Source organism: Molothrus ater, chromosome 3, assembly GCF_012460135.2.
Source record: "Molothrus ater isolate BHLD 08-10-18 breed brown headed cowbird chromosome 3, BPBGC_Mater_1.1, whole genome shotgun sequence".
NCBI lineage: Eukaryota > Metazoa > Chordata > Aves > Passeriformes > Icteridae > Molothrus > Molothrus ater.
The window spans coordinates 104,238,852-104,310,940 of NC_050480.2; the positions used below are offsets into that span (position 1 = coordinate 104,238,852).

The following is a 72,089-nucleotide window of genomic DNA, read 5'->3' on the forward strand; positions in this document are numbered from 1 at the left end:
CCCAATCCCTTCCTTCACTGAGAATAATTCCTCATTCCCCAAGAAGCCTTGCTGGTGGAGATGTAAGGAAGTGTGTTTGCCTGTATAGCAACCTAGGGAGCTTGTGAGCCTCCATGGATCAAATAACTAAGGTGGCAAGTCCATTGGAATCAGTGTCTGCACACAGGAGTTCATAGACATGCCTATCTACCTAAACATACATTCATACACGTGTATATGGCACTTACACTCCTATCAAATCCAGCTGATTGGATGCAATGATAAATTCCAAACAATAATTTCTGCAAAGAGCCATCCAAAAATGTTGCAGCAGCTGAAAAGAAAGAGACAGAGCAAGCCATGATCTGCTATGAAACATCTCTCTTCCTCAGCCTGCAGCCCTCTCAAACAGCATCACAACTCTATGCAGCTGTCTCTCCCTCAAACAAACCAACGTGGTGCTCTCCACGAGTCACTAGCTACAACATGAAACTCTCCACTGCATTCTGACAGCCATCCAGCTCCATCCCAAGGCTGATCCCTCTCCTGCAATGGGATTTACCTCTTTTCCAAAGGCCCAAGATCTCTGTGCTCTCCCTACTAAAGCCTCTTGCCACTGATGCCCAGAGAAGATGAGCAAAGCTGGAGAGCTAAGTAAAGCCACATAGACACCTTGAGGTATGACCATGAGGAGACACAGGCTGGTGCAGATGGCATTTATTTCACAGCTGTGCACTGGAGAGGCAAATTTTGGAGCTGCCTGGTGTGTGAAGAGACTTTTCTGTCTCCCAGAACACTGCTGTATGTTATCAGCAGAGTTTTCATAGATATCCAGAGACAAAGACTCGTGACTTTTTGCCGTCTCCCTTAAAACCACTGGAGGCCTTTGAGCAGGTAATACTTCCATCTCCCTCCACTGAAACTGGCACCACAGTGCTTGACAGACTTGTAAAACCATAGGCAACTCAAGTTAATATCATCCCTAGGGATATATGGAACTTGCTTGTAGCAGGTGTTATTTAGCTTTTGAAGTTCCTGAAATTGCCCAGAAGTTAAGGAAGAGAGAGGAAATTTGCACAAAATATGTTAAAATTCTTTTGGGGGTGTAGAGAAGGCAAAGATACTGAAAGCAGTGCCACACAGATAATGCTAAAGCATTTAAATTTCAACATTTGAAGCTTCAGATTAGCTGGCTATGGTCAAATTTTCAGTCTTAGAAGCTAAGTAATAAGATCTAAATGTGGACAGTGCAATTAAACCCTCGTATTTAGAAGCCAAAAAAGTATAGCTGTTTGACATCTCCTGAAATGAGGTGAATGTGTGTGTGTGTGTGTTAAGTACTTACAGACTCTAGTGAGCTCCTGTAGTTTTAAGAAAGACACAGTACCTCATCCTTAATCATTCCTGTCTTAAACCAGTTTGCAAAGATGCCTCAGGTGAACTCAGAAGAAAATAAGCAGGACACAGATCTGAATTTTAAAGGTACATACACAGTCTCGTGCTGCAAACAAAGTTAAAACCAGAAAATAGGTATTAAACACAGGATTCTGTCTTATCAAGTGATACAGTGATGGTTCTCTGAATTAGAGTTGTAGCAGCTCTTGTAGAGAAAGTGTATTTTCTACAGCAGATGGAGAATTTATGTTATAATGATGAACTCTAGGTGAAGAAAACCATTACCAGTAGACCACAAATACATGGATGAACGAGAGACAAGGCCTATTCTGAAGAGGAAATTTTTGTAACTAATTACTTACATGAGATACAGGTGGCCAGTAGAGTTACCCCCAGTAACTGGGACCAAACGGAAATTGCAAAATGTGCCTTCACTGTTTGATGAAGAGTCTTCTTCACAGAAACCAGGTATGTGCTCTTTACCAAAGGATGCCCAACTCACATTTCCTATGTCCCACCCATGAGGATGAGCCCTCAGTCAGCTGCATTAATCCATGTCCCAGTATATCCCAAGCCCATGCCTTGTCTGGGTGTGACAAACATGGCCTTGAAACTGCATGATAGCATTAAACATCTCACCATGCCCCTATGAGATGGAGAAGAATTTTGTGATAATTCCAAGGTGAGAGACACCATTTGGACAAAGAACAAAATTCCTCAAAGACAAATTCACACTGGATTCCTGTCCTTCACTTAGACTCAGAAAGACCAACCAGCAAAACTTATTAAACTTCTGGGCTATATTTATCCACAATCAGATGAAAGAATGATAAGAAAAATAAAGGGAGTCTAGGCAAGCAATCCCTGCCATTTAAAAACTTTCTTAAAGCCTATATTAAATTTCTGGATAACCTTTTTTTTTTGTTCTAATGAAACTTTTCATTCTTGTGCTCAGGATTGTGCAGAAACTTCAGTGCCTGAAGTATACTGGCATGCCCAGACTCTCTCCTAACTTCTCCTCCTCCTTCAGCCCCCTTAAATAGCAACTCTTAGATAACAAAAGTTTCTTCAACTTTTTTCAGCATTTCTGTTACAGCACCTGACCAAGCCAGCCTGATCATGGAGAAAGGAAGAAACAGTGTTCATTGCCTCATCTACTTTCCTCTCTCTGCATGGTATAACCAGCATGGATAACACTGGGAGCCACAAGCCTGGTGTGCATCAGTCTGATATGAGCCTTTACTGATCATGTTTATCCAGCACCTACTCAGTTTGATCTGCATACCGAGCCACATGAAGGCTGTGAGGCAGAAAGTGCATTTCAAAAATGTGATTTTCCTTTCAGATAAATGCGTTTTACTCAGAGCAAGCTGAATTCTAACTTCTCTCCCAGATTTTGCATTTAAAAATTACTCTTGAAAGTTGAGCAGCTAAGCGTCCAAGTCTACGGGGAAAGTTCCAGCCTCAGTCTGTAAGGCAGGAACTTTACCCATGCACTGCGCTTTCTGCTCAACTTTTGGTTTGCCTGGAATTTATCTACTTTTCATTGTTTTAATCACAACAGTTCTGGATGCTTTCAAATGCCCAGAGGACTGCTGATCAATAGATATAATTGCAGATTCAACCCACACAAGTCTATGGGGCCGGGATGAGATTCACCCAAGGTTGCCTGGGGAGATGGTGTCAGGGCTCACCAAGAGACTTTCCATCATTCACCAGCAGTCCTGACAAATCAGGGAGGGCCCTGCTGACTGGATGCTGGCAAATGTGAAGCCCATCTACAAGAAGGGTCAGAAGGACAATCCAGGGAAGTGGTGGAATCACCATTCCTGGAGATATTTTAAAAACTGTGGATGTGGCACCTGGGGACAGTTTAGTGGTGGACTTGACAGTGCTGGGTTAACTGTTGGATTCATAATTATCTTAAAGGTCCTATCCAACCTCAGAGATTGTATGATTCTATGATTCTAAAATTATCAGAAATAGAAAAGATCTTCTTTGTCTTTTTCACTAAAGTTTCTTCTTGTTAGTCAGAGTTAATTGATCCCTTTAATTGATATTCTCTACAGCAAAAGAGAAAGTAGTGATTGGGAAATGTCCACAGAGCTGTCACTTCCCACAGCTGCTCCTATGGCTTGCTTACCTGAAATGACTACTGCTTTTGGAGAAATTTCACATATGTAGGATATGATGCTGCACAGGACCACATGGAGGCTTTCTATAGCAAGACCAGGCTGATTTTTCCTATGTTTTCTGTAATATTTCTGTGTAATACACCAAGGGCTAAATAAATATTTGACTATATGTAACAAAATAGGAAAATGAGCTGAAACAATAGCTGGGCAGATCAGAAAATATGAAAGTCATGAAGAGTGATTCACAAGAAAAAATGTGCCAAGAGCAACTGTGCTTTATAGATGCATGCTTAAATAAAAATACAAATGTTTGGGGACAATAAAGCCCAGGTCCCCAAACATTTCAAACTGGTCACCTGAAAAAAGCCTACCTGCAGCTCCTCCACTTCTCATCTGTAAGACAAAAATAGCACTGTCATCATCACCACCCTTATTGGAGAGCCATAAAAACAAAACAAGACTTCTGAAGCACCTCAAAACCATGGTTTTGAACAATACAGAAAAACTTCACAAGAACGAACTTCTGCCTGCTGAGCCAAGTTTGAATAGCAGGCAGAGACCACACACAGAATAATTCAAAACCAAAGGGCTGAATAGTTGCCTCTTAAATAAGTATTGCCCCTTCCACGTACAGAGTAAGGCCACAGCTCTGTGAGAAAAATATTGTGCAATGCTATAACTAAAACTTCTTATGAAGGGGGCAAATTAAAGGCTGCATAGAAAACTTGGACAGCGTTGATGTATCTCTTCTGAGTGCTTATCCACATAGCAATTTCTTTTGAAAGCATCTTTTAGTGTAATAAATGGAATTGAGGGAGAGAAAATTATTTAGTGCAATATGAAGATCCAGAGATAAAAGAAATATTTGGTTTGTGCTCTTGAGTCGACTCTGAGATCAGGGTTCCTTACATGGATTTCTCTGATTTCAGACCCTTTATATGAACTTTCCAAAATGAAAAAATCCAAAAATTTATAGAAGCTAAAACAAACACTTGTTTGCTAAATTAAAGTTTCTTCTGTTTTCTTTTCCATACATCCCCACAACCAATGGTAAGTAAATGTCTTTTTCTGATAGTGTTTGCATAAAAGGCAAATACAGCTGTTTGAGGACTGGTTTTCTTGATGATCCAGATTGATTTGTGAAGAGGTTGTCACAGAATTTCTATATAAGTTCAAGTTTATAATTATATGTCCTCAGATTCTGAGGCATCCCAGCAAAACCTCCCCGAAGAGAAACCTTAAAATGTTTAAGATCTGTGTCTGTATCTCTATATCCAGGAATGCCTCTTTATATTGTATATAAAAACACATATGTATGTACTAAATATATACTTACATTTATGTTTCCATTTAGATGTATTCATATATCCATATATTTCTATCTGGATATAGCAAGTGGTAAATCAAAGGGCTGGAGAACCAAAGATTGACTCCCCAGTGTGTTGCAGACCCAGCCTGAGTGTCTGGGCAATGCACCAGGGAAAGGGAAACCACTCATGTACTGATGTGGCTGCAGCCTCATCCCACCCCAGTGCCAGGAGAGGCTGCCTTGGCTCCTGCTGGTGCTCCCAGGGCAGCAGCCAGCGGGGATGGCTCTGGTGGAAGCAGCAGGACAGGAACAGGACAGGGACTGGGATGGGGCCAGGGAGGAAGCGATATGTGCCTTGCCAGTGAGGTCCCCAGCGACAGCACAGGGATCCCCTGCTGCAACTCAACCTTCCCAGGGAAGACGGGGCCAGGGAGAGGAGGGGAGGCTCGGTTCCCCAATTAAATTTTATACATCCCTCCACTGTTTCTCAGGTTGCTTTCAGAATCAGAAAATCCAAGAAATATATTCACAGATGTTCCCTTGTTTATTTGTTGACTCTGTGTAATTTGTTTGCCCTAATTTGTTTTTGTCTATCATGGGACTTCCCTTTTTAATTTCCCTTTCTCTGTTTACCACTCTTTGTGGAGCAGCGGTCTGTTAAGCTGTGAGAGGCACATGCCAAATTAAAAAAAAAAGGGGGGAGGGGGGAAAGGCACCGCAGATTGTTTTAAGCACTGGCTGCCCCTTTGGGCCTGAAGGCCTTGCTTGCAGCCTGCACCTGCTCCTCCTCTTGAGACACGGGGCTCCTGATCTTTATCCCCTGCCTTTAAGCTGCCTGATTCCTATTATCCAAACTCAAACAGCGTTCTCTACATTCACGCCTCCAGCACTTGGCATGAAATTAATAAGCCTGGCTGATATATTTCCCTGGAAGCCTGCCACTCTTTAACAGTGGTGTTAGATTAAAAATTTTGGCATGGTTAATGAACAGGGAAAAGCTGAAGCCAAAAGTTTCATGCAGCAATGCAAAGATTTGGGGGTTATGAAAAGAATACCAACTTTGTTCGCATTTTCTGAATGCCGTCCTAATTACAGGGTTAGATAACAGACACAACAAAATAGTCATGGCTAGAAGAAAGGACGTGTTCTCATCCTTCCCTCGCACTTGATTTTATCTGTAGCCTTTTCAATCACATCCCATTCTGCTGTATTGTGTAACCTGAAACACAGTGGTGCTCAGTTGGATTCAAAACTCTGCATTCACACAATTAGCACTGAAAGGGGCCCACAAATCCAGAAACCACCCTGTCCCACCCTCCCTAGGGTCTGGGAGCAGTGCAGTCCTCCTTCAGGCTCTTCTGGAGACTGGGAACAACCTCTTCCCCAAACAGCAAAGCCCAAGGTGGATTGCAGGTCACAATCGTGTCCCCAAGTCATTCAGGCCTTTGGGCATTTCTGATCTTCATCCATCTTTGGTTTTAAGAGATCTCATTTATAGGATGCTGACAGCATGGTTAGATTTTTTCACTAGAAAAAATAATCCTAACAAGAAATTGCATGTGCACCCATGTGTGAGTCATAAGTACATGCATGTATGCATACACATGTGTAAGAAGTGCTGTTGATTCTTTCAGGTGCAAGCCTTGTATCCGAATTTGCCTGACATATAGGTGCATTCACTGACTTTCTGTTCTCCCACTTTGGAAAGGAATGATCTTAAATTTTCCCTGTAAGAGTCACTTTTTGCCCCCTGGTTACTTACATCATGGCTATGCTGTTACTAAAAAAGCTATAAAAATACTCTGGAACACAGTCTGCCAAACTGAAAGAGATTAAACTCTAGTGCTAAAGCATGCCTAGCATGTCACCTGTGGGCCTGAAGTAGCATCAGGAAGAACACGAGACCTGTCTTTTTTCCTGACTGCCGCAGGTCCTATAGCCATAAAGCCACAGTGTCCTACTAGTGGCAGAAATGCTTCCCTCTTCCATTTCCTATGGACTCTGGGCTGTGCTCCCAAAAATCCCTTGAAGTACCTCACCATACATCTGAACTCCACACCAAGGGCCATCCCCTCCTGCAAAGAGGCCCATGCTGGGAAGAGCTCCAGCAGTCTTTTTGCTCTTGAAAACTGCAACAGTGCTATTGACAACACAATAGAACAACTTCTCCAGCTCACTGCTCATGGGAAGCTTGGAATGAAAGGGCCTTGTATCACCTTACTGTTGTCCTAGCTGCTTTCCCTCCCCTGCCCCTTTTCTCCTCTCTTGCAGATTTGTCACCATGCCTTGACTGAAGCCATTTAACATCTCCTATCTCTTCCGCAGCTCACCCCTTCCCTCTGTCCTTTCCTCCTGCCTTCTGGGATGCATTTGCATTCTGTTTGTTAAGGTACCCATTGGAACTCCATTTTCCTGATCTTTCCATTTAGCTTCCATACTTCAAAATTTCCTCTTCCATACTCTTTAGTGATTTCCAGCTGAGTGAAAGGAACATCTCTTCCACATTAAAAAGTCTTGGCCATTCTGCAACCACTGAGGCGGCCAGACTTCTTTTCCTTTAGAGCAATGGCTTGCCCTCAGTACTAGTTTTGCAGAAGTGAGATGTGTCCCTCCCTTGAGTTCTGAACATGAGGTGCCCTGGTTGGGCTGGCTGCTGGCTCTTTATGCACCATGCTGGATTCCTGCCCTGGATTCCTGCCCTGTATGGCTGGGAAGGACCAGTGTCACAGATCAGCCAGTGCATTAATGCCTCACTGACACCACCACGCCAGCTGCAGGCTCGGCTGATAGCACAGAAAAGTGTGAAACGATAAGGAAATTGCTAACCTGAGTGATAGGGCATGTCTCTCTGTGCAAGTCCTACCTCTCACAGCTGCTCTTTACACATGCATGCCCTTGGACAGCTTCCCAGGCTGCCTCACTCCAAGGGTCTCCCAGAACGCCCCTCCTCTCCACCTAGGGTCAAGTCATCTCCTCCTACACTAGCACCAGCAGCTGGAGGCCAATGACACATGAAGTGCATGCTGAACATAATAAGAGTTTACAATGCTAATAACTTAAGCAGGCAGCATTTGACCCAGGCATAAGTGTGACATGGCAAAAAAAGTGATACGGAAGCACAACTTGTCAGGCTTCGCATCTTACATCTAGATGAAAGAGGGCATCTGCAGAGCATGACCTTCCCTAAAGTGTCCTGCTTGACCTAGTGTGGAGCTATTTCAGGAGGCAGAAGGGACAGGCCCATGGGGACTGTCCCCATGACTAGACAGTGGGAGCCTTTGTTTCAGAAGTTTGAAATTTTGCTGAGTCCAGAAACCTTTTTTTCTTCAGTTGTCTGCCAAAGAGCATCAGTTTATAGTTTTTGTTTTGCAAGCAACAGTTTCAAGGAAAATTACTTTTCTTCTGCCAAATTACCAATTTCCCATTTGAAGAAAACAGACTGGGAGGAAAGTTTTCAGCCAGTACCAACCACCAAGCACCAGTTTCTTCATTCTGCAATCCTTCTTTATGAGTCCTGTGTGCACCATTGATCTCCACTCTTCCAGCCTACCTGACAGCCCCAGACACGGTGAAACTGTGATTTTCTCTGTACAGCCAGAACAGACTATGCAAAAAGACTATGCATTTCCATTAGATTGTAAGGCAAGGTAGTTCCAGCCATGCACTCCTAATATTTGCAAATTTATGATTTTTGAATGTCCGGCACACCTTTAATTTTTATTGACAAGTTGCACAATAGTTCATCATTAGTAAAGCATAATCAAAATTAATTGATTATGAGCTCACTGTGTATTAATCCGAATTGTCTGCTACTGCAGGAAATGGCAATTAGTCTATATTACCATTGAGTGAAAAGCAAACAACTGGTCTAAACACATGCTAAGTCATCATTTAGTATTACATGGCTCCCACCATTCTGGTCTCTATTCCATGAAAAATGGCAAAATCAAAAAAATATGTAGAGCATAATGGTTTTGCCTTAACCACTGTTCTTATAAACAACAATGCAGAAATAATTTTGTTCATGTGACATTTTGGAAAGAATGTGACAAAAATGTTAAATATCTCTCCACATAATCTCACTACATAAGCTGTTCCTAGTGTCTGAGTCAGCCATACCACATGATACTACAATCTCCTCAGATTACATGGAGTTTGAGAAGTGTGGATAAACACAAATGTTATAATTGCCAAAATAAAAGAGTGTTAAGACAGGCAGAATCCAGTTTAAAACCTAGCTTAAGAGACTAGGATCCATCCTCTTTCTGAAACAGCTTCAGCTGAGCACATTTAGAAATCTCCCCATAAATCTTCATCTGTAGCAGTGCTTATTTCCTCCATTCCCAGCAGGCAGCCTGTTGCCTCATGCCTTGGAACCCTTCTTTATATTCATTTCCCTTCCCCTTATATTTTATCTGACTAGAAAGATTTTTCTCCCTTAATCTTTATTATTGTTTGTGTTGACGTATGGAAACTAACGAACCTAAGGGAAAAAGACATCTGCATTTAGGCTGGCTTGCAGGAACAGTTGGCGTAATGGACAGTGGCTGGGACCTGGGTTCCAGCATTTTCCCAGCAGATGCTCTGAAGAGCTTAGCAGTCTGCACAAAACCACAGTATCAGTCCCTGTTTAAGGCCTGTTCTGGCACATTTGTTTGTCTGCTTTCACTGTCCATCCTCTCCTCACACCTCTTCCCAAAGCCTGCGAAAGCAAGTCCCAGGCTAATGCTGGCACACAGTGAGGCCCTGGCAGAACCAGTGGAGCATGTCAGAGTTTAAAGTTGAATGAGTTGGGGGTGAAAACTCCAGTATTACATGGGGGCTGTGCTGAGAGCAAGGGCTGTGGGGGTTACTGAGTGAATCAGGGAAGAGGTGTATGAAAAATGGGTACTGTGTGTGAATTGTGCATGTGTTCTGGAGACCCACACGAAAGGTAAGTCACAGACAAAGTATGATAGAAAAGATACACCAGAATTGGACCTGAGGACAACTGCCTGCTGTCACTTATTCCTCTGGCCTCTCCCAAATTGTGTCAGATAATCAGAGGTCAGCTGTCAAGCATCAAAGATCACAAACCTGTGGCAATACAGCATCTTGAGAAGACCATCTGTTCTTCAAAAGCCTAACCAATTCTTTATCTTCTGTGTTCACAAGAGGGCCTGTAGTAGCTTTGACTACTGGTTTCTCCAGAAATAACTCAGCTCTTCCTATTGCCCCCCATTTGTCTTCCTAGATTAAACTTTGATTATACTAATTTCAAGATTTTCTCACATGATTTTTTTCTATTGAAGGAAGCATCAGGTGTTTCCCATGAGACCCATTCAGCTGGGGTCCCCTTACTCCCGCTTTGCCACAAGGCACAGAGGCTGGACCATCCCCTCTCCCAGTCTCCAGTCTGTGTGATGCCCCTGCCTCCCAGTCACACACGGGTGCTGGGGATGTGTGGCATGAGCACAGGGTACCAGGAGTTCATCTCCTACAAGGTCCTGCTCCCTCAGTCTGTGATCTGGCATATTTTGGGACACAGCTCTTTTGTGATCAGTGCACACGACTGCATCCATCATATGACTCAGTATGCCAGATTTCCACCCCAACACGTGACCTGAGAATTATCATAGTACCTTTCACACTCACCTAATTCCAAGCTAAATCTCAGCAGCTCATATTTCCTGTCTTTATGTGGATTTCCATCTCCTCTGGTTTGTTTTTTTTATAAGGCAGCGGATGGTTGTCAAACACATTATCTGCACAGATCAGTCCCAGTCAAAGCTGGAACATATCACTGGAGTTTTTCCCTGGGGTTGTCTGGGAACTTCATTCAGCACTCTGTGGCAAGCTCTGCCTTGCCCTGCAACCAGCAAAAATATCTTTAACTACCCCAGGTGCCAGCTGCCTCCTGCCAGATGGTCAGGGATTTTTCTCCTTTGGTTTTAGACTGACCCAGCAAAGATGGCATGCTCTCATCTACGTGACCCAGCACAGAGCTGTGCCCTCACTCAGCCAGTTTTGAATGGCTGCTCTCCCATAAATGTGATACTGTCACTTTTATCAAGAGATCTGGGAGGGAAGGATCCATCTTTATTAATTTGTGGAGCAGGGACCTTGCAGTTACTGAGTGATTTGTTCCATGGTGCCTGGGAGCATGCTGCTACCCCCAGCCCCAGAAAAGCCCAGTTCCAGGCACCTGGTGTAAAACTCTGTGCCATGGGCTCGCGTCTCACCCCGGATTTGCTGGAACACCCAAGGCCAGATATGCTGAGGATGCTGAAGATGCCATGCATTGCCCTGGGGCCCTGCTGACACCCTGCCAGAGCCAGGCTGGCAGGAGCTGCTGAGGCAGATGCTTGCCCACATCTCCCAGCCCTGCCCAGCAGTGACTATCCAGCAGAGGGGCAGAGGTACAAGTGAAATCCTCAAAGTGAGAGCGCGGCGCACTCGTGAAATCGGAGTCTTGCCTAATTATTTCACTTAGCATTCTTAATGTTGCCAATTATACAGGAGGGTGCAATTATTCATGCTATAGGAATTGTGACACGAGAGCAGGTCAGTGGACTTTTTATTATTAGATAAAGTTCATCTCTCCAGAAATATTCTCATGGGCCAGTCTGTGGCAGCCGAATGAACTCTCACAGGAGTGGTGAACCATTGCTAATTCTGCCTGATCCATATGCAGAACACATTTCACCATCCTTGTCATCTTTAACACTATCAGCAAGCTACCTTTTAAAAAATCTGTACGACCCTACTACAAATGCCTTCGCAGCTCTTTGCCATCAAAAAAATACAACATTTAAAGATAAAAAATTAAATACATATTATTCAATGCAAGTTAGAAGGAGCTTAGTATAGACATGCTGAAGTTACTGTTATTGTGATAGAATGGGGAGAATAGAATAGAGCAGAACAGAAGTTGCTTTTTTGTACAGGTCAATTAGCCTATATTCTACAATTAGGAGTAGTTTAAGTTGATGGTACAGTCTGCTATCTCTTTGAGTCATTTTTATTTACAGGCATATGTACAAAGCCTTTTTTCCACCATCACAGTTCTACATCTCCAGCCCACACTGTACCCAAAAAATGAGTTCTCTTCCCTTGTCTTTTCCAACATCATATCTTCTTTCCTTTTTCTTGAATCTCTTTGATTTTCTTAGCTATATAGTTCACCAAACTCTTCCTCTCCTTCCCCTAAATAAGTTCATTTCCAACCAGGTTCACAAGAAATCTACATTTTCTGCAACTGTTGTATCTATTTTGGTCCTGAATGCAGTATAGTTGCCACATTCACAAGTTTTGATCAGGTTTTCCCTATCTGCACCATAAAAATAGAATAGTCAACCAAAGTTTGATAGTGTCCAGTGACAGATGGCTTGAAGAAAGATGCAAAAATCTTCATACAGATAATTAAGGAGAAAGCTGCTCTCAGAATGTGGGACTCTACATGGAGGAAGTGTCTGCTTAAACCCCATCTCTTGACTGGTTTCTGTATTCACTGAGGCAGAAAGGTTTATATCCCTTTGCATTTTTCATTGCATCTAATATAGCTGTAGACTTCTTCATTATCTGCAATTGCCCTAATAGTAGATATCTAATTTTCTTTTAATCCTGCTAACCACTTGGGGCTCTATCATATCGAGCCACCATGACTTCACATGTTTATTTGCATCATGTTAAAAAGCCTTTTTTTGTTTTTGAGTAGTAGTAGTGCTTTCTAGTTTAGATATTCATTTCATCTGGCATTACCAGAAAGAATATGCAATCTATTTACTTTTTTCATTTTCAGTGTTATAAATTCTGCCAATATGTTCCCACTTCCTTATTTTCTTTCCAAGCTAAGCAGTCTTAGTCATTTCAACCATAACTCAGATGGGAGCACCTTCTATTTTAAAAACCACCTCTGCTACTGAGATGGCAGCTTCTGCTTCACGCTTCTTTTTTGAGACAAAGAAAGCAGAACTCAGACCAGAATTCTGGGTGATGTCATATTTTATGATTTTCATCTTCTCATATTTTATGATTTGCATCTTCATGACATGTCAGGTGAGACTGGAATGTGCTCTGCCATCAGATCCACTCCATGCACAGCCCACCTTTCAATCCTTTCACCTACAGCTCCCTATTGATCAGCCACTTCCACTGGCTATGCCAATTCTTTTCTCAGTTATGCTGAGCTGAGATCCCAACAATATTTATGAGTAGTTTAATCTACTCCTTCCAATGAACAGAATAATTTAAGCTCCCTTGTATTCACTGTGAGCAGAAATCAGTGCTTTCTGCATCACAATCTATTAAATCATTTATTTTCTTTTATAAATCCTCTTTTCAAAACCTGATAGTCCACACCAAGAGATTTTGGCATAATCTCTTCCCTCAGGTCATTGAACTTTTTCCTACTGGTCTTAGTTGGTCTTAGTTTCCACCCCAGTACTTCCTACCTGAGTTCTGGTCTAGGCCTGGTCCACCCTCCTTCATTACTTCTTTGCATAAAATAGAGGAGTTAATTTCTCTCCCTGTGTATCCTGAAAGTTTTCATCCAAACAAGGAAAGGTTTACACCATGGATCAGTAACACATGTTTGTGCTGATACTTCCTAGGCCTTGACCTAGTAACTCAATAAACACAAGGTCCAAAAATACATTTTAAGTCTGGTTATTTTTGCTTTAAGGCTAAAGTAAAGTTATGCAGAACAAATTCCAACATGCCCACCAAAGAAGAAAGGGTGAGAGAGAGAAAGAGAAGCATGGCTTGCTGATATAAGTACAAATAAGTAAGAATATGGCAAATCCTCTGCAGGAGGTGGAAGAATTATTCTTTCAAGTTTTATAACCATGGACACCACAGTCCATTAGTTATCCATAATGACATGTCTTCAGCCTGGATCTTCCAGAGTGTAAATTGATTAGAAATGAAGACAAACAAGAGGAAAATGTGCAATTATGCCTGGCCCCAAAGTTCTTAACAATAAAATAGTATCACTGACCCACTTGCATGAAAGAAAAACTGCTGCCTGGACAGTGTCTGAAGACAATATACAATTATGTAATGAGGAAAGGCCAAGATTTTCAAAGAGGTAATGAAACATGGGAACCTATTACATGACAAAAGGAGCCATCTGACCAAATTGTCAGGGCTGAAAAGATGGCAAATCCTGACCTCGTTGATTTGTGGGTTTTTAATTATGAAAAGGAATAAAAAGAAGCCTGCAGAGGTGATGCATTGCTATCTGTTGTAGATGTCTATCTGAGGATGTTACAAAATGCTCTCCAGAGATAGAGAGATACCTGTTCTATACATTGGACACTGAAGGGTGCCTCCATGATATCATTCCACAGTAGAGATCCAAGAGAGTAAGGGAACCCATTTGATTTAAACATCTAACTTGAAGACAGCTGAATTCATTTGGACATACTTTACCCAGTCTTCCTTTTGTTGAATTCCATCTTCATTCCCAAAGGAAAGATTGTGACTCCAGAGCACAGTGACCTCAGGTGCTCACTGTGCATGGACCCAAGGAGATGCTGAGCACAGCGGCAGCCTGCAGCAGCTGACATTGCAGCAGCTTCTCCAGAGCTGAGCTTGGCCAGTTTTTAGCTAGGAAGACTTCAGTATAGAATTCTGCTTTCTGCTGCAAAGCACAGGAAGACTCAGGCTAACACCTCATGTACTGCAAAGAATCAAAATTACTTGCAGACACCTGAAGAAAACAAAACACAAAACTGCAAATTTTTCCCTAATACCCCATTAAACCCACAATGAAGAGAAGAAAGGGAAACATGAGCAGCCGTGAGAGGCACACTTACATGACTACGTGCAGACGGATGTAATCTCACTCCAGCATGGAAAACAGAGAGCTGCATTACTGCAAGGATGTGCAGGAGCTAAAAACTCACCCTGGTCTCTTCTCAGACCTTAGTTTCATTGCAGGAAGGTTGGTGGGGTTGGTAGTTGTGAACACCTGCTTGACAGAAATGAGTGTGAAATGCAATAGTGCTTGTTCAGCTCTTTGGCAATGTTAAGTGCCTCTAAAACACTGCAAGTGCTGCACATATTATTCAACTTTTAAAGGTGTAACGGGAACTGGCAATCATTATTGGCCTGGCCAGAGCCTGTGTCAGATTTGTTCTTGCTGGAATTAAAAAGCATGGCTATTAAAATTTGAGTAGGAAAACTCGATCATTAGCTCATATAATTGCCTCATAATATATATGGACTGGTTTATCCCTCTGTGATCAGACCAGGGAAATAAGCTCATAATTCTCATGGCCTGTATCACCAGCTTTACCACTGGCCAAGAGTCCAGCTCAAATTCTGCTCTGATGGAAGTTCTAGATAGACCAAGCACAGGCACAACAGCTGAGTGCAGTATGAACTTTAGAGATAATGACAAGGAATGATAAAAAGCAGAAAACAAGATAAAGAAATAGAATTCAACCCTAATGATACAACAACACGACACCATCAGTTTGTTGCCACCGAACTTCTCTTGCCATCAGACCTCACCAGACAGACCAAGGCTGTGCTCCAGCAGCTGCCTTACCATACAACATAGTCTAGGCAATAGTTTATTCCACCATCCAGCACTGGAGCATCTCCTACACACCCTCCTGGCTCTGCTGTGGGCTCCCAGAAATTCACTCAATGCTGATAACCCCATGGTTTAAGGAAGAGTTAATTGAACATATAAATATGCAGACTTCCTAGAGAACTTAGTTCCCCTGCGCAAGAAAAGATTTTAAAAAAATATTCACTGAATTCTGTTAGAGCAAAAATAAAGGCAAACAGGCTCATAAAGATTACAAAAATGTAAAGTGCTTTTAAACCACACTTACTAGAGTCCTTGTCACAGACTTCCTAGAATGTGTATGTATCATCTGCCCATCTTCATGAGAAGTGGAGAAGAAGGGTATAGTTTGATAAGTGCATTGTATTTGCTACAGGAGAGCCCTCTGTGAGAAGCTACCAGAAGCTTCCCCTGTGTCCACTGGAGCCAATGCCAGCCAGCTCCAACACGGACTCTCTGCTGACCACAGCTGAGCCCATCAGCAAATGGTGAATGGAGCCTCTGGGATGCCAGGTTTAAGCTGGGGTGGGCAGGAGGAGGGAACAGTGCGACAGCAGCTGCAGCTGGAGAAGAGGAGCAAGAACATGAGAGAAACAGCTCTGCAGACACCAAGGTCAGGGAAGAAGGAGGGGGAGGAAGTGCTCCAGGTGTTGAAGCAGAGATTCCCCTGCAGCCCCTGGGGCAGCCCATGGTGTGGCAGCTGTGTCCCTGCTGCCCATGGAGGCTCAGGGAGAGCAGAGTTCCACCTGCAGCCTGTGGAGGAGCCTGTGTCAGAGCAGCTGGATGCCCAAAGGAGACTGTGACCCTGTGGGAAGCCTGTGCTGGAGCAGGCTCCTGGCAGGACCTGTGAACCCGTGGAGAGAGGAGCCCACACTGGAGCAGATTTGCTGGCAGGACCCGTAGCCCTGTGGGGAGAACCAGTGGAGCAGCCTGCTCCTGGAGGGCTGCACTCCGAGGAAAGGACCTGCACTCCAGTAGTTCATGAAGAACTGCAGACTCCCCACTGGAGCAGGGGAAGGGTGTGAGGAATTCTCCCCCATGAGGAGGAAGGAGCAGCAGAGACAACACAGCCCCTGCTCCCCACCCCCCATGCTGCTCAGAAGGGAGGAGGTAGAGAATTCAGGAATAAAGTTGAGCCTAGGGAGAAGGGAGGGGTGGGGATGTGTTTTTAAGGTTTTGAGTTGTTTCCCATTGTCTCAAATCAGTCTGATTTAAAGGGCAATAAATTAAATTAATTTCCTCAAGTCAAGTATGTTTTGCCTGTAATGTTAAGTGCTCAGGGATGTCTCCTTATCTCATCCCACAACATTTTTGTTATCTTTTCTCTCCCCTTTCCAGCTGAGGAGAAGAGCAATACAGCAGCTTTGATGGGCATAAGCAAAGAAAATAATATAAAGGTGAGGCAACATTTCAGACTGGGTAGTATAGGCACAGATCTCACCAAGGTTTGGTTCTTCTGAATCAAAATTGAGATGCCATGAAGAACGCACAGGACTGACTGCATAGTCAGGGGTGAATCTGAAAGAGCAGGATCAGATCTAGAGGATGTTCTTCTATTTAGAATGAAAGGGAATGTGATGAAGGTGAGGAAAAAACAGGCAATGGGTTTGAGTACTCCTCAAAAAAATCTTTTGAAGGCCCACTGGAAAACATCTATCAGCACCTTCATTGGAAGTATTACTGGAACTGAAGCAGCAGGTAAAAATACTGAATACATTTGGTCAAACGTATCAGAATTCCACTGGCATGCAGCAGAGATGGACTTGATCTACTGTTCTGACACCATAATTATCTGGTAGCTGATTTATCTTCTACCCTTTATGAGATATGACAGTGTTCACTGATCAAACATCGCTTTCTTCAATCAGAAAAGGTGGTCAAGCCCTTTTGTTTTGTGAGCTGGTGCCTGGCTAACCAGACCTCTCTGTATTAGTATGCTGAGGGTGGCCCAGCAGCAGTAGCATGGAGGGCAGCAGTTGTTTTGTTTTGAGTCCACTTTGTGTTTTTCAGCCCCAAGCATTGCCTCCAGCCACTTTCACTTCCTTAAGAGGATTATTTGCCAGTGATATTTTCTTGAAAAAGCATCAACACAATGTAATGCTGTTGCTTTTTCTTACAAAAATAAGAGAAATGAATGACCAAGCATATGTCCATGAGGGATTACTGATGTCATTAACATTTCTTGTTTATTTGGTGGCTTAAAAATAACAACAGCAACAAAACCAGACATGTCTCGAAACTCTCAGTGAAGACTGGCTGATCTTGGTAACCTCATGTTCTTCTCTCCCCTTCCACCACCCACTTCACTGCATAGCCTGGGAAAATAAGCATTTGGCTTTCAGCTCTACAGGCAACAGAAATAGCTCTCAGAACCAAAATTTTCCTCCAGGTTGACTCGGATTAACATTTTTTTTCAGTATTTCCTGTTAATTTAGGCTGCATTTGGAGTCATTTTTGGTTAAGACTAAATCACTTGAGTGGAGTTAGAGTCAAAAAATATCTCTCATGAAGGGGTAGGTCATGATGAGGAGGACCTTTGTGCTCTGGTGCTGGAGGCACTGGTGGAGGTTGGGGTGCATTGGTGTGGGGTTGGTTCCCTTCATCTTCACTTGACCCAGGCCTACCAGCTGTAGGCAATAATTCCCTTTCCCCCCAGAAAAGCATGTTTCTTACAGGAGAAACATCAGCACTCCTTCAGTGGGAACTTTGTACTTATGTTCCAGGTGGGACCTGTATGTACCAAGGCAGGTTTCCAGCCTCCTACACAGCATCATTTTTCCATGTCTTCAAACATTGCTCCCAAGGTAATAACACTCCATAAAAAAAAAAAAGTTAAAAATATCTACTGTTGATATTCATATGTCTCTATCTTAGGACACCAAAACCTCAGTTTCCAGTATATTTTTCTTCAGAAGAGGAAAAAATAAGCGATTATTGTTCTCTATAAATAAAGAACTTGGAGGCCAGGTGGGGCTGCCAAGACCTCAGAGGAGATGAGTTTTTAGAACTGGCTGTTGAGATGCTGGGAGAAGATCCAGATATCAAAAATATTAAAAAAAGTAATACTTTAAAAAAAATAAAATGAAAAGAGGACTATCTGCTTATTGGTAGATAGCTCACAAGGAACCAGCTGACAGTAGGAAATGTCCAATATTTGAACAGCTGAAGTGGTCACAGCCCCCGTGCTACATTTGCTGCTGAGAGGAGGTACCACAAGTGTCTCTGCAGATATGGATTCTGTATTACTTCCTGGTTTGTTACAGAAGTCATTGGCAATCTATTTTATTAGAAGGTGTTTCTGTCAACAAACTTACTCCCCTGACTATTGAGGTAATCAATTAGAAAAGGGAAAAAGGATCTAATAGCAAAAATGCTCTCTCCCTCTTTCCCCAAAAATCACTTACTGGTGGGCTGTGTAGGGATTTGTGCTCATGCACCAGTGCTGGGTATGAGCCTGAAGGCTCAGTTTGATATAGGTGTATTTGTGAAAGCAATGTAAGTACAGAGAAATCCCACTTCTTGAAGTTTACGTTCAATTTTGGATGTAAAATCCAAATGGATTGGAGTTTGGATCCAAACCTTAATTTGAAAGAAACATGTTGCAACCTAAGGCAGAACTGGGAGGCTGTAATACCATGCAAAATAAGCCAGATTTGTAAATCTGTGTAAAACCACTGAGAGATAAATCACACATGTACCTACACAGCGAGTCCAATCCATTCACAGTGGGCATGTGGAGTGTGACCCAGCAAGCACCAGGCTGGCCAAATGGAGATTTTCATCAGTCACCCCATGGTTTCTCATCTGCCCTTCACGGTTAAGGGTCAGGCTCCTTTTGCTTTTCCAGTGCTGCCTGAGCATCCCCTCCTGCCAGTGTGGGTGTGCTGAGCCTTGCACTGGGAGCTGGTGGCCAGCCAGCCTGGCAGCTGAGAGGATGGGTCAATAACCTGCTGTTATGCACCTGGCCAGTGTATCTGTACACTGCCTGCTGCATGGGGTCAAAACTGCCTCAGCACCAGGCACAGAGCTCCCACCTTGTCAGCTGCTAAGGGTGGTTTTTACATCAGAAGCTGTGGAGATTGTTCTTAGGGAAATGTGAGTTTTGCTTCTGCTGTGACCTTCTTTTTCTGTAATGCCTCAATGCAAAGACTGGCTACTCTACTGAAAATGTCAAAAAGCTCCAAGAATGCTGGAGAGCTGATACTACTCAAAAGACATCCTATCCCTACAATCCTAAAGTTGCAAAATGGGCTCCTTGACAGATGCTCAGAGGTACTCTTGTCCCCAGTTTGCAATAGGGAAACTGAGGCACGGCAAGCGTGGGTGACTAGCACAAGGTCATACATGCCAGTGGGAGTTCTGGGAATAAAGCCCAGAAGCTTCTGGCATATTGAGACACAGGCATATATTTCATGCTGCCTTGGCAGGCTGCGGGTGCTCTCGTCTCCTCCCCTCACTGTGTGTGCCACAAAAACAGCCTTTGTTCTCCCTAACTTCCTTCCAAATGTTTCAAACATCACTTCTGCTGTGAACTGTAAAACTCCTGCTTGGACTCTATGGAGCACTTGTCCAGCCAGTATGTGGCTGTTTCTGCTTGCTGCTAGGCTGGACTTCCTCTGATCCTGACTATTTGCCAATTTCTATACCTTTGATAGGCACACAGGGTCAGTCTGGAGAGCTGGTCCCAGCATTTCTAGTTGTTAGAGACCTCCTGGTCACTAACACTGATCATGAGGACATTTGTTTTCCTTTGGTTTTACCAGAAATTTCTAATTCTTATTATAACTACAACTTTTACCCTTTGCTAACTTAGCAAAAAGCTATGGCAAAAGGAGAAACCAGCCTATTAGCAACCCACAGGAGGGTCCAGATCTATGATTTTATTAAACTGTGTGTTGGCTGAAACCTGTGTGGAATGTGGGTCAGGTCTTTCAATGAAGAAGGAATAATTTGGAGTGTATCTAAGAGAACTTGTGAGCATCACAGATAACCATTAAACTGTTTGTGGGCTCTCCGTTATTTTTTTTCTTGGAAGGAAGTCCTGACCTTGAAAGTTGTGCAAACATGGGAGTTGTGCAAACACATTTCCCCCGCTCCCTTCTTGCCCTGCATGCAGCACCAGGGATGGTATCACACGCTCTCCACACACTGATGATAAGCTGAACTAACAAGAGTATGAGGAAAATGTGCCAAACCCACAGAGGGAAATGAAAATCAAATCCCCTTTCTCGCATCAGCGTCAAATTTTTATTTCTTGACAAGATAGGAGCTCAGTGGAAGGGAAACGAAACGATTAAAAAACAGATAAAAACTAGAAAGGAGCTGCATATCCAGGTCATTCACTGCCCTCCCGTGGCTGTGTGTAAAGCACATCCAAAAGCACTTTGCAGCAAAGGAAGGCCTCCTCTTCAAGTCAGTGCAAATACATTTGCCAAATTAGTAGATTTTCTTTACCTTGTCTTTTACCATCATTTAATGGTTGGCTGTTGGCTGAAAAATAGTTTATAACTTAAATACTGGTAGAATATTACTAGAAAATAACAGAGGGTATGGTACATGTACAACTGTATTGAAAAAAACTGTGAGAAGATACAATGTATTAATAGTTGTCTACAGTTTTTAGAAAATTGTAATAGAGCATTCTTGTGAAAAAGGGAATTTAAAAACCTTATTATAAAAATAGTATTCTCTGAAATGACACTTTTTTTTTTAATACAACAAGAGTCCCTGAAAAATTCCTGATCAGGTGCAGGTAGGATTACACAGTGTTACTCATTTTCTTGTGCTGTTGCCAAAGGGGAAGGATTGGGATTGTCAAGTGTGTTGAAATCATTATTTTGCAGATTTTAATCCAGACTCATTTTTGGCATGTGCTGTATTTGTTGTCAACAGACATACAACTGAGGTTTAAGAGATGTTCAGCAATCCTAAATCAAAAAAATTGAGTACATTTTTCAGAATTTCTGCTGTTTTTCTAAACTGTTTCCCACTTTCACCCATCAATATTCTACAGATTGCTAAATTACTGCCCCACTGCCAACACCACACAGGTGTGTCACATTTCTATGAAAATAATGGGGAGGTGTGCTGTCACCACAGAGGCAGAAGCTGAAGGGCAGGTGTCATTGCACGTGTCATAATTAAGGGCCAGCACCTCTCCTGTGGGTGTCCCCACACCATGCAGTGGATGGGTGTCCCTTGGGGCTCAGACCCACTGCAGCCACCCTCTGAGCTGCTGTGAGGAAAATCCTAAGCAAGGGCTGGGGAGGGAATTTTCAAGGATGGACAAGTCTTTCTATTTAAATACAGCTTCTCAGTAGTAGCCAACAGAGAGGGAGAAGGCTGGGCCCTGGTTTCCTCTCCACAAGAACACAGGAGAGAGGAGTGATTTGGTGAGATGCAGCAAAGCCTGGAGGCATTTGTTTAGCACAGCATCCAGAGAGCACGTACACTTGGACAGGCACCACGAAATGAAGAGTAGGTGGTCAGGAACTGCAACAAGAGAAACTAAGGAGGCAGATTTGTCAGCACAGAGGGATCCAGGAGTCAGCCAAGCATGCTGGCAATGCTGTGCTACCACCTGTGTATCCATCAAGGCAAGCACAGAAGAGGTGTTTGCAAAGGAATGATTCAGGACAGAACTGGGAACGTCCCTGCAGCTGACAGCCACTGATCATCAGCAAGGACTCTGCAACAGAAGAAAGGGGCACAAACAACAGAATTATGTACGCTTCCCTGATGAATAAATATGGCAAGATTGGATGGGACATCTCATGTCTCTCTTCTAGGAATAAGACATAACTAAAATCAACAACAGTGTCACATGGGCAACCCCTTAAAGAAAGATGTCAGGGTCTTTTTTGCAGCTTCTTCCAGCAGATCTCTTCAGAGTCTCTTTCAATTTTCCCCAGGAAAGAAAATAGGAATATTTATGATCAAAAGTTCCACTACTCGATCCTCTCCTAGTGAGATGGCAGACTGCATGAGCAGGAGGATGCACATCATCGTGTGCAGGAGCAGCCAGCTCTGCTGGAGACTTGTCAGAGCAGCCAGGAGGAGGCTGAGCAGCACAAGCAAGCTGAAGGCAAATAAGGTAGAAGCCCAACTTCAGTCATCCACAGTGATGTTTTGCTGAATGCAAAGTGGATGATTTATTTCTGCTTCCTGATATATGGCTGCAAAGAGATGAAGCACCGAGTAGGGAGCAAAACACGTTTCAAAAGCATGGTATGTCTGCATTAGATGATGTCATTTTGTTGCTGAAAGCTTGTGGCCTGATTCACTTGGCTTGAATGTTAAACTGTCTGACTACATCCTGCTTAGGATGGGGAGGTTACAGGAGGGAAAGATCAGCACTTTAAATTACAAACATCATTCAGTCATTTAAAGTTCTGGATAAACAAAAACTCATTACATTTTTGAATACATATGGAACAAAATGCTGACTAAACTAGGCCAGAAGGGGGGCATCCAAGGGGTCTGACATCTCTGGTGCCAGTCAATCACTCATATCTATTTCATTTCATTCACATGTCAAAGAGAAAAAATGTTTACTTGCCTAACAAAGCATCGTGTGCTTATGCTAGCAGTGGTCTGATGACATGAGCTCCCCTCAGCTCCAGCACAGGGGCAAATGGGCTTAGATTACAGCTAAAAACAGCACTTCTGTTTGAGGGAGATTACACACAGAGCGAGAATGAAAAACCAGCTAAACAGGGACTCTGTTGGGCCTTTCCTTATTCGGGGCAATGTTATACCAGATCAAAATCAGGGTGATTGATGCCTAAGCTGTCATTTTAACCCCAGCATGGAAGTTTGGGGATGTGCAATTAATAACTGGGCCTGGTGCCTCCCAGCAGCATGGAATCAGATAAGGGGCATGGTGTGAGCTGCTTCTTGGGCCAGGGCTCAAGACTCGAACTCATTTCTATAATTTTTTTTTAAGTTTGAAGCATCATTCGGTCTTGAACCCGAATGGAAACAGGAATGTTTCACAAGATTTGCAAGCTGAAATGCTGCAGGATGACTCGTTCTGCTTCAATATTTTTTGCCTCACTGAGTGGCACAGAGTGTGTGGAGAGGCTGCCGCAGGGGGCTGCACCATCCCAGGCTGCAGGGAAATATCCACCCCAAAATACATGGCTTGTGGCTCCTTCGAGTCACTTCTGCCATGTTTCGGTATCTGTGAAACTAAGTCATCAACATTTGTAATAAAGGCTGTACAAATTATGATTTTATAAGCATTGTTTACCAAATATTAAGTATTGTATTTATCATTTCCTTCCTCACCCCGAGTTTCTTTTCCTCTTTCCATCTCCTCAGCTATCAAAAGCCAGTAGAATACAGATTGTCTATAGAGCTGAGAGACTGTTTAATTTAGATGATGAATGAACCCCTTCCTGCCTTATAATTCAATGAGACAAGTATGCACTTAGATTTGTGCAAGTAAAAGATGTCACAGAACCTACTAATGGTTAGTTCCCATCTTGAAAGGAAACCCCAAATGTCAGCAGCAAATCCAGAAGTTTCTCACCTTGTTAGCATGGCAAATGCTCAATGCTAAGACAATCTGATAGAAGCCATTCCGAAACTTTCAAGATGCCACCAAGTTTCAGAGCCTGGTTTTAGACTGGTAAAAGTTTATCACAAAATCTAGCTGGCCAGCAGCTACTTCAAGACAGCCTGAGCCATAGTTGCAATAAAGCAAGCTGCTTCTTACACTCTGTGCAGAGGAACTTGCCTGCTGCAGCCACTTGATCTCTATTGTCAGGTATCACAGCGTTAAATAAGATGGCAAGAGACACCCTCCTGCGGATCTCATTCCCTTTCTTCCCCGTGAAGCTTTACAATCATACTGGCTAGAATTTTAAAGCTTCACACCTTGCATGTGTAAAATGATTGCCTGTCTTCTATTATCCTCCTCCTATTCAAAGCTTCTGGTTTACTCCATTTGTTTAAATGCTTGCTCCTTCTGACTCACCAATCAGGCCTATTTACCAGATGATATCACAGTACATGGTCCTGTCTGATGCTACCAGGCTCATGTGATGCATGGTTCCAAAGCTCTCCACAATCCATGTACAGATTAAAAAATATATACAATAATAGGCAAGGCACATCATTATGAAGCACTTGATATTTATGCATCCAAAACCACAGAAAGATTAGTTTTACAGTCATACCATTCATTCTTGTTTGTCATATTTTTTGGCTTATTGTAAAAGTACTAATATTTTCATGGCTTTCAATTGAAGAAATGAAGACTTCTTTAACAACTTTTCTGAGGGATTTGATTTTGTGAACTACTTCAGTAAGCAGGCTTTAAAAAGGCTGGTATTCACTCTGACGCTCCAAGTGGGTTCCAAATGTATCCATAGCTATATAAATGGTGTATCAGATGGAGTTGCTTTTTTCTCCTCTTCAGTTCTCCTCTTTTGGCCTCAGCAGAAATCAAATACCTAACAATAGTTACAGAAGCTAGAAATTCTTCATATCATCCTCACACTTTCACAATTCTTTGTTATTCTGAAGGATTTTGGTTGCTGGTTATGTGCTACAATGAAACCCCAAGTCATGTTTGTTAAGAAATGTAGAATAAAGTGAGTGTGATATTTGAATTATTTTATTGGAATAGCAGGGCTGCCATTTCAGAAAATAGCTAGGAGAGTATTTACTATTCAGATAGCACTAAGCTGGGCAGGCAGAGTAGCTATGGTCCCACCTTTAAAATGTGTAACTGTGCTTTGAAACAGTTGAAATATTACAGGAAAATTCTCTGGAGCTGTAAAAAGCATGGGCTGTTCACAACTTGCTCAACAACTCAGGAGAGAGAAGGCACAAACTTCACCCCCTGCTCTATCAAAACATGCACACATTTGGGAGCCACCTGCTTTCACAGTGATGCTTCCTTCACCAGCAAACCTTCGCATTTTCCCCTTCTGAATCATTGTGTGACAGTGAATCACTGATGATCCTCAGCAGCAGAACCAAAAATAGGGCTGGGCGCAGAGAAAGGCTGGGGTAGGGGCCACCTTTCCTATGTTCAGCCCTGGCTCTCCCAAGCAACAGTGAGCCCGCTGTTCTACCTCCAAACACTGCAGATCCTCCTGGGAGCAATCACCTTTCCCTGCTCCACGGGCTATTTCTGCAGCGCTGCTCTCGCAGAGCCGCATTAGCATGCGGTGAAGTTTGCACCCCGGGTAATTATGGTTTTCTTTGTCACAGTGAATCACTGCATGTGAAATTACAGCAATTTCCCTATGCAGAGACGTAGTTGATAAATCAAAGCTGCTTTACTGGATAATAGCCACGCTTCAGGTGGCTCCCAAAGAAATGCTGCCTTCCAAACGATGGCCCAACCTCAAAGCCTTCATGCCTAAGCAGAGAAAACTCAGAAAAAACTCAGCTCCTTTCACTGCTGTCTGCAAGGTTAGCACACCCTCAGCCACTGCAGAGTCTACTGTGAAGGACAGAAAAACTGCATCTGCCTGGTGCCAGCCCATGTGTCCTCTCTCCAAATGTTATTATTTCTGCATCACATTTTCTCATTTAAATTTCCTCCCTATTTTGATAAACAAGTCTTTATTTTAGACCCTTAATTTCCATCCTAATCAGCGCTTCTCTAAGACCCTCTAACCCACTTAAATTGCATCTGCTAAGAAACTCTTTGGTGGCTATTGTTTATATCTTTCCTTCTTTCTTTGAGTCCACCCACTGGTGCTTCCTATATCAAATTGCAATTTCTTGCACTTAGTTTCAAGGCTCATGACAACTCTATCTTTCTAGTCTTGTCTATTGCAGCATTTATCATCTTGTTAGTATTTGTGAAGCACCCAGAAACCATGGTAATGACTGCCACAGAGAAGCTCATGAGGAAATTAATCATTCTGCTTCCATTGTAGGACTTGAATCCTGTGCAGTAAGTAAGGCTCGGAGTTCAAACTTCAAAAGAAATCCCCACCAGCTCATCATTAATTCATCAGTCTCTACCTCCTGCACCAGATGAGGCAGAGGTCTTAAGGAAAAGAAAACAGTAAGAAAAAGAAAGAATTGAAATCTGTACTCCATACCTATGCAAAAAGAGGTGGCACTAAAACTACATGTGCAATGGAACTCTGGTATTTCCTAACCATGGAGTGCTCAGTGTTCTGAAATCTGAAGTTCCCTTGAACAACTTCCTCTGTCTGAAATGGTACATCATGGTCCAGAAAAAGTATCAAAGTAGATGTGATCACTGGGCTTCCAGGTAAAGACACAACTGGTTTTGGGTGGGATTCAGCCTGGGACTGAGGTGTTAAATTTGATGTCTGACCATAGGGTACACTCCTGAGCCACGTTCATCTTCCACAGGCCCCCAGGGAAATCTGGTCCATGCAGTCAGTGCAGCAGGAGCAGCTCTGCTCACCCAACAGCAGACACTTCTGCTCTGCTGAGGAGCCCTGAGGCTGCACTGGCCACTCAGAGCAGATCTTCATGGATTTCAATAATGCAGGCACCTAGAGAAGCCTAGAAAAGTCTGAAAATAAAACCAAATGTTCATGGCTAAATGCACACCAACACTGAACTGAGACTTTCTCTTCTCTTTCTTGGCTGCACCTTTTTTTTCACAGACTGCAAACTTCACAGTAGTGAATCTGAGCCATTGAAGAGCACTGCATGCAAGGACTCATACTGGCCAGATTATTTGGGCCCTACCACAACATAAACATTGAATAACATTAGTTGCAACACCACCATCACTTTCAGTTTCCCTTTAGATGTTCCCTTTAGGTAGGATTTGTTTGCAGCTCTTCAGCCATCATTTCAGATGCTATGGATAGCCTGTCTGGCCTCCAGCTGCTGCTCCTGGTTTTACCTGGATCCTGCCAGCCCTCTCTACACAGATGCCTCAGGTCTCCCAGGACATACTGGGCACCCACCCCGCGCCCTTGAGCCCATCTCACAACAGACACCAGCATGAGGGAAAAGCTGGCAGAGACCTGATAAGCTGCTGTGAACAATTTAACTGGGAAATGAGCAATATTGGAAGGTTTTGGGGTTGAATGGACCTTTATAGGTCACCTAGTTGAATCCCATTTCAATGAGTAGGGATGTTGCCATGCAGGATTTGGCCAATAGATAAATGGCTTTTCAGGGAACTTATCTGGGCAGTTTCCCAAGGGTTGCTGTCCTGGGGCACCCTTGGACCATGTGCCTGCCTCCATCTCCTCAAGCAGAGAACACAGACACCCACCCTCAGCTTTTTGGCAGCACTCTCTGAAGTAAGGAACAGGTTTACAGCCAGTTACTATAATTGACCAAATTCCCACTGACAAAGCTGCAGTGAGCAGCTGTGTGTGCCCATATGGCCCAGAACTACTGTGTAGCATCCAGAATATTTCTCACATGCCCCAATTTAAAGTTTTTGGGAGTAGAGGATAAACAGAGTTTGTGAGTATTTCGCCAAGACAGAAGTTCACTGGGAACAGAGAGACCCCTGAACTTGACAGGATTCTGCTTTGGCTGCCAGCTCTTCCAAGCCTGCAATATTTAATGTTTCAATAGGTGCATGTTTCTGACCCCCATGTTTATTAAACTCATTGAAATTTCTAGCCTTCATGGAGAGAAAAAGTCTATAAACAACCTCACCAACCATAGAAGTTTAAGGCAGTGAAAGGAGCAATTTACTAGCATGGTACTACACACTTGGGCTTGACTTGTCTTTTGTTTTCTTTGGGGGATTGTATTATTTTTGGTAGGTTGAGTTGGGTGTTCTGGGATTTTTTTTTTTGTTTTTTAATGCAGCACTGACACTATCACTTAGGAAGCTGGACTTGATGTCAGGCCTCTGTGAGGTCTGAAAGACCTGTGCATAGTTTTGCACCTTTATTGCCTGCCTCCTGTCGCCCTGTGTTTGTTCCAGCCAGGTCCCATCTCCTGTCACACAGCCCCTCTGCTGCATTTGGGGCAGCACACTAAGCCTGGCTAAGGACTTGCTGAAAATTTTCAAAAATATAGTGAAAGTAGCTACCACAGTGCTCTGAGCAAAGACCTTAAAGGTTCTGCACTCCTGACAGAGTTGCCTACTATAAAAACAGAGTGAGGAGAGCAGGGACCCCCCTCCTCACACCCAAGTTTATGTCAGTCCTTCCTCTTGTGCTACACCCTGAAATCCTTCCTGAGTGTCAAGGGGAGGGGGGATCGGTGACAGAACGGACTCCATTCAAACAATGCTGGCGGCTAAAGTATTTGCCTGGGGAGATGAGGGTTTAACTGACTGGTCATTAAAGTTTCATGCAATCCCTGCTCTCAAGAGAGCAACTCTCAGCTGTTCACAGCTCCACAGAAAGCACAGACACAGAATAAGGACATGAACCAGAAAGATATTTTAGATCCATTAGTTGTAATTTACACACCAATGACATACAGCATAAAGACAAAATATACAGATCTTCATATATATGTACATTGATCAACACAGTGCACAATTTAAAGTTATGTTACAATCAAGTGTACAATTTTAAATATGGCTTTATAAACTAGTAATAACAGTGCTAAAATAATGTATGTCTTGTGTAGTTCATAGACAAACAACATAATGCAGCTGCAGCATCAGAGTCCCCATTTAGAAATGTGTTGCTTCATTTTGTTAGTTAAACCTTGTACACTGCAGCTAGCTGGATATATCCCTTGCCCATTTACATCTACATAAACTTTATTCTTGCTGGATTGCACACCCCTGTCTTTGGGACTTGCATTCTTCAAGTATCCTGAAAAATAAGAACTTGTACATTTGAGGAAAGATAAGTCAGAAGAACAAATCAAGAAGTGAGAGAAGAACACACACAATCATAGTGCCCAGTGAAAATACCAATGTGACCAGTGCAGACGAAAAAAGCACTTTTTTTTAAGGGACTTTAAAAAAGAACAACAGTCACATCTTGTTTGCCTTACTGCCCCCAATAAAGCAAAATTTTACTTAAGTATAATTAGACAGGAACGAGAGAAGTGGTAATTTCAGGGTCACTTGGAAGCTCTGTTGGAAACTCCAGCACCACTGAAGCAAATGGCACTTTTGTCAACGACTTCAAAGTGGAGCAGGATTTTATTTATTCCACAAAACTTGCATGCCTTTTGGAAGCATATGTTTCAGCTGTAACTTGTTGAGCTGAATGTGTAAATCATTACATGAAATCCCACAAACCTTTTCATGCTGAAGTCTGACCAAAAGCCCGTAAGGATCTCCTTGGCCTTGAAAAACCTGGGAGTGGTGCAACCAGGACACAGAACTAAGGGTTTAACACTCTAGTGACACACAGTGCTTTCAGTGACTGGCATTCCTGTGCTGTACACAGACTAACACCATTTAACTGTCCAAATTGCTCAGAGAGCTGCAGAAACCTTTGCTAGGAAGTATTTCACACTGGGGCATGTCCATAGGGAATGAACACAGACGAAGCCCTCCCCAATGGCCATCAAAGAGAGGACTGCCCCAAAGCAGTGAGACAGAGCTGATTCCTGCTGCAACCCTTCTCTCCACCAAGGCCAAGCTGTGAAGACTGGGGTCACTGCCCTGAAAATTGAATGCACATGTGCAGTGTGCGGGAACAACTTCCCTCCACAGGACACCAGTACAACAGCCCACATTCACCAGCAGGCTCAAAGCTCTGCTCACTGCCAAGGCTCACTCCCAAACAGACCCTTGGCTCTGCAGCTCAGCCACAGGCTGACAGCAGGCTGGTGCCCCATAGGAGCCACAGCTACCACAATGAGCCCCTGCACAATCTACCCAGCACTAAGGCACAGCAGACATGGATACCCCATAGCACAGATGAACTGCTGAACGCCACTGCAGCCATTCAGAGTTACCTCTAGTCCTCTGTTCCATGGGATTAAACACTACAACCTGCATGCTGCTCTGGATCACAGCTGCTGAGAGATATGACTCACACCTGTGGGTGCCCATTTCCATATCCCAGCTACTGGATCATCCAATTTAATTCTGCATTTAGAGAGCATAATTTACTTTATTAGTATCAGATGCCTAAATCATAATTTTGCAGTATTTGGGGAGGGAAGGAGGGTTAGGCCAAACAGCTACTTGTCAAAAAACAGCTTCAAATTCTTATTCAAACATCTAAGGACAAGACCCACTTGAATTCATCCCCTGCCACAGAAATTTCACTTGGTGAGCTGCCCTGCATAAATCTGCACATAACACGCTTTTCCAGCAGGCAATATTTTGTAAGGCTTAGCATCTGACAGATACAGGCCTTTCAAGGAAAACAGTATGAAACTGTCATGATTACTTGAGCAGACATCACTGACAAAAGCAAATTTGTGCCTGAACTGTTGCTGCAGAAATATTTCAGGCAGTATTTTTTCAAAGAGAATATAGATCTGGAGGGACATTGCCAAGGTTTTAAAGATCAAAATGTGTTACTTGCAGTGCTATAATTGGATGGAAACAGTCCTCCAGATCTGAAACATCAGGTTCAGTTTGGTTTTTAAATCAAACACCACATTTGCAGGATTTCTGTAGGACCTATACATCCCAGTGCCTGTTTCCCCCACTCGGTAACAGTGAGCTCTGCTGACAGAGCCAGCGAGACCGACAGGGGTAAACAAATCCCTTCTGACATGACAGAGTGTCACACAGTCAAACACTGCCACTCACATGATAAAAAACCAACAGATAAGGTTGCTTCAAATCTAACTCCATTGGAAATGCAGGGCTTGCTTTGAACTCCCCTTTGCCAAATGAGGGGCAGACCAATTACTCATTCCTTTAAAGCAGCACTATGGAAACACAAAGGCAGCACTCAGCCTTTGGCAGTATTTAGGGTAAAGTAACCAGGAGGAACAGAGCTGTTTCCTCACTAGGACTGGGGCTACGCTCCAGCTCATAAGCAGGGCAGGGGTCCCACCCATCCAGTACAACAGTGGCTCCTGAACCCTTCCTAGTATCACCCCACAGGGAGTTTCTGGCTGTGGCAGAGGGATCTGCAACCAGGGAAAAACCTTCTGTGTTCTGTGTCACCTCAGACATGATGTCCTGGCATCCATCAGCCTCCAGCTCCTGGCAGGAGCTGCTATCCCAGCTGGCAATCCACAGCTGTCCCCAGCAGGTTTCATGGCTGCAGAGACACCTGCTGACCCTCAACCCCCACAGCAGCACCATCAGGATCTCCAGCATCCCTACAATGGACTCGCTCAAATTTTGATCAGTGAGGGAGGAAAAAAAAAGAAAAAGGAAAAAAAACCAAAAGGAAATTAAGATGCTCTCTATTTTTAGTTCTGTACAGCCCCTCAGCACTAACATTAAAAATAGATATGATGGAATGGGAAAAAAAAAAAAACTGCAGGAGTAAGAAAACGTTGTTCTTTTAGCAAAATTTTGGAAAGTCAAAACCAATTGTTCCCTTTTCAAGAAAACACATCTTTTTTTTTCCGATGCAATCCAAAACAAATGAACACTTTTTTTTTTTTTAAACTTTTTGTTTGTTTGTTTGTTTCCCCACAACAATTTATCAAGACAGCTTTCAAAAAAAATGCATGGATTAAATCCTTTTAAAGAGGTCTGACCATCCTTTAATGGTCTTTTAATGACTGGGACTCATCTGCTGCAAGCACAACTTGCAATGCTGAACAAATAGAGAAAGCACAGCCTTCAAACATGCATCAGTAAATGAATGAGAACATCTCCATCAGAATTTCCAACACACTAATGACTTTAAATAGGAGCTTTTTGGTGCAGATTCCTTTTATTCAGAATATCAATACCTACATTTTTGCAGATAAAATCTCTCCTGACTTGGCCACGGAGTTACCCAGGCCATCACCTCTGCACTTTCAAGCCCAAGACTTCTCTTCTTGTGTCCTATTTTTGTGCTTAGTTTCCTGAGAAGGGTCCCAAGTAACTGGATGATATCTTCCTCCTCGGTTTTGGTTCACTTTGCCATTCATACTTGTCCACAACATTGACTGGAATAAGGCTCCAAGGACATGCCTAGGGAATTGTGGAAACAGGTGCAAATTCACACCAAACTTGTCAGCTCTCACTGCAGTGGCTCCCATGCATGAACAGTCCTGGGGTTTCAGTGCAGACAAAGGTGTCCCTGCTTTCAAAGCCAAGGCTAACTCCAAATTTCCCCAGGGCAGGCACTTTCCTCTGCAGGAGGCACTGCAGGATCCTAGGGAGCAAGGTATTCTTTGAGTGCTGGAGTTATTTCAAGCTCCAGACTCACTACAACTACCAACAATTAACATCCTAAAGCAGCTGTCTGCCCTGTCTGCTCCTAGAACATTTGGTACAACCAACACATTATAAAAAAACTTGCTGAGGGATCCTGATTCATCTAACTGTAAGTCACTGAGAATGTCATAATTAAAGTAGGCCACCAACAAAGTCTGCAGTCAAATACCCAATTCTATATGTATATTCAAAAACACAACAGCTCAGTATGTTTGATATGCTCTCTCTCTACCAAAATCAACAAATCATGGCCAAGCAACACTGAAGTACATGCTTAACTTCAAAGCTGTGAGTAAATCCAATGGATTCATTCTCATCTCTAACCTGCATTTAGGGAGATGTGAACGTGAAGCATGTCAGAACCTGTGCAATCATTTTGGGATCCAGATCCACAGATATGTCAGCAAAGGCAATTTAAATTAAATTCTGGTCATGCTTTCAGCATCTGAATTTCCCCACACACATGGCAGTGCTGAGGGAACTGTCCCATCCCACCTCCTCCCATGCATCAGCTTTAGGGACTGTGCACTGCAAGCCAGCACAGTGCCCAGCACCCCCTGAAGCACCTCCCAAGGCAGCTATAAAACATTCAATTGCCTGGGCCAACAGCTTGCAGCTACACAGCATCCCATGCCTACTAACACCTCAAACTGCTCTGCCACCTTCATGGGGTTGTTGTCTGTTGGTAAGGAACACAAAGCACTCACTGCTGACACACACCAGGCTTTTAGCAACAAATCCCAGCTCTTTAGCCTTGCCTAGAAATAGCAGACAGCAGCCATGGGCAGGGAGTAAAAACATAATAATAATTCAATAACACAGAAGAAATTTGACCAATACACATTCCAGATGAGTTAACACTGACATCTCCCTCCTGCATTAATGTATTCTAGAGTAGTGATTTCAACCCTCTGCAAAGAGCAAGAAACACTAACGAGCTCCTCTCTGCAAGATTATGTTTTCCTCCATCCTTCCCTGACTGTCTCCAAAAGAACTGGGAGCAGCTCTTTCCTGCAGACCCTGTAATACCCAAAGTATGAGTAGTTATCAAATAAAATTCCCCTGAAACTTTGCCAAATCACAGAATCTTTTTAGGTTGGAAAAGACCTTTGAGATCATCAAGTCCAAGTTTTAACCTAGCACTACCAAGTCCACCACCAAACAATGTCCTTGAAGTGCCACATCTGCATGGCTTTTAAATACCTCCAGGGTTGGTGACTGGGCAGCCTCTTCCAATGTTTGACAACCCTTTCAGTGAAGTTTTTCCCAATATCCAATCTAAACCTCCCCTGGCACACCTTGAGGCCATTTCTCTTATCCTAGAGCTTGTTACCTGGGAGAAGAGACCAACCCCCACCTTGCCACAACCTCCTTTCAGGCAGCTGTACAGAGCAATAAGGTCTATCCTGAGACTCCTTTTCTCCAGGCTAAACACCCCCAGCTCCCTCAGCTGCTGCTCACAAGACTCATGTTCCAGTTCCTTTCACCAGCTTCATTGTCCTTCTCTGGACATGCTCCAGCACCTCAATGACTTTCTTGTAGTGAAGGGCCCACAACAGAACACAGGACTTGAGATGCAGCCTCACCAGTGCTGAGACAGGGGGCCAATAACTGCCCTGGTCCTGCTGGCCACACTACTGCTGATACAGGCCAGGGTGCTGCATGAATCTGATGCACCTCAGAACACCACTGGCTTATGCTGACATGGCAGTCAACCAACACTATCAGGGCATTTTCATTACTGCATCCATCATTTTCTTAGATGGAAGAAAGCTGTGCCAGTCATACCTCTTCCATTTTTGTCCTCAACCCGTTGCTGTAAAGATAAGATAACAACACAAACCAGTTGTGACAAATGCTCCACTTCCCAGAAGTTCATCCCACTTCGATGGGGGGGGGGGGGGGATCTGGTTTTGAACGTGAACAAAAACAGGTTGGAAGGTCCTGCTGCCCTCTAGACCTCCAGTTTGCCCATGTGTGTTTTAAATGTGTTTACCTTGGTCCACCTGAACAATTACACAAAACAAAATACGGTTGAAATAGTCCAAGCAGTATGTGACAGCTGAATCAAGCACAATGGTCTCTTCCAAAGTGGTATAAACCTCTTCCTGACCTGAAGGAGAAAACAAATCAGTGATCCCAAGAAACAGCTTATCTGCACAATGAGAGACACTTGTACACATCACTTGCATTGTTCATGATCTCTGTACTCATCCATGTCCACATCTGAGTCAAAGAGGGAGTGTCCAGTGTAATCTGTGTCAGGGGTTTGGGAAATACTGTTCCCTTCCTCATCAAATGTTTCTGTCCTTGAATAAAAACTGAAGTCCTGCAAAGGGGAGTAAGTCTTGCTTGCTTCGCTGCTTTCCTCAGATTCATACAGAGTGTTGTCATCATCATGGTGCCATTCTGGCCAAAATTTCCTCCTTATTCTTTCACAATACATAGCAAGGTTAATCAGTTCACCTGCAACACAACACAACAGACTTCAGTAAATATATCCAGGCAATAATGCTCTAACTGACCTGATGATGCAAAACCACATTAGCTGTGTTAGGAAACAAACTGTGTAGGGCCTTTCCAAAGAAGTTTCAAAATTCCAAGATGCCATCAATCCTCTTAGCAGCTGTTTTTAATTTTAATGTAACCACATACAAGAAGGGTTACACAGGAATAAGCACAAATGCATGGTCACACAAATAGCAAAGTAAGTATCCCAAATTCAACCTCTACAAAAAGAAGTCAAGACAAGACATTAATACTCCTTTCTGTAGTAGAACTTTTTGCTTAATTGCAAACATTTGGTTCCTAAAGACAGAATTTGATCTTTAGACGGCACAGCATGCTTATTAAATACAGTGAATGTGGGGTTTTCACCACCAGATGGCAGCGTTGTCTGCAACATAAATTCACATTTAATATGGCCACCGGCTCACTCCTACTGCTCCCACCCGTAGTATCTTACGCCTTGTTTATAAATATATGTATGCTTACAGAATAAATCATTAAAAATTCAAAAAAGAAATAACAGCATGTTAAAGGAGAGGTGAATGCAAAATCTGTACTCGTGACAGCATAAGCAGGTTGATAGGTACAGAGAATCAACCACACTGCTTGGGTATTTCAATCTATTATCTTCTATTTATTTTCATTAGAGACCAACTAATTCAACAAGCATAGTAATCCTTCTAGACAGCCATGAGCCCTTCAGAATTTTACCTGTGATGCTCCAGACATCAAGGGAAGAACTGCATAACCAATATTTATATCCTTTCCTCATTATCTGAGGAAAAGAGTAAGCCTGTGCCTCTTCACCACAGGTTTAGCAGAGCTGTCTTGCACAGAGTAGGTTTACAGGTCAGATTCACTCCTTTTACACTATTTTACATCCTTTTCCTCCTTAGCTCTTCCCATTTTTCATGCTGTGTGGTTTTACTATGAAAATGGATGCAAAGATACTTTATCCAACAAAAAGGAACCAAACCAAAGAACAACCCTCTGTGGGAAGAAGGGGTATGTTGGCTTCCAATTCATGCAAAAGCAAAGTGACTCCAAAACCAAGCTGGATTTCTTCTTTGCCTGGAATCTTCAGGAACAGCAAAGGCTGTAATTTCAGTGAGACAACAGCACTTGCAGTTCTACTATCAAGGAAAGTTCTCAGCTCAGCAGAATTTGGCTAATGGCTGTTCTTCTATTTTCTCATACATCACCCAGCATTCGCTCCTTAGAAGCTTTAAGGCTTTGCCATATTAAACAGGGAAAAGATCAAGTACAGAAATAAAAACAATTACTGTGTAGAACATTAAAGAGAAAACAAAGAATTTTAAGAGAAAACAATATTACAGGATACAAATGCTACATCAAAGGCAAGAACAGTCTGCTGAAGAACTGTAGTCTTCAAAATATCCTTCCAAGGTACTCCAAGTCGAAAAGTGAAAAATGCCACCAAGAGCTTTTAATCAGAGCTCACTTATGCCTTCTTACCTTTGATTAGTCTCTCTGGTCGAGTCCCTGGTAATGTCCACATTGCCTGTGCTAGATGCCCAAAGACAGTGGCATCAACAGTAGAAACAGTTGATCCCATAATGTACTTCTTGTCACCTGTAAATACAACAGCAAATATTTCTTGACTGGATGTCACTTTTCCCCAAATGAAAAAAAAGAAAAATCACAGTTCCACCTTTAGCATATTTATTTTAATTAAATCATTCCAATGAAAAGGTTCACTTGTCCAAAGACAGGGATCCCAAAACTGAAGATTCAGATTCAAGGATTCAGCAGGTGAAATCTACTACTGCAGTTGCCCCTGTGTTCAAGACTTCTATAAGCAGGCCAATTATAGAGCCACCACTGGCCAAGGAACCTCCTCTGCTCCTCACAGCTGGCAGTGTTCACAAAATGTACTTGTTCTGCTGCATTTAAAATCTGCTCTGCAGCTACAAGATGCCTGAAAACACCATTTCTGCCTTTGCTGCAAACCCAAAACCACTCAACACGATTCAAAATCATGAACTTGCTGAAAGAAGTTTGTCACCCTTTACCTCCCACCCATCCAGATCCAGGTTCAATTTTCTCATCTGATCAGCTGGAAAAAGAAAAGTCACAACCAAAGCTTTCCTCTCTCCCTGTTTGTTCAGGATGAAATGGATGCACCAGTCAGAGCTGCAGCAAGTGCTCAGAAATAACCTGCATCTCCAGGAAGAGGACAAAGCCATAGGCAGGAGTGGACAGGTCCTGTCACACACCACCACTGCAGTGCCCTCACCCCCACTGATCCCTCACAGGGAGAGATGTCAGGCACTAAGTGAAACAGCAGCTCTTTGGGACTGGCCTGGAGCAGTGGAGGGACATGTCTGCTCCTCACAGCAGTTCTGCTTTACCTCTCTGGGTACCCCAATATCATGATGGTCCTAAAGAGCCACACAGCACAAACAGATGGGTAACTAACTAAGGGAAGAAAATACATGTTTCAAAGCCACTGTTTGCAACAAAACATCCACTGTAGACTTGTCTTCACATCACAGGCAGAAGACCTGGAACAAAGACCAGGCACAGAGCACGCAGTGAAACATGAAGTATTGCAGAGGTCAGGTTAGCTGGCTGCACTGCTCCTGCCTCGGCCCAAAGTGCCATTAACTCTGTGAAATGTGGCACCTAATTGAATTCTCAGAATCCAGTTATCCCATCTCCCCAGGACATTCTTCCAAGCTGCCTGTAATTCAGCAGGTTATTCAATGTTCAGTTTATTGAGCAAGTCCAGAGGAACTGTCCAGTGTAAAATGCATCAAATTCCAGAGTCCAGTACAAGGAATGCTGCCAAGCCCCTGCACAAGAGCACAGCAAAACAGTGCTCAGGAATACCCAGTAACAATAACCTTCTCTGGCCTGTCAGATGTCATTTGAACATGAAGTTAACTCTCCCCAGCTCCTTCCACGGTTCCATCAATTTATTGTTTGAAAACTCTGTACAGGGTAAATGTTGTGTCTTTTTGGTATTTATCTGACACCTAAGCACTCATCAATCTCAAACATAGCTCAAAAATGGGTCCCTAAACCACAGTTACATGCCAGCAGCAGGAATTTAGCACCATACAACTGGGTCTTGAGATTCAATCCATAGTGATGTTGTGCTGGGAAGAAATACTGTCATTTCCATCTTGCTACAACTAAAGCAGGCTCTGAGTGATGGCTAAACCATTCCAGCCTCTGGCTCCCCAGGCACAACACCCCACACCTTCATATGCATGGAAACAAAGAACAAGAGGAGAAAATGAAACTGGGGTCATAAAACTCCAAATCTGCTTTTAAGTCATGCTGCACCACAAAATATGGCACCTGTGCACCTTTTCTTCCACCATTCCCAATGTGTTCTCAAAGCTTCCAGTGCAACTTTAGTCCAGAAGACTTTCTGATAGACCAGATATCTCTGTGTCTGTTTTTAGCCAGGATTACACAGTGTCTGTCACATCCAGGCTGCCATAGCACTGATCGTCTCAAACACCCTTCTGCATCCCCTGGCTAATCCAACAGAAATGAAATCACCTGGTCACACTGGACTTGGATCAACTTTGTACTGAATTCACAGGAATTTGAGAGCACCCAACTCCACTGTTTACAAACGCATGCACCAGAGGATTCAAAAACAGCTACTTCAACAGTGGGTCAAGAAACTCCAGCAAGAAGCAGGTCTGTGGGACACAGGCCTGCACCCTTCCACAGAGGCAGCTACAGCACTTGCAGGCTGCTACAGGGCATTTAACTAACTTTAGAGGCTCAGATCCAGGTTAGTCCAACCTCTGAGTTTTCAGCTCTGAGCACCCCTGCCCTCCCCAAAGCATCAAATGCTTTTCAAAATCCACTTCAGGAAGCTGCTGGCCTGCAACTCCCTGCTCAAAATCCTCATCTACCAAAGAGCCTGAGAGGCAGAGAGATGAGAGGGCACCAATAAATTTATGGTCACTCACTTGCCTCTTCTAAACAATTACCAAAATGTGTATTTTTATATATTGCTAATTCATGTGCTCATTCCCCACACTTTCTTACACTATTACCAGGCAGTAGGAAACTGCTACAATACAAGGAAATTACATTTGTGGTTTAAAGACTGCAGGACAGAGAGAAAGGTGATACCAATGGGATAGGCTGATCCATCACAGAGGGATTAGTTCCAATTTCCATGTTTATAAGGTCTGGAGGAGTCTGTCAGGAAAATGGGTATAAGGGAGATAGAAAAATTATTCTCAGAAATAAAGAAAATAAAAAAGCACCAAAGATGTGATTGGAAATGTCAAAATTCATGTCATAAGAACCAAGAGCTGCAAAGTTATCATTCTCTCGAAGCAGCTCTTAGAATTAAAAGTTATTTTTGTTCCCATGTGAATGGTCCTTGTTAAAAAAGGGGAGCATTAATCTGATATTCCTGATGGCTGACAGCTACAGTTTGGTATGTGCAGCTATTCTGCACAAGAGGCATCATTTTTAAGCTCTTAAGATAACAGCCAAAATCTCAGCTACTTTCTCTTCTGAGGAAACACTTGGGTACATATATATGGAGGGGAATCTCACAAAGACTGTGCAGGCAGTAAGCTGACTGACTGCCTTCTCCTTTCCTCTTTCAAACAGGGGAGCCTCTAGTCAGGCTGGAAGTCTTCATCCCACCTCCTGTCCCCATTCCAGGATACCACCTTGAGGCCACAGTTACCTAAACCCTACCATAAACAATTGGCTGAAGAAACAGGAGCATAGTGATGTTAATGAAAACTAAGGCAATTACAGAAAAGTAGACAAACTCATCAATAATCAAAAGGGAAAATAAAATTATTCATGTAACTGCACACTGACTAATCTGACATCCATTTCAGAGGGGAAGATGAAAAAAATGTACAACATTCAGCTGGTAATATAATAAAAGAACAGGAATACAGCAAACAGCCATCAAGGCTTTTTCAAGTACACAGGTACACTCTCAACAACAATCTGGAATGAAGAAGAAAAACTCTGCTGGTAACATATGTATAAAACAATTTAAAATTTGATATAGTGAAGAAGTGCTTTTCAGTACATTTTCTATAAAAGCCAGAGACTGATTATAGCATTTACCTTCACAGGGAGATGACCCAAGCCACCCAGGAAGGGAGAAAGGAGTAGGAAGAGAATTTGTCTGCAGGCTAGAATCAAACTCTCATTTGAAACAAGTCAAATTTTGAACAGATTTAGAGAGTAAGTAACATCTGTCAGCAAAACATGGTGGCACCTCCACCTGCTGAAATCTCATAATTAAAACTGGATGGCTTTTCGAAAGCCATCCCCAAGCCAGCAAAAAGGCACAGGCCTCAAGAGAGCAGTCAAGCAGTCCAATCCACAGAGATCTGTCTAGGTGATTAAATGATCCCTTTGAACTTGAAATCTTACAAATCTCAGTGTCAGTATACACTCCAAAGAAATAAGCAAATTGAGATACTTTTACAGGCACATGTTTGAGTTTTCTTTTGAAGGTTCTGTCTGCTCTTGGTAGACAGGGATGACTTTAGCACAGACATATCCACTGCCACTCCTTTCAGCCTGACAGAGTTGTCTAGCCAGAACCAGGGAGCTCTGCTGAGCTTCTAAGTCATAGAGTGAACTTGGTCCAGGTCCTGTCCCAGCCCCTCTCCTCCTTGTGATGAACATGGAACCACACAGTGCCAATCTCAAAACTACAACATCAGCAGTCCCACAGAGGAGAGCACCTCTCCTCTGAGGTGATGGCCACAGCTCTGCAGCAGGTATGACCAGATCTCCTCTTCTAAAATTAATTGCTCCCTCCCTTCCTCCCTCTCAAAGAAAAGGGACTTCTTAATCTCCAAACAACAGATTGTCTCTGAAGAGACACTAGAATAGATAATGGCTTCTGTTAACAAACAAAATGCAGCATAAGAAAGTGCTGTTAAAGGAGGAGCTGTCAACTAATCTTCCTCTTGCCCATTGTGCCCATGTGCCCATTGTGTCCATGCACCTAATGGGTTTTTTCCCACCCTGTTCCCAACCCAGCAACTCAACAGATTTGTTTCAGAAAACAAAGTTATAGAAAACTCTATATTTGGGTCCACTGCAAATACCTTCCTTTCCAAAACAGCTTGGAAGTCCAGAAGCATGTTTTTTCTTTCCCTTTCTCAGCAAGCACTCAGCTTCTGCCTTCTGCTGGGCTCTCCCCAGCTTGTTCCTTTCATCTACTCCACACCTGTCTCTTTACAGCATGTACAGTCCCTCTGGAGCACAGGGCAGGGAGGCATCCTCCTGTCCTCCACTCAGCCACCTCTTTAAAGCAATTGTTACAGGGAACAACACAGGTACCATCTCTCTTGGTTTCTCCCACAAGAGAGACATAAGGAAAGTGACCACCTGCACCACAGCAATTCCTCAAAATGCAAGTCATACACAGATGCACAGTATGCTTAGCTCTCAGTGGAGCAGAAGGCAAGAAGGACAGTGCAAAACAGTTCCAGTGCATATTTCAACCTGAGCCACACAGCAGAAATGAGGTTCATGTAATTCTAGCTAAGTGAAGTCACCCTTAAGACTAATTGTATGGGATGCACCCAAGATAACCAAGAGTCTTAAACACATGTATTTTGACAGCACAGAACCATCTCCTACTGGGAGCTTTGAATAAAGCTGCTGACACCAACCAAACACAACAAAGTTCAGCTCATCAAAATAACATCTGCAAAGGGTTTTCAAATGGCAGCCTCAGAGCAATCTGTCAAACAGCCACAAATAAAAAACAGGAAAGGAAATACAACCAGGAAAAAAAAAATGAGACACACACTCCCCAGCCCCCAGAAAAGGTATAAAGAGGCTTCATTTGCAGAACTAAACACTGCATTTTCCTCATTTCATATCACTAAATGCTCTTCCAAAACAGCAGGCCATGTTTTGCTGCTCTACATACACATACTCTGTGATCAGAGAAGGAAGCCTCTTATGCCTCTAGACACACAATTTGGCAGCAAACAGTGGGAAAAGAAAACAGCGTCTCTGCCAGAGCAAGGAAGGCACTAAATGACAGCCTCTACCTTCTGCCAAAATGAGATTATTTGTGTGTGATCAAGCTGTCAGGAAGCCCTGGAGGTCAGTTCCAGCCTGTGGAGAGAGGGGCTGTGAAGAGAGCACCACAACCCGCTGTACCTTACCCAGGAGGCCCGCCAGAGTCCGCATGTCCTTCTCCATCAGCGTGTACATCTCCTCCTCCGAGAAGCGCCCGATGCCGTGGCCGTACATCTCCCGCTTCACGATCCCTTTGGTCAGATGGCAGAAGATCCACTTCAGCAAGTCGCTGAAGGGGCCGAAAAGCGAAACCATCTTTTGTGTCTCGTGAAGATTTTCCACCCACTGGCAATAAGCTAAAGTCCTGGAAGGATGCAGAAAGAAATTATAGCAGTGCAATCCCCAACACCACCCCCAGAGGCTCGCACAGAGGTCAGGCAGGTGCTCACTGCCCCTGATGGAGAGGCAGCTGCCATAAACAGCAGACTCTGAGGCAATCGGAGTGCCAGCAGAGCAAACCCACTTTACAGTATTTAGGCAGACTGCCCAGTGCTTATTCTCTCATTAAATCGTGACTCACTTCAGGAGAAAACAAGATTCTGTGTTGAAATATAAAGTAAAAGCTGCAGAATTCTGCTAAACTCTTGTAACAAAATGCATTTATTAGATAAAGACGACTCACTGCACAGACCTGGGGAAAACAACAACAAAACAGCCTCCCAAAAAATCAATCTTTCCCACCAACCTTTCTCCTTTCTATGCTGCTGACACTTAGGCAAGCTGTAACTTTGCTCCAAAATAAATACTGAAGCAGTAATTTTTCAGAGGTTTCTCTTCAGAAACTAAGAATAACATGATATTTTAAAAATAAAATATAAAAAATTAAGAGGTGGTGGTTATTGAGTTGGTTTTCTCCTGTACAGTTTCCTCTATTCAAAATGCTGATTTTATGAGAGAGACATTTCTAAAAGACTCTGTTGTGTTCCATGCTTTATTGAATGGTAAAAAATATCTTTAAAAAGTCTTTTTATATAATTTGTCTCAGCAACTTAAATTTTTGTTACCCACATAAGTTTTAGTTATTTATTAATATTACAGGGAAACATATATTGATTTGTTGCTACAGAAACCTATGAAAAAAGAAACATTAACTTTTTTAATAGCCAGCATCTTCAGAAATTACAAATAAACCAAAAGGACTATATAGATGAACTTTTGTCACAAAGTTCAAGGGTTGTTGGAAAAACAGCTAAAGGCATCTGAAAGTAGACAAGATAAACATAGAAAGCCTGCAGGGTCTCAGAAACACTGGGAATTGATAGACATATTCCAATCCAAGCCATTCCAAGGCTTCATTGTTTTAGTTTGGAATATGACTTCAGTTTTATCACTGTACATATTTCCAACTCCACATAATTTCCTTAGTGCTCATATAATTCACCTAATTCAAGAAAGGAAAGTAAAAAAAAAACATCTGCTGGAAAACTCCTGTGACTTCTTCTGATAATGTACACTTTATCAAACTCACATGGTCCACTGCAGTTCAATGCCTTCTGCTCTAACTGGTTGCACTGAAGTCAGTAACAGTGAGGTGTGAACAGGCTTTGCTGCAAATGTATAAACAGGGAAGAACAAAACTGTACCTGCTCTGCTACTGACAGCTTTGTCCCTCAACAGATTACTCCACAACCTCCAGCACTGCGTAATTATAACAAAAGCATCCTGCTGGCAGCTCACATGCTTCAACACCACTTTCAGAATGGAGTGTTCTGCACAGTTGTGATTTTTCAAACTTGATGGATGAACTCAAGTCATTGAGCAGGTTTCAGCAATGCAAAGTTTGAATCAGAGACAGATTTAGCAGAGGCACCAGCAGTGCAGGAGGAATGTGAAGCCAACGAACACAGCAGTAAAGAGCTACTGAAACTCCTAAAGCATTGACTCTGTCTGGAAGGTGTGGTGTGAGACTGCCCTGTTCCAGGAACAACAGTAAAGCAGGACTTCAGACAAATGGAAAGAAGGCTGGCCTGAAGACATAAGGGCACTCCAAAGAGCAGAATGTTGCACTGGTCATGTTTCACTGGCCTGGCAAAGGACAAGGTCTCTTCAGCAGCTCTGAATAGGAAAACCTGTTCATGTGAACACTAGAAAACAATTACAATACTATGACTTGGGTTGGAAGGGACCTTAAAATCCTCTACTTCCAACTAGATGTGCGCTGCAGGGATGCCTGCTCCATGGGCAGGGGTATTATTACCCATTAGACCAGGTTGCTCAGGGTCCCATCCAGCCTGGCCTTGGGCACTTCCAGGAATAGGGCATCCACAATTTTCTGGGCAACCTGTGCCTCACCACCCTTCAAGTAAAGAACTTCTTCCTAACATCTAATTTATATCTCTCCTCTTTTGGTTTAAAACTGTTCTCCCTTGTCCTATCACTATCTACCCACGTAAAAAGTCACTCTCCCTCTTTCTTATAAGCCCTGTTTAAGTACTGGAAGGCCAAAATGAGCTATCCCTGGAGCCTTCTGCTCTTGATGCTGAAAAACCTCAGCTCTCCCAGCCTGTCTTCACAGGAGAGGTGCTCCAGTCCTCTGATCATCTTTGTGGCTTCCTTTGGACGTGCTCTAACAGGTCCAGATCTTTCTTATGCTGGGGACTCCAGAGCTGGAAAGAGGTGAGGTCTCACAAACACAGAGTAGAAGGGGAGAATCTCCTCCCTTGACTTCTCTTGATGCAGCCAAGGATGCCGTCTCATGTCCAGTTTTTTCATCCACCAGAGCCCCCAAGTCCTTCTCCACAGTGCTGCTCTGAATGAGTTCCTCTCCTAATCTCTAAGTTAGTATTTATTATTTGAATAAGCTAAGAAGAACTTGCTCTCTGAAAGCACTGCTCTGCCTTGCTGCAAAGACCCTCCTTCCCCAGGATGGACCTGACCTGCTTCATCTCTGCAATACAATTTAGTTACTTTGGACAACAGGCCTGGCCTAGAGAAGGGCAACAAGAAAAAGAAGTCAAAACAAAACAGGAAAAGAACACAGGAATTCCATTGCAGTGTTTTTTAAGTCACCCCAGTTGCACAAGATTAAACTTGCTCACTCCGACCAGCTGGCATCGCACCAAGAGTGATCAACCATGTCCAAAATTGTTTTAATTTCTGAAAACAGAATGAACAAGGTTTCCCACAAAACTAATTGGCCCATACTTTAATGCAAAAATACACTTCCCCAGAGCTCACTTGCTTGCCCTGGCAGAGAAGGTCTTTGGGTCTGGAAGAGGCAGAAATTAGATCAGGTGTGTAATGACTAGGACAGCAACAGAGAACTACACAGAATTTAGGTAATCCTGCATAGGCTAAACTGTCAAGCACAAATCTTCAGACATCTGGTTGTCCCTTTGAATGAGCAGAATTGTTACATGTCCCAAATCTCAAATTTACATGGGCAATGAAGGCAGCTAAATAGACAATAATAGAATTTACTTCCAAAATGTAATGGTTCTGAGTAGACAAAACAAGGAAAACAGTAGGCTCCAATTCAGGAAGAGTTAAAAGAATTCTATTCAAGGGTTCATTAATTTGTGGTTTCTGCCAAAATATGCTTCTCAGCATTTAATTCCACCCATCACTCCTATATTCAAACTACATTAGTGGAGGATGATCAATATTACAGAAGGTTAGGAAATCCCAGAAATTGGGTAGTCTACATAATAATCTACTTCAGTACATCATAACTATACATTTTACACTGAAGTAAGTATTTATGAGATGACATAATTATTTAAATATTGGCCTGAACTGAGCATTTTGGGAAACATTACCATTCTTATTTGTGCCAGCATATCTGTACAAATCTTAGAGTAGAAATAAAACAATAATGCATTAAGGAGCAATGCTGTGAGGGTGAAGTAAATCCTAACTCTAAATGTAACAGCAGATTTGGCCTCAATACATACATCAGGCAAGGAGATGAAGAAAGTGACTCATCAACAGCAGCTTGCCTGATTATCCCAAAACTGTCTGAACTTCCAGGCAAGGGGAAGGCATTCACAAGGATGTGAACAGGGGGTTATTTTTCCTATCTGAACATGCACAGACCAGAATTTCTTGACATTCAAAAGGATTATAACAAATTCATTCCACAATCAGCTGTAGAAACCCCACCTGCTGTGCAACTGGTTTTTAAGCCACCAGCAGCATTCAAGCCTCATCACTGTTAGCAGTAGGAGAGATGCAACTCTTAAAACTGGCTTGATGTATTTAAACATATTTACATTATAAAAATATTTTACGTTTAACACTTGGCAAGTCTGAATACTGACCAAAGTCAGATTCATCTGTATTCTTACATTATGCTCTTCCTGTAGGTCAAGCATTCATCACATATGATCCTTGCTTCTTGAAAGACAAAGCAAGCAACAAGTCAAATATATTTGCAAGTGTATATACCCATACACACACATTTATAAACCACACACACACACATATTTATAAATCACTGCAGCTGTGTTTGACAATGCAGCTCAACCAATCTAATGGGTTCATCTACTTAAGCCGAATATTCAAGGCTTTATGTTCTCACTAAGCACATTAGTGTCACCAACCCAAGATCTGTCTCCTGAGATCGAAGTGACAGAAAGCATCTCACAGCGACTGCTAGCTCTACAGGCACCCAGGAGATGCCTAGCCTGAATCCCAGCAGTATTGTTGAGCCCAGCATGCCAGCTCCAGAAGGAAGTGAGACTCAGACCTCTCTTAATCAGAGGTCTGATCCCACAAATGTGCTGCAGTTACACCAAAAATGCATTCCCCAAAGGTGGGCTAGGGTGCCCCACTGGTTTCTGGGGGTCCATGGGTCACTGCAGGCAGTGGAGGTAACTCAGAGCAGGCCTACAGCAGATCGCAGAGGTCTGCATTGGATCCAGGCCTGGAGTGAGAGTCACAAAATTATTTCATTTCCATCTCTTCACTGCTGGCTCGCCTCAACACCCATTCAGCTTAGAGGACTTTTTTTTTCTTTTGCCAACTAAACATAGCAAAAGCTGAATGGCTTACTGCCTTCTCCAGGGACTGGAGCTCCAGCACCAGCTCCAAATGAGTCTTGTGCATCTCAGAGACACGGTGTAACCCCAGCATGGAAACAGGCACGCTCACTTGTTGTCTTCCTGCCTGAGCCCTGCTGGGTGTCCCAGCCTGGGACAGAGAGAAGGTGTCCAGAGGCTGAGGTTCTCAACAGCCCCACACTGCTCCCAACTCCAGCCACAGCAGTCACTTCCACATACATGTAAGTGGCACTAACTGCCGGAGATGAGCCACTGCTTGGCAAAACTAAACATTTCTGGAGGAAATGCTGAGCATCCACCAGGATTAGCTCCACCCAGAGACAGCACACCACAGGATGTACTCTTCTTCTTTGTCCGATAAATGTACTACAGTATTACTAATTTATGATGAAGCTACTTTGCATGCTGCTGGCACAAAACAGCAGGAATCACATTATGCATCACGGCTTTGGAGGCTTGGTTTTATATACCTCATTCTGCAGAAAGGCAATCACTGTTTCAAATTCCTCACCGTGGGACATGAGGACACCAAGAAAAAACCGTAAGCTTCTCGTGGGAACGTTCAGGGACAGATGTGAAGGGATCCCACAACCACAGATGCAATGCTGTCAAGGAGAAATATGGTCCTACACAGTGAAAGCCTGATTTTACTTTGGTGTAAGTACAGGATGGGCTAAGTTGTTCTCTTGGAATTACAGCAGTACAACTGCAACACTTCATGGCTCAGGCTTTGCCTACTACAAGGAATCTGCAAGGTTTAACCTCACCAACATATCAAGTCTCTGGTACAGCCAGAGGGACATACAGTGACTCACAGTTGGACTTTTTACTGCACTGCAGCAAAAATATATGCCTTGGAGGAACTCAGCTCTGTGTGACTACACAGGAAAGGCAACAGGGATACACAGCCAGGCATGCCCATCTCTGTTCCTCGTGTAACTTTGTCCACCTGTTAAAACAGGTGCCCCCTCTCTGGACCAGTGCCTGAATTTGCAATACCTGTCTTCCACATCTGCCTGTGTCATGTCCAGCAGTGCCCAGCCAGCTCCAAGGGAGCCTGGATGGATGGATGACAGCTTCACAGAGGAAAGCACTGTGTAATTGAGACACAACAGCAGTATAAGCCTGCCATCAGTAATGATACATTTAACACAGTTAAATCTATGAACCACAAAACAACTGACACTATGGCAAAGAGATGAAGCATTAGGGGACTAAAAGGCTTCATCCCCCTTTTGGCAGCTGCAATAACTGAGGGTGGAAAAATGAAAAAAAATGTTAACTTACAGGCTGCCTGTATCATGTTTGGGAGGCTATGACACTGCAGATGGGTATACCTGGTGAAGGCCACACTTCTTGGAAGGCAAAGATTTAATTTCTAAACCAAATCACTTCAATATGCTAATTACTGAGTGCTAAAATTGTTCTCTCAGGAGACACTAAAAATTATTTGAAGAACTATATGTACACATACTACTGCTGATCTTCGATCAAAATGTGAAAGAAAAAGCAGGTAAATGCATTCAATTTAAAAATCACACACTGTTTTGAAGAAAAAACATGCAACATAAATGCAAAACTTAGTGTAGCAAGGACTTAAATGCAAACTAGAAAGTAAACTATTGGGAGAAAGCCTTGTGCCTGCTAAGGGAGCAAATGCAGTATCCAAGGTGCATGTCCAGCTGATGCCTCTATGCCCAAACTGGAAAGGGCACTTAAGAAGGACAGAAATGTAAAGCACAGAGGAAATCACAGGAATTATTTTCAAAGGTGTCAGTAAAATGCATAAAGTCCCAGAAAGGTTCTATTTCTATTCTTCATTCATATAAATATTTCAGCTTCTCAGGATACTGTGACTAATACTGGACATTATCAATGGGCAGTACTGTTAACAGTCTGTATCAACAGGAGAATCCTGTGTTACAGGAAAGGCAATGAGCCATACTGCAATCACTCACACATAATGAAAATCAGTAAAAGTAAGAAAACAACATTCTGGATTCACCACGAACACTGGATTCATTCCTCTACACCCCTCAAACCACAAATACATTCAGCCACCTTGATCTTTTGGTCTTTATTACAAGGCTGCTCGTGTACAGAAGTCACATTGAACAGAAGAGCATCCCACTGCTGCTACCTTCTACAAAGCTGCAGTCAAAGGGCCTGACTTTTCAGTGCTTGCACAGCACAGCTTTTCAAAAGAATTATCCCTGGCTCATACCTCTGCACACACAAAGGAGCAGCAATTTCTAGGATGAAGAGAGTTGTGAAGTTAATAATTGGGTATCCAAGATTTCTGCAAGAGAAAGAAGCATTTGTGTCGAAGCCCAAGCTCAGGAACACATCTGACAGCACAGGAACACAGCCAGCTTTGCCATGGAAGCTTACCAGTACAGGTGCTCCTCCACCATTTTGGTCACAGCTCTGGAAACAGCTCTTTCATGTGGACCAAGGTGTTTATTTAAATTCACTCCAAGTTTCTCTTCCAAAAAGTCAATAATGAACTCGGTGCCAGATACTTTCTTGTGATTGTATTCAATCCAAGGCATTTTCCCTTGAGGGGAAAGTTTTCCATCAAAATAGTTCTAAGGAAAAAAAAAAATCAAGTAAACAAACAAATATACAGACAAAAAAAGCCCTTCAGGTTCTGTTTTAATGAGAATAAATATTTTTAAATAATTTTCTGTGTTCTTAAAGAAACAAATCCACAAATCCTTTTTTTAAAATAATACTCTAGAGTAGCAATGGCTATTCAATCAGAGCAGCAGCTTTACCCTACATGAAAATTCAGACAGAATTATTTCCAGGTCCTGCAAGGTGTTCCATGCTTCTATGCTGAATGTCATGTGATCTAATATTATTTAAATTATATTATTTAAATACCTGGGTTATTTAAGGGTTGGAGATGCTCAGATCTCCCAGAAGATAGTGCCCGTTATCCTAAAGAAGTTTTAAATCACAGGACTTAAAACTAAATTCAGTTCCTGCACTTTCCATGTCAAAAGTACCTTAAAAAAAATAAATTCACTACCCAACTCAGATGGCTGCATTACTTCCAAGGACAAAACACACAGAGTCACAAGCATATATGAAAGGCATATCATTCCAGAAGGCATATCATTCCATGAGCAGAAGGGAAATCTGATTTTCTTCTTTCTGCAACTTCAAAACTTAGAAATCTCAGACATTTACAGATATACTTCTTACAACTGGGTCTCCCAAGAGCCCAGCACAGCAGAGCACAGCACTACTGCACTGCTGAATACTGCTATACCTGCTCAGCACAGCACTCACACAGAAGCAGCAATGTGTTTTCCTATGACAAGGCGAAACAGAGATTAGAGAATTTCTGTCTCATGTAACAAGCATGAGAGGACGTGCTGGCTGCCAAAACATGATCAGACATTTGTCTCCAATTCTCTTACTCCTGAAGGCAGAGACACAAGGCACAACCTTTTTCCTTTCTTGTGATTCCCATCCTCGCATCCTGTTATTTAGTGAATGAAAACTCCTAGCACAGAAAGCTGAACAGTAAAGGCTCTGCACTCAATCTCTGGCAGTCACCCCAAGAATTTCAGGACCTAGCTCCTAATTGCTGGAGGTTTAGGGTTTGCAGTTCTAAATTGATCTGTTTGGGTGTCAAGTACTTACTCTTCCTGAATCCACTTAAAACAGATTAAGGTGCTCTGGCAGCAAGGAGCATACACCAGAACACGCCTCCAGCTCAGTCTGAGAGCGCCAGCATCCTGGCTGCCACCCCAAATGCAGATGCACTGGGATCATGCAGCCGTTCCCAAAGGCTCTTCCTTCCAGATGAAAACGAATGGGTAACACCTCTGGGAAGCAATGCCTTCTGGCTGCAGCCTTTCCAGGGCCTGTCCCCAACAAACAGCATGGCAGGGACACTGGATGATACCATGTGTGACCCACCTCACCCCTGTGTGGATGAATAAAGCACCTGAATCCCTCCCACTGGCATGTGTGGGTGACACAGGGGCCAACCCCATGGCACAAGCTCTAAAACCGCTGAATGTCTGAAACTGAAGGGAGAGCACTGCCCTGTCCTTCCACCTTCCAAGACCTCTCCTTCATCAAAAATGATCTTTCAGCACTGAAACTGACTGATACATTTCCATAATTGTTCATTATGACTTTACTACAGAAGCACAAGGTTTTCCTGGAACTACACAGCATGTTTAGAAGATCCTGAGCATTGCTGGTTTAATCTTCAGTAAGCCCTTCCATTAAGATATTTCCCTTCTTGTGCACAAACACTGGTGGTTTGCAGAAGCTACTGGACTTGAAGATGTGTTTATTACATCTTCCAATTACTGCAGTCCATACCATTTGCAACCCAGAAAAAAGCAAGTTATTACTCAGCTGCACATTTCTTCAAGCACATATATCTAATACATATAAATACATTGTCTAAAAATATTTTTGTGTTTCATTACATACAGTTTATCAAACGAAATAGGAAATATCTTTCAGTGACCTGAGAAAAATCTTAGTCTCTTGAGAAATCTAATCTACTGTTTTTGTATCCACTGTTCTCAAACAGACATTTTTAGGCTTGAAACCTCTGCATCCTTACAGCTGATACTAATTGCTATGAAATATTTATCAATTTTCCACTTAAAAATTGTTCCAGCTGCTAAGCAGGAAAAAGCTACAGTACTATTAAAAACCAAAAACAAACCAAAAGAATATCCCTTTTCACTCACAGCACATGAAGTGCCTGCAGAGCAACAATAACAACAGCTCTACAGAACCTCATTCATAAGGAATTTACAAAAAGAATGGCACAAGGTATTTCTAGGGTAATTTTACAGTACTATACAGAAGAAATTAGATTTCACATTTTCCATTACTCCTGTTTATGATTTTACGTTCACTCATGTCTCTTCCTGAGGAGGCTGCCATTTCCACAGACCTGGCATGAAAACAGCACATTCCTGCTGTGCTAATTATTTATCAGATTACATAAAGGCTCAGCTCTTCATATTCTTGATGAAATGAGGGAATACCCAAAAGATCTTGATGAGCACACAGACAGGGCTCTTTCAAAGCAAGCTTTACCAATAAAAGCATCAAATGTTTTGAAAACACAGCTAGGGATTATGACAGCCCAGCTGGGGTGGGGCTGCCCAAATCATTTTTCATGGAAACTCACACATAAATAGGCAGATCCCAGAAAACATAAGCACATGACAATACTGTATGTTTTGGGAGAAATTCAGGTGAGAGTAAGGTAGGAATACATCACTCTACTCCAACCCTCACATGCCATTAAAGCACGTTGCATAACACAAAGCACAATACTCAACAGTCTGATGCACCACAATAAACACAAGGAATCGAAAGTGCAAAAGCTGTCTGAGCACCTCACTGTCTTCTCTTCACCCCATTTCAGAACCCTCCCTTCAAAGCAGTCCCTCCTCAGCAAGGTGATGACTACAGCAGGTCTCCTGGGATGAGCACCAGCTGCCACCTGCAGCACTTCTCCATCATGGCCCCTGACAGTGTGCAGGGAAGCAAGGTGTTTCCTTCTGGATCCTGTTGATCCCCCTTCACACCCACCCTGCTGCCTGCCAGGCAGCCATTGGATCACCTACAGCATCCTAAGGGTAGCACAGTCATGAGGGAACAAGATAAAAGTCTACAGGAAGAGTATAAGAGACTCCAGCCAAGAACAATGCCCTCTTCAGCTCCCCTCCCACCCAATCCCACAGCAGCAGCCATACTTTCCTCCACTCGACAGAGCCCAATGCAGCACCACACTCCTAACACAAGGACAGAAACAATATCTGCTTCTTCCAGAAAAAAAAGAGCTGTGTCTTCAGCTCCACCAAACTTACCTCTAAAACCCTTCAGAGGGTCAGTGACCCCACAAACACCTTAAGCCCATGTAAGCCAGCACAGCTAAAAGCGCCATCCTGGTGTTCCCAGCACCCACAGGACCCATTCCTCCTCCTAAAAAATGGCACACAGAGCATGTGGGGAACCAAGCTGAGTTAAAACCAAATAAACTAAATGTCATGGCTCTAGCTAGGCCAGCTCTGATCAGCCTGAGCTGCCACAGAAAAGCATGTGCAGGAAGGGACAAGAGCTGAAGTAGGCAGGTTGCTTTTGATGGTCTTGTCAGTTTCGTGTATTCACAGCTAGTGAGAGACATGCAACACCAAAAAGTAATGCTGACCTTCAGTACAAAAACTAAAGAGGGGAGGATAACCCTCTGGAAATTCCTCTCTCCAAAAAGCTGTGTGATTTCTGACCAGCATGAGCTCTCCAAACAACTCCATCCTGAACCACACAAATGCTGTGTTATCTTTCAGAAGTGACCATGTCCAGTCACAGCCATCTTTTATAATGCAGCTTTCTTTACCTACTCTCCACCAGAGCAAACCTGACCATCAAAACTTTTGAACTGCATCAGCTGCCATTAGAAAGGAAACAGATCTCACCAAAAAAGTCATCCCCTCAAACGTGCAATTTCTACCCAAATTATTTTGAGAAAAGCAATGTGCACAAAGCCCTCCTGCTTCAATGACATGTTCAGCCTTCAGAATCTTGCAAGTTCTGTAAACCTAAATGAGGAAAATACATCCCACAGGATGGAAGTCTTCCTCTTTAGTACTCCCAAGTATCTGATTCAAGTCCCACTGAATTTTAAGAAAGCATTAAACTCAGGCTTTTAAAGAATTAAGCAAAATGTACTGATTAGACTTTCTTTCTCTTCCAATGTAAAGGAGTTTAGCCATATATGAAGCTAAATATCGATGGCAAATGTGTTAAAAAAAAGGTGCAATAGGGTTGGTTTTCCACTGTACAACATTTGACTTATACAAAATATTCTTCCTAACGCCTTGGTATGGAATAAAAAGCCAAATTTATATTACTGAGGAAAAAACAGAGGGAGAAGAAAAAAGGAAAAAAAGTTCAGACACTTCTTCTACCTAAGATCTTAGTTATATATATATCATCATTATTTTATCATCTTAAAGGCATTCAGTGCTTAACACACACAGAAGAAGAAAACCATCTCATGTCTCAAAGAGCCTGGGTGCTGCACAGCTTGCCAACACCACAAGATGTGTGCCACACTTGCAGTGTCCCAGCTCAACCTCGATGCTAACGGGCAAGACCATGAGATTCAAGTGTCCACTCTCACAGCTTTCTTTCACTGGAGTAGCTCAGGCTTCATTCCCTGCAGGAAGATGGTATGGGATGCACCCAACCACAATTAAGGAGCAGTATTCATGACCTCTAAAAGCAATCCTATCTCACTTCACTGGGGAGGAAGCATTAGCCATGGGAGGTGAAGCAAAAGGTAAACACTTCTTCCCAGACAGCTTTAGAGATAAGGCCTCCAGAAAAACAAGAACCTGCAGCTGTCTAATCATGATGTCTTTAGCATGCTGAAATTCAAGGATCAAATAGTCTTCTGCTTTAGTTTTGGGGTGCTATTTAGTGTTACATAAACTCCAGACTATTCTCCCACTTCAGCATTTTAACATTGATTTAGCTTCACCAGTTAAGTCTACAGCTGTTCCAGATAATCTTATTCAAGTCATATCTTTAAAGGTTATACACTAAATTTAATTGGAGACATAAAAACGTTGGCAAACCCACCTAGCAGTAGGTGTATGTTTACATCTCCCTGGGTGAGACAGACTGGGGGAACGAGAGGCAGGACGCCTATGTGCCATTTCATGCAATTACAGAGAGCTGCAAGGCAAAGGCAAACTGCACGATGTACCTGGTAGGGTAAATCAGCCATCCTCAAGTACGTTTCCATTTTCAGGCAGAATGGGGATAAACTCGGAACGCCATTCCTAGGCCTTGAAAACTGATGCAGTATGATAGCGTCCTTCGAATCGAGCTCTTCCTCTTTCCTGTCAAAAAAAAAAAAAAAAAAATTAGAAACCACCAACAAACAAACAAGAAAACCAAGCCAAACCGGACAGGTGCACCATGCATCAGTACATCAAACAGACAAAGGAGAAACCGCGGCCCTGGCAACCCTCTCGTCAGCCCTTAAGGGGTTTTGCTGCAGGTTTTGGTTGCAAGCCGGGTCCGGAGGCGGCGAGAGGGCCCAGCCCGGGCCACCTGTGGGGGCGAGCGCAGGGCTCGCCGCGGAGCCGCCTCCTGCGCTGCTGCAAAGGGCGAATGGGGGGGAAAGAAAGGTAAATGGCAGAAGCACGGTGAAGGGGAGACCCCGACCCGCCGGCCCTCGCCAACCTGACCCCTCAGGTATAAGCGGCTCCGAGCGCCGCGCCGGCGCCGCGGGGAGCGCCCTGGGCTCGCAGCCCCCGCAGCCTCACCGTATGGCCAGCAGCTCGTGGAGCAGGTACGCGGCGGCGGCCAGCAGGGCTCCGCCCGTCAGGTACAGCGTCTTCTTCCACCAGGAGTCGGAGCCCAGCGCCGCCATGGTGCCGCCGCCGCCCGACAGCGGGAAGGCGACGATCTCGCCCCCATAGAAGGCGGGCGGCGGCTCCTCGGGCCCCGCGCACCAGCCCAGCGACAGGCTGCGGTTGCGGCTCAGGTCCGCCACGCAGGAGCGCGGCGCCGCCAGGCCCACCCCCCACAGCATCCTGCGCCCGGCACCCGCATCCCCCGCCGCGGAGCCGCCGAGCCCCCTGCCCTGCCCTGCCCGGCCCGGCCCCCGGGCCCAGCCCGGCCCCGCGGCGGGGAAGGGCCGCGCCGCGCTGGGCGGCTCCGGCGGCTCCCGCGGCCGGCGCTGCGCGGCTGCGCGACCGCGCTGGGAAGGGAGGGGATGGGGAGGAGAAGGAGAAGGAGAAGGAGGGGATGGGGTGGACCCGGCCGGGTGTGTCCTGCCCTGCCCTTGCGGAGCGCCCCGGGCCCGGCAGCCGCTGTGCGGAGTTGAGGGCGAGGAGGCTCGGTTCCACGCTGGGGAGCCTGCCCTGTCAGACTGGCCGCGGTCCGAGCATCGCCTTGCTGCTCCTGGAGGAACAGAAGCCTCGCATTCACCCGGTATTTGGGACAAAAAGAGCCACCCCCTACGCCTCCGCCCACGGTCGCAGCTGAGCATTGCCACACTGTGTCTGCAAACACCGCCGCGATTTTCTTATTATTAGTCTGGTGCTCGATGAGGTGACTGAGGAAAACATCCCTGTGAGCAGACAGGGAAGCAAAATGGCTTCAGAGCAAATCCCTTGTCCCACAAGGTCATGAAATTTTACTGGCACTGAGGGGCCCAGCATTCCCTGGCCTCCAGCCTCCCTGCTGCAGTAGGATCTGTGGGTATCCCATGATGGCATGTGCAGGACTGCACCTGCATTCTGCCAAATCTCCTCAGCTCTGCATATCACACCAACCCCAAAACAGCACCCTTTGTGTTTTGGGTAATACCACTGCCTAAACAGCCCCTTGTCAAGTGCTGTGATGTGTACATAGCTGCTCCAAAATGCTTCCACAAGTTGGATATTTTATTATGGCATCAGGCAAGAGAAATTACCTTATCCTTAACACAAATGCACCAGTTTACAGTGTCCAGTAGGGATAGACAAAGTCTGTGACCAGGACTTTGTAGATGCTTTACCTCAGGATGCGGGACAGGTGGGACAAAGGAGGCGAATGAGGAAGAGGAGGTCCTTGAGCAAACTCATGAAGTTCAGATCCATATGGTGACTTCTCCTAGTGCCAGCAGTAGCCAGTTTTGCGTTTAATTTTTCTGTGCAATGTCAATGAGAGCAACTTGATACTGTCAGGAGAGGTTTAGGTTGCATGGTAGGGAAAGGTTCTTCACCCAGAGGATGTTTGGACACTAGAATAGGCTCCCCAGGGAAGTGGTCACAGCACCAAGCCTGGCAGAGGCCAAGAAGTTCTTAAGTGTGATTCTTGGAGTTGTCCTGTGCAGGGCCAGGAGCTCTTCTTCTGTGACCCTTGCGGTCCTTTCCATCTCAGGACAGTCTATGATTCTGTGATTCTATGAACTGTCTCTGCCTCCTGCCTGCACTCACCAGGGAAGGCTGCTGTGCTCTGCAACTTTTCTGCAGCAGCTCCTTGCAGCATTTTGTTTTGTTCCTCACTTTGAGCTTGTTGTTTACACATATTCAGTAGCCACGGGCTGCCATGCAAGTATGTGTTCAATACTGTGCTGATACTCTGCTCTCAGGAGTCAATGGGGTCAGAGAGGTCCTCCCAGTAAATCTCATTCCACATACAGGTTGTGCCCTCCACTCATCCTTTGCAAGGTGCTGGCTGAGCAGCTTCTGCACAGCTTTTGAGCTATCCCACATGACAGGTGATGCACAGGTAATGAAACAAGAGTGGAAGGTGAGAGCAGCAGCTTTTTCATGCCACAGCTGATCATTTGCAGCATACAGTTTTTTTTAAATTCTTACGACAGGGCAATGAAGAGACAAAGAAGGAAAGTGCTTTTTTCTCTGCTACAGCACCTGCAAATCTCAGGCTGAAGATCTGTTTCAAGTGGCAGACAGCCTAATAAATCTGGACTGTCACAGCCTGGTGGCTGGTCTCAGCTTTTGTTCCTGCATGGGAATTGCTTGCTGTGTTACTGATAAGAGGAATCCAGTTACAGCTGGGATCTAAGTTTCTGTGAGGGCAGGGAGAGGTCCTGGGCATCCACATCCCAGCTGCTGCCACTGCTTGACTTTCAGAGACAAATGAGTTATCCTGAAATCTGTGTTTTTATCAATGGCCAGCACAAGTGAGACCTGTGGGGGAGAGCAGAGAGGGAAGGTCCCAGTGCAGACCCAGAAAAGTTAGGCAAACCTGGATGCACTACTGCAGTTTATGCTCTGAAGATCAATGCTGTGTTTTGGTAGCCCAGTTTATGCCTGGTTGCCCCAGGATTCTTAGAGCAGGACTTCAGCCAGGTGTTTAGCACTTGCTCAGTAAGGGCACTGCTACCCCTCTTTCAGAGGAGGACTTTATGCTGTGTTAATCCCATTCTGGCTGCAGTGTTGCCTGGAAGCTGCAGGAGCCCAGAGCACAATGATGCCTCCTGGAACAGTGTGGAAGCCTCAGCAACAGCACATGTACCTCATGGTATGTCAGATACAGATCTGCATGGAAACCTCAGCAGCCCTGCTGTCCTGCTTATAAACAGCATTTTTAGAGGTAGATTACAACCTGCATGGTGCTGACCAGACCTGGCCATTTAAAAGGTGAAGGTCCCAATGTCACATCTTGTTTGCCAGAGTTTAACAGCAAATAAAGAGCATGGGTAGAACAAAAGTACCCTCATACCTGTCCCACACTAGGTTGAGTCACTAGTGGTGCTCTGCCAGCCTTTCTTCCTTCAGGTTTCATAGATTTCTGCCAGCAGATATTGAATCCATTTGGCCTGGCAGTCTGGTAGTTTACTGACAGACAAACAAGCAAAAAGTGTGTCCTTAGCCTGCTTTTTCCCCGGCTGCAGAAGAATGTAATGTCCATTCCTTCAGGCACTGTTGCCTGTGGCAATAACTTGTATTAGGGAGGATTATTAGCTGGTAGCAATGTCCACAAACCCGAGTATTGTTTTCTGCTCCCGTGCATTGCAGGTGCCGCAGTCTGGGTGGTTCCTGAGACATGGTCTGATTTTCCCAAATTTGCCTCAGAGAGGCTCACAAGTGATGCCCACTGCACTGGCAGCTGCCTTGCTGTCTCACTTAGGGAGGGTGGAAATCCAGCTAATTTAGCATGTTTGCTTCATTATCACTGTTCTCTTTTTTGAGTGGGGAAAATGAGAGCTAAGAGTGATGCACTCAAAGTCTGTCTGGCTGCAAAGACACACTGAGTGCAACACAGACTGGAACAGTCATCCCTCAGATACATCTCACAGAGCAAAAGACCTAATACATTAAAGTACACTTCTATCTGTTCTACTGCAGCTGCCTAAAGGAAGAGAGAGTAACAGAATAAAATAAGTAGATTTTTCTAGTTACCATAAATCTGACCTTGTTATATAGCAAGTCAGATTTTTCTTCTGAAGCCTGCAATTTGATTTGGGGGCAGGAAGGCACTTAGAATGTTACATTGGCATAAAGACTCTTGATCTTCATTACCTTTTTTTTTCCCCTATAATGTCCTTGAGTTAGATGCACATCTTTAAAAAAGCCTGAGGTTACCATGGCAGGCTGCCCACGAAGGTGGCATCGGGTAGAAACCACAGTCTGAACCCAGTGGTTTGTGATGGGACTTTGTAGAGTGCCAGTGCACAAGCTGTCCCATCTGTGTTTTAGCTCAGAACTAAGTCAGCTTTTTAAAAATCAGAGCTCATGCTCTGAGCTCATGCTTACCACAGGTTTACTTCTATGTCCTGCTGCCAGCTGGGCTTGAACAGCAGAGTTTCACTCACCAGGTCTTCTCTGGGGCTTTAAGAAATAGGGTTAGAAATGGGTTAGAAACTGTTGTAAAATAGCTGATTAGCATGTACTGTTAGTTTGGTTATTATATTGTAAAAGGGGTTAAAAAGGTAGTTTTAAGAAATACCTTAATGTATTAAGAAATTCTTAATTTACCATAATACACCTAAGTAAAGTGCATCCCCCCCAGGTGAAACGAGCCAGCCTGGACAGAACTGTAATGGGCCAGTCAAGCACCTTAAACCTTCATGCAAATGAAGGATCCCAAAAGAAACCAATCCAAAGGGATAAAAAACAGGATAAAAAGGGGCTTCTGACCCACTGAATTTGTGCTGCTCCATCTGGGACATCGGGGCCATCGCTGCTCAAGAAGCCCCAGCGCCGGCATTGCAGCTCGGGCCGGGGGCCCCCTTGCTTTACTTTAGGCCTTTCTTTTTCTTATAATAAATACTGAAATCACTTTAGTACCAGGAGCCTGCTCCCGTTTTTATCAATAGGGCCACCCATTTTTCACTTACTTCCCGCACTGGTGTCATCCATAGCTCCTACTCACTGCCTCTCTCTTTTCCAAGTGCTCAAAGGCTGGGCAGCACAGAGCTTTGAACAGCTCCATGAATCAGGGGGGGTTGGTTTTACAGGTTGTTCTGCCTGAAGTGAAAGCACCTTGCTGTGCCCTTGCACAGGGACTGGCTGTCCCCAGCTCAGACTGGGCTCTCACTTTGAGTGCTGCTGGGGTCATCATCCCATGGTATGGAAGTGCTTTCCTTCTCTTTGAAGTAGCCCAGACTTACTGAGCCCTTCACTGCCAATGACATTATTTAATGGGTTTTGCAGTGAGGTCTGAGTTTATGAGAGGGTGAAGAAAAGGTTTTTCATCACCAGCAGGCTTCCAGGATCCTTCTGAAACAATCCCTGACTGCTGCCAGGATTGGTTTTGTTGTAATATTAATGATCTCTCAGGGCAGCTTGAGTTCATAAACATGTCTTTTTAATTATTCAGATAAGAATAGCCAAGGTATAGATGCAAAACAGTAATGCTGTGTTTCAGTTTGGATTTAGAAAAGGAACTAATGATACTTTAATGACATATAAAGGTACGAATGCATAGAAAATGCAGAACATCAAGAATCTAAACTACTTCAGTGCTATATGGAAGTGTCTGTATGTAAGTCAACATTAAGTGCAATTCCAGCAGTTCTCCAAAGTTTACTTTGCACTTGCTGGTAAACAAAGCCACTTTCTAAGGCAACACATACCCTGAGACTGCCCTGAATTATGTAACTCAAGTTCCTTCCTTTCACGGGGGGAAAAAAAAAAGAAAAAGCTTTGCATGAAACCTCCTTCTTTCTGCAGGTGGAAGTACTCAGGCTGGTAGCTGAGTATAGCTGACTGCTACTCAGCTGACAGACCTACCTACAGTCTCACAATTCTTTAGTTGTTTCTAGTTTTATTACTCTGTTTTACAAGCTTTTTGGACAACTGGCAACCCTCCCAATGTCATGGGGGCAGTTACATGATTTATAGTCAGGTCTTTCATATAAAACTTTCTCAATAGAAGAATAATGTTGGGAACCTGCTACAGATTGCTTGCCATAGCCTGGTGCAGTGGTTCCCAGTCTTTGCTCATTTATAGGTGCTCTCTGATTTACAGCATCCTCAAAAGAAGTAAGATTTGCAGTACATACTGCTGTGACCCGGTTGGCATCTCAGTTCATATTTGACTAATAATAGAGATGTATGAAGTTTTTACAGATTTTCTTACAAAGATTTCCTTTCCTTACCATATTTACTTTTTTCAACAGGTCTATATGGTCTTCAGATTTTCAGGGAAAATGAGTTGGTTCAATTCATCTGCCTTAGATTTGCTTGTAAGTAGCCTAAGGTGGTAATAGAGGTAAAAGCACTGGCTGCTGCAGACACTGCAAAATGGAGCAGTTTACCATTAGGGAAAACAAACCCTGCCAATCCAGAGCAATTGGGCCACAAAATGGGAAGAGGAAATCATTCCAGCATGACACATTCGTCTGCAAATAAATTGTCAGCTGAAGGCAGTGGGAGGGGGATGAGAAGGGATGGGAACAGGGAGGAGGAGAGACCTTTCCAGAGGCCATATTCCTGAGGCCAAGGTTGTGCTTTCATCTTCCAAGAGCTCTGGAAATAAAGACAGATGGGAGAGACAGTGGCAGAGCCGAAGGCCTGCAGTCTGCATCCTCCAAGAAGTGAACTGTTGAGAACATAGAACGTAGGAGGATTTTGGTTTATTATAAATTTGGTTCTGGAAAAAAATGCTTGTTAAGTAATCCTGTAGACAGAAGCTTTTTCCTTATCCACAGGTAAGATCCAATAAGGGAGAGGTGCTGCACAACCCGCATGGGAATGCTGCCCTGCCCTGACAGGCCAGATAATGTTTCTTTCATTACTTGCCATTAAGTTTTTCAGCCTGTGTAGCTTCCTCCCTTAGTTACCCTTTCAAGGGACATCATCTCATCTGACGACACCTTCAGCAGCTTCAGTGTCTTCATCTGGGGCCTCACATTTCTTCTGGAGAAGGCAAAAATAAGGTTTCTCCAGAGCACTTCATCTTCAGCCATAGCAGTGTGACCCAAACCCCATCCTATACACACATATTTCTTCTTAGCAGACACCTTTGCTTGGCAGCTTTGGCAGGACTTTTCTTACTATAGGTACTGAGAAATGCTGTTCTGGTGGTTCTAAATTCAAGGGGTTGTTTTTCCTGGCTGCAGAACAGAGGCCTTTGGACAAGTCCATGGTCAGAGAACTGCCTCAGTATTCCAAAACTTTGTGCTCTTGAGAGGTTAGATGGTCTTGCTGTTGGGGTTGGGAGGGCTGAGAGGAGGATAATGAACACATACCTCTCTTTGACATCAAAAGACAATGTGGTAGTGCTTTGTTTAGAAAGAACAGCATAGGGCTTTACTGGTTTTTAACATCTCTGTGTGTGGGAGAGACACACACAGTGCTCAGTGTTCCTGCAGCAGCAGCAACCACTGGGTGGCTGTGGACGTGCCCATCCAGGACCTCCCCAGTTACAGCTGGACCAAGGCAGGGAGCACCCCAAAGGGGTCCCCCAGGGATAGCCAGGTCCTGTCAGTTCTGTAAAGCATAGCTTGGAGGTGGATCAAGGAAGGCAAGGTGCTGAGCTGCCACTTCTGCAACAGCTGGAAGGCAAAGCCCCGTGTGTCAGTGCTGGAGCTACGCTCCATCACAGGGCATTTGAGGTAAATCTGCTGATTTACATTTGACTTGGATACATCCTTCTGAGCTATCCTTTATTGTATGTTTTGTTTACTTTAATTATTTTATGTCTGCAGGTTGTATGTGCATATTCTAACTCAGGAAAATAAACACCATATCATTTTCTCTATCTTCTACTATTGTAAGTTTTTATAATACAGCTACCATACAAGGCAATGTTAGCAATTCAATCTCCCAGTTATTTTGAGATTGGTTTTGGTGGGGTTTTTTTGTTTGTTTGTTTGTTTGGGTTTGTTGTTTTGGTGTTGTGGGTTTTTTTGTCATTTTTTTATTTTTGTTTGTTTGGGGGTTTTTTTGGGGGGTGGGGGGTTTAACATACCTCATGAGGATGCAACAGATTTTTCAGATTTATTAATGGAACACTAATGGTCTTCACAATCCTTTTAGGAAGAAAAAAATATTATATCTTTTTAGAACAAGTAAGTGAATATTGATCATATCGCTGGAGTGACTCCATGGGGGAGTGCAAGCACAATAAAATGGAGATCAAAGTATGTATCCTGAATTCCTAATGCACTGAGAGGTGGCTGTGCAATTAATGCTTGTTTGAGTCAAGACAGGTCAGGTGATTTTATAGTCTAGGTGAAATCCCAGTCCTTCTAGCCCTATATTCTAATACAACATGACAGTTCATATTGCTTCGGTGGAACACGTGTCAATAAAAAAAAGGTTTACCATCAGCACAAACTTTAAGTGATTAGAATTTTGTCCTATAACCTGGAGAACATCATGAATGAGTAATCTGTCTGCAACTCATGATTAGTAAGTCACCACCTTTCCTTCTAGGAGCTCAGCAGGGTGTAGGCATTTGGAATGAGGCACTGGAGGTTAATGTGCAAGAGCAAGTGGGAGGCTTTGAACTCCAGAACTTTTATGCTTCAGCCTGACACAGAGCCACTCTCCATCATCATAGTTCCATCAGTAGTTCCTCTTCAAAGGCACACTAGAACCAGACTGCCCTCTCTACACCTCTGCTTCACATTTCTCCTCTCCATCAGAATCATACTTATCTTCCAGGCATTGCTCACACTCCTTCTATTTCTGGCTTTTCAATGCTTTCTCCCATTCCAGGCACCCCTCTTGGGCACCTCTCAAACCCCTGCAGTATCAGCACCCACGCAGTAATTCATGTTCTGTCTCACTTTTTCTCCTCCAGTCTGCTTCATCACGCTAATTACAGACACTGAGTCTTCTGACTTCTAAACTTCTAGATTGCATGGGATTATTCCTTTCAAGCATTTATTAAAAGTGTATGGAAAATAAGTTTATTTGTTTGTTGCCTTTCTTTTTAATTAAAGCCGAGATTTCAACAGAGTGAAAAACTTCAGAAGCCATTTTCAGAAAAACTTCCTACAAGATATTCATTATTCTTATCTCAGCTCACAGCTGCTTCACAATTCCTTTCCCACTCCTTTCTCTCTCTTTTTTTTCCATCCCCAAGGAACCTGACACAGGGTTTTAGTGGAAATGTAGAGGAAAGAAATTGTCAAGTCCTGCAAAAATGGCCATGAAATGTCACTGGACCACAAAGGAACAATAGGCAATAAGATGGCATAATGGGAACCATGGAAACTTCAAGTTGTATTTTTATTTTAAAAGGGGATTAAATGCAGATCTCCTCTGAGGCTCTCATACTACTCCAGTTGGCCTTGAGCACAATTAATGTGTCAATTATTATCTGAATGTGATGTTCCACAAGACAGGCTGAGCCAGCCTAAAAGCCTACTGCCCCTCAAGGGGCTGTTCTGTCCCATCTTCTCTCTCCATTTACTCCCAGTGCTGACCTCCCAAATGGCACTAGTCCTCCACAGTGGGAAAATTCAGCTCCCTGAACAGCCCAACCACCAGCAGCATCCCAGGGAAACAAAATAAAATAGGAAAGAAAGCAGAAAAAAAAATTACACCTCAGACAAGAATCAGGTCTGAGCAAAGAGTTGAGACTGGGACCATGTGGAGCAATGTGGGAGAGATGAAACAACACAACAAGCCAAACCACAGCTGAATAGCCAAGACCACCCAGAACACCATTGTTTGCTCTGCTGGATTTTTTTTTTTTCCAGGATCAGCTTCTTACTCTGATTTGTTTTGTTGCAGGAATAAATGGCTGGTAATAGGAGAGTCAAGGGTATACAACCAGAAATAAACACAGAGGCTGAAAAAGACCAAGCCTCAAATATTGTTTTTTCCCTATCCTAAGGCAAGAATCACTTCTTGCCTCATCCCTAGTCCTGGGTGCATGCCTGCTGCAATGACATTGCTTTTTTCACTTCCTACCACCACTGTTCCTGTAAGCATTGAAGCTATGGCTGCATAAACATGAACAAGTTGCAAAATGAAAGACAAAACATTTGCAAAATCATTTTATTTAAATTCTGTCCATTTCAATAGCATCTATCAAATTTCTGCAGCAGCTGGGCTAAGAGAAGTGTGAAAATGTCATTGGTTTTCTAGGCACAGATTTTGAGAAAAAAGTTTCTGGAGGACAAGTGCATAGTACATATTCACAGCACAGCATTGATTTAGATTACTCTCTGCCAGTTGGACATTTATGAAAAAGGTAGGGATGTAAACCACCAAAACCAGTTCACAAGTGTAGGATATTTTTGTACTGTTTGTTATGTCATTAAAATGATTTCTACTGCATTCTATCATTCCTGCATTTAAACAAGGTCGTTTTAAACAGTGAGATGAAATATAGCCAGAGTAGTTAGGATAATCCCCAGGAGAAGAAAACTGAGGGGTAAGGACTGGGGATAGAGCATATCAGGACATCTGGAAACATACTGAAGGTACAAGGAGTTGTTCAAGCAGTCCCAACTCATTTGTCCACACTGCTCTCAAAACTCTCCCTGTTTGACAGGGCACCAATACACATGTAGGAGTAGAAGATTACATGCTTGTGGTAAGGTTTTTGTCAAAACCAGAGGTATCCATGGTTAACCAGGTCCGTGTGCTTGTGCTTTAAATGCCAGCCATTGTTCACTAGGTACAGGATCCCTCTAGTGAGCTTAGACAGAGAACCCAGGCAGCATCAAAGGTTTTTTGTCCTCTATGCAATAGAAACAACAGTGAAAAAAGCAAAACAAAACACCCTTTCCCTAGGTGGTTCACAGTTTAATGAAAACTACAAGTAACAAGTAATTCACTTTTAATCTGTGTGCGTCCCTCTCAACTCAGAATATTCTGTGAATCTATGAAGTGAGGAAAAACAGAAGAATGAGAAATCCAGGATAACAGCTAGTCAGTCACACAAGCATCTGGACTTAGGGCTCCTAAATAAAGCAAAAATCAGCTCTTTCTGTGACAGTTTTATAACATTAATTTCACTTGACAAATCTCAAAACAAATCAGTGGAGGAGGGACTGCCTCATGGGGGATGTTTCTTGTTGGCTACCTCAGGAACCTGTCCAGGTCTCAGTGCTTTTCAGAGCTGCTGGCAAAATTTGAAACAAGAGTCATACAGTTGTAGATTGATGTTGGTGATTTGGTTAGGGGAACTCACTGGAGCACATGGTTTAACACACCTGAACACAGTTAGGAGCAAAGACTACTGGTTCTCTCTTTTGACTCTTCATTTTCTCCCAGCATCACTCCTCTCCTGAACACTGTGCACCACACTGCATGCATGACCAATGGAGCAGGGACTCCTTTGCAGGAGAAAAGCAGACAGGGAATGATGTATTCCTCCTGTGGACAGCATTAGTGAAACCATTAATGAATTGTTGCAGCCAGTTCCACTGCCATGCTCCAGAAACAATGTTTACCACAAAACTTCACGTGAACTCGGAAACTCACATGTAGTGGTAAGAGCTACTCTCAGAGTGGTAGAGATACTCTCAGACCACTTATCTAAGAGAAAATTAAGGGGTGACAACTCAAAATCGCAGCTTATAGAGGTACTTAAGTGTAAAAATGAGGATGTTAGGACATCACTGGTGAGGTTCCAAGGTTAAACCACTTCAACTGATGAACCTTTAGAACAATTTCTTTACTGGTGTAGTGGCTTCTACATCACTGAACTTTTAACATGATGATCAATCTTCTTCTCAAAGCCAAGCTATAGCCCACAGAAATATTATGAAGCAGAACTTATTGTCATGTAAGCAATCACACCAGATACTACTTAATCTTTCTTAGATATGAATAACTATTATTTCCATTATAAATTAACTATATTCTTCTGGGCATCATCAAATCCATCAGGAAACTTGGATCTGAAGGCAACATGCAGATACAGCAAAGCAGGAAGAATGCAAATGTGTAAAAAATTAATTTAGCCCAGCACACCTCTAGAGCAGAAGAAATGCACAAGCAACTAAAACAGGGAGAAAAATGGGGGCAAAAAAGTTTCATTTTCATCCCTGCAAACAAAAACAAGACACCTTTCCAGCTGTGTACAAGTTGAAAGAAAAAGGAGAAAGAAGGAAGGAGATGCAATCATAAACACACACGAGACACTTGATTTAGAAAGTTCTGTTTCATTGTAAATTACTTTTCCTTACCCGGGCTCTAGAACATTAAAAAATAGGTATGGCACCTCAGTTATAGGACAGACTGCTCATGTATCATTCTTCTAGCATGGAGCTCTGGTTGCTTAGTAAAATTTTACCTGCAGCTTCTCTTTATTTGGGCAGAGGGAGAAAGTTGAAAAATAGGCACAGATACAAGTATCTTTATGGTGAAGGGGCTTTCACAGCTGAGGCACTCTGGTCTCACAGACTCTTCTTCCATTTCACAGTTACAGAAAGAGCAGAAACAGCAGGACTCAACAGTAAAGGTTTGCTATTTTGTTTCCCCTGCTCAGGGAAAAAGGTGTATTACAGAAAAAAGTCTCTGTAGATCTTAAGTGTTTCATATATTTTTACAGAGTTGAGTATCTTAAATACTTAAGGCATTTTATTTATTGTACAGCATTGTGGTTTTTAACTCACTCGACATCCACGCCATTATTCTGTGGAGAACTGAGTCCCAACAGGACTGAAAACACCACCACATAATAAAGCTCCCTCCAAGCTACCAACAGAATAATTTGCATTTCCCTGTCCAACAATTTGAAACTACTTTCTCATGAAAATACTCATTCTTTAAAAGCTTTGCTCATTTCAATCTTAAAAGATTCCTGAGATAGTGGGCACTTGATTTTTTGAGACCGCCCTAAGTATTTGGCCAAAAATAGCACGTGTATTATTGATGCAAACAGGAAGCTTGTTGTTGGCAAAGGTTTTATTGTGTCCATCTGAGTAAAAGCTCACTTTCTGTTCTGGTGACAGTCCATCAGCACAGTCAGACAGCGCTGTCTGGGACAGTGCCAGCTGTGCCAGCTGTGGCTGAGCGCTGTTGAACATCTGTCTCTGGCAGGGTGTCTGTGGCGTGTGGCTGTGGGGGAGCCCCAGCCCTGACGGCGTGCAGCGCGTAGTTCAGGCTCCTGCTCTGCACCCAGCTCCAGGAGCCCGAGAGCGGATTGTACAGCATCCCCTTCACGCTCCTCACTGAAAAGCCATCTGGGAAAGAAAGAAGCCACATAAAGCAACAGATGTTCTTAAGTGTTGTAAGTCACTGCAACATCAAGCTCTTTAGAACAGCAAGTCTGAAACATGCTTCTTCCTCTGGGCTGGGGGGGAAGCTGGCCTTTGTCAGACACCCCCACATGCAGTGCCACTGGCATCGCTGCTGACAGCAGGTCCTGCTCCTGGCAGGGGCTCTAACAGCTCTGTGCCAGGCCCTGCACCAGCAGCAGCTACAGGGCTCTGCTAAAACCCCAGCCTCACACTCCCCATCTGGCTGACTGGTAACGTTTTCTGGAGGTGGAGACGTGCTTCAGGTTGACATCACACACCCCAAAATCTGAGCACGTCTTTGCAAGGATTCTTCAGATTCCCTTTAGGAATGGAAAAATGTAAGAAAAAGGCAGATGAATGCCATCAAGGACTCAGGGCAAAGAAAGAATGATTTATCATTCTGGCTGAGCAGCACTCAGTTCACTGCATGGATCTGCTGTGTCCCAGCAGGATACAGGATGGAAGGCAGAAAACAAACACCCTTCCAAAACAAATCACTCCCCTGCACCTGCTTCTCCTTTCAAAGGAAGAACTGAAAAAAACCACCAGTATGTGAACTAGTATTAGTCATATTTCTTATGGCATCACTGTGAAGTGCCAGGAAAAGGCCTTGCCAAGAGAATAGCTGCACTCATACTTCAGCTTCTTTGCAGTGAACTAGAGCAAAGTGAAATATTTGGTGAGAGGGTTTTAAAACATCTGTGGTGAAGGAGGGCAATGGGCAGAATTCTTCCCAGCTCATTGCTTTGTCTATTTTAAAAGCAATCAGACCAGGGTAACTTAATTAGATATAATTAAAATCAGTATCACAGAGTTTCTCGAGAACTGACTAATGAATTTGTGGTAGGTTTCATCTTCACATTTTGGAAGAAATCTTTTAGTAACATAATATGAATAGAGAACACAGAGCAGCAAACCAAAAATAAAAATGCCTCCTCCCAAAGGAAAGGCAACAAACAATGCAGTGGCAGCAGTGCAGCCCCAGAGTGCCAACACAGTTAATTCCTCAAACCTGACCTAGAGCTTATGAACCACTTCAGAGCATACATTCTGTCACCAGAACACAATGGAAAACATTGGAGTTTTTTATTTAGGCTATTAAACAGAGGGCAGCTGCAGCAGTGACTTTGTTCAAGTAATCACTGCATTCTTAGGATTCAATTTAATTTATTTTATGCAAAATCCAGCAAGCAGCAGTGTCTTTAAACCAGGAACCATACTCTTAATATATGACTGTTAACTCAAGCAGGAAAAGCTGTGTATTGTTGCTAGCACTCACCCCACCTAACTTATCCCCTTGCCATTTCTACAGGGACCATTTGGAATTCTCTCTCCATTCCCACCATCTGGCCTGAAACTTACTTGATTCCAGGAGGCGCTCCAGCTCTTCAGGGGGAACAAATTTCTCCCATTCATGTGTTCCTTCTGGTACAATCCCCATTATTTTTTCTGCAACCACAATTCCCAGGACGTAGGACAATTGTGTTTTATTGATTGTCGTAATGAATAAAGAACCTTCAGGCTAATTAAAATATTAAAATGTTCAATTAGAAGAATTTTTTGTGGTTTTAATTGTAAATTTAATCACATTAAGACAAATAATTTGTCTATGTCAAAGTCTACACAATGCAAGACTAAGAAGTAATTTCATCCCAGGACAGATATTTATGACATATTATTACAAGAAAGAATATAATTTTCTAACAGTATGTCTCAGGAATCTTCAAAGAATCAACATAATCAGGTCTTGGGTGGCCTAAAAACTATTCCCTAACCCAAAGAACACCTAGAAAAGTCACTTATAATATTTTCTGCCCAGGAAATGGATAAATAAAAGGTATTAAAGCATATACAATATCTATTGTTAAAAAAAAAAAAAAAAAAAAAAAAACGAAAAACCAAAAATCCAATGAAGCAAAAAACCAAAATAAAACCACAAAGCACTTTTTAATTGAAACCAAAGTAAAATGTGAAACACTTCCTTAATTTCTGAGACTGGTGAATGCCATGCCATGCTTGTTTTAATAATTACATGGGCAGAGAAACAAAGCCAGAAACAAATTCTAAGTCCTTAAAGGACTGTTTGTTAGAAATAAGGGATAATTTCTTTGTCCCTAGCATAGCAGGCTAAAAGTTAGTAGTGCATTCAATTGAAATAATTAATATTTCTTCTGATGACCAGAAAGATAAAGAGATCAAAGAAAAGCTCCCACTTGTGTGCTGAGCTTACCATCCTTCTTTTGCAAATGACCTAGCATCAAGATGAATAACCCCCTGACTATCTCCAAAGCTTAACTAGGAACCTTTAAAAGTAATCCAGGATCTCATCTGATGTGATGCTAGTGCTGGAATAAAATCCTGTGTCAGAAACATCATCACAGAGCTCCCACGCAGTCTGAGCCACGGCTGTCCATCAACAGTGGCACTGCCACATTTTCTCTCACCTGTGTGAAATCAGATGCACCCAGATTCCTTAAGGTCACGATGCAATGCAAACCTGCAATGCTTAGGTAATGCCTTAACACTTTTCTGAGGCTGAGTTGGAGAAATAAATTTCCCCTAACTGTGGTTACTGAATTTGGGAAGATGCATTTGCATCATGGAGAAGAATGGAAGGCACTTCTAGAACATGCTTCTGACTTAGTGGAGAAATGTGTGCAGATGTGTTTTCACGCTCTTTTTAAAAAGTCACAATAATAAATGAGAATAAATATTCCCAATAATGAAAGCAAAAACTCTCTTACCTTTAACACCTGAGAGCAACACTTGATAAACATTTCAAGGTCAGCCACATGCTCCACTACTTCAGAAGCTACTATTACATCAAAGGTTTCCATAGACTCTTCCACAATCTCCTCCAGTGAACTGGACTTGTACTGTATTCTCTCGGCCAGGACTGGATCAAATGACTTGTGCCGATCTGCTGTTCTAATGTTGTCCTCCACAGGATCAATTCCAGTAACTGAAGCTCCCAGTCTACCTAAAGGCTAAAAAAAAAAAAGTGTAATTTATTCTCTGCATGAAAACAATTTACTTAAAGGTTTCTGAAACTTTTGCAATGTACATACAAGATGCAGAATGCATCAACATGAGACAAAAACAGTAAATTATGAGCTCTGATCCGGCAGTTTTATTTTAAATGTTTGTTAAAGCAAAAACACCTTTAGATTTGGGAAAGGTGGTGTTAATTTTCTTAGAAAATTATATAGTGGACTATACACACATCTAAATTGTCTTTTAGAATAATTTGTTCTCAATTCATTTTGTTACAGCAAATAAAGATTTCTTCCACTACTACTCTCTGATACAGGAAAAACAAAGAGGGAAAATCAACACAGTAATTAAAGGGGAGAAAACAATGCCCTATTTAATTACTGTCATTACTTTCTTCAACATCCACCTGTAATGGTAAATCCTCATATCTTTTTAATGGTTACTTAATATGTGATTATCTCTGGGACTTTCTCACTGCTGAGAACTAAACACTGATGTTTACTAGGATAGCATCAGCCTTGGCTGTCACTCAGGTTTCTCCAGTGTCTTCTTACTCCAAGGTTAGCACCTTAGTCATCACCTCTTCTGAAACTGACACAGGCTGTAGAACATGACCACATGTATGATATTCCAACCTGAAATTCACCAGTTGTTCAGCCTGAGAAGGTGATGCAGCACACCAGTTTTGCCAGCATTGTTGGAGGGACCCCTCTCACGAGACTACAAGAT

General features: G+C 43.3%; 2 protein-coding genes across 6 annotated transcripts in view; both read right to left on the bottom strand.

Annotated features, from left to right (window-relative positions):
- Positions 1-28,738: 28,738 nt before the first annotated feature.
- Positions 28,739-55,889, bottom strand: FAXC (failed axon connections homolog, metaxin like GST domain containing). The gene is made up of 6 exons (XM_036379678.2): positions 55,522-55,889; positions 54,957-55,092; positions 49,586-49,782; positions 42,281-42,498; positions 36,594-36,710; positions 28,739-35,075 (listed from the first exon to the last, which is right to left on the bottom strand). Exons 1-6 carry the CDS (start codon positions 55,788-55,790, stop codon positions 34,792-34,794), a joined length of 1,221 nt encoding a protein of 406 aa, XP_036235571.1. The 5' UTR covers positions 55,791-55,889; the 3' UTR covers positions 28,739-34,791.
- A 9,266-nt stretch (positions 55,890-65,155) lies between these two features.
- The window catches only part of COQ3 (coenzyme Q3, methyltransferase), a 9,640-nt gene continuing 2,706 nt past the window's right edge, over positions 65,156-72,089 (bottom strand). For all 5 annotated transcript variants that reach the window (XM_036380939.2, XM_036380942.2, XM_036380940.2 and 2 more), the window contains exons 5-7: positions 71,111-71,353; positions 69,729-69,888; positions 65,156-68,309 (exon numbers count right to left, since the gene is read on the bottom strand). In XM_036380939.2, the coding sequence (XP_036236832.1) occupies positions 68,092-68,309; positions 69,729-69,888; positions 71,111-71,353 (621 nt within the window). In that variant the 3' untranslated portion in view covers positions 65,156-68,091. The remainder of the gene's footprint in view (positions 68,310-69,728; positions 69,889-71,110; positions 71,354-72,089) is intronic.

Excerpts from the sequence above, each read along its gene's own strand:
- FAXC (XM_036379678.2), bottom strand. The coding sequence starts at position 55,790 with ATGCTGTGGGGGGTGGGCCTGGCGGCGCCGCGCTCCTGCGTGGCGGAC. Across the intron at positions 55,093-55,521 it reads CACGAGCTGCTGGCCATACG|GAAAGAGGAAGAGCTCGATT; the intron begins GTGAGGCTGCGG and ends TTTTTTTGACAG. Across the intron at positions 49,783-54,956 it reads TGGCTGATTTACCCTACCAG|AACTATTTTGATGGAAAACT; the intron begins GTACATCGTGCA and ends TTTTTTCCTTAG.